Here is a 72,089-nt window from a genome sequence, read left to right on the forward strand (position 1 = left end):
GAAATATCAGTTAAAGTTTGCCAGCTTGGTTGCAGATGAATGGACGTTTGAAGTTCACCAAACTACTTAATGTGGGATAGGATAATAGACTTCCAGCGCCCTCAAGGCTGTGACCTTGCAGCCATTTTACATAGCACATCCTCCTCCTATAGGGATGAACCTTTCCCTGGCCCGAAAAGTAGCAGCTCTGTTGAAGCTTTGCTTATTGTAACAGGCTTTTGTTTCCAGGTTACATGTCTGTGGAAGACTTAATTCTGAATAGAGATATAGATATTACTGGAAACTAAATGTATTTTCTATTATACTCTGCTTTATCAAAAAAGTAAAATATTTAAATTGTGCTACAGAAATTCAGAAGTTGTCTTGCAATCTTTAAACAATAAATGAATGAGTTGCCCTTAAAAAAAAAAAAGAATTAAGCAGTTAGGCTTTGTGGACCATATACAGTTTCTGTAACTTCTCCTACCCTTTTTTCTTCGACAACCTTTCTAAACGTGAGACATTATTAGCTCACAGTCCCACAGATCCAGGCTGAGAGCCTGATTTGATTTGTGGCCATTATTTGCCGATTCCTGCTCTGCGTCCTTACTGAGGAGGGGGACCATGTTTGAGTAATCACTTCTTTGAATCAACTATTGGTCTTCTGGGGCTTGTCCTTACTCTCCTACAGTCTCTAATCAACATGGCGTCCAGAGAGATCTTGTTAAAACATAAGTGAGATCATGTCACTTAAGTCTCTTCAATGGCTCCTTCACAGGAAAAGCAAAGTCCTCAAAGTGCGTCCACAGCCCTAGAAATGTGGGCCCCTGTTTCCTGTCTGACTGTTTCCTCCTCCTCTCCACTTTGCTCCCTCTGTTTTCCACACACTGACATCCTTTCTGCTCCTTGGATACTCCAAGCCCACTCTTGCCTCATTGCCTTTCCATCTGACTGTTCCCTCTGCTTGTACTATTCACTTCCCAGATATGCACCTTGCTCCCTCTCACAACCTTAAGTTCCCTCTTATATTTTATCTTCCCCAGAAAGCCCTCAGTGATCACTTAGTTTCAGATCGCAGCCTCCTCCCACCAGCTAACAATCTCCATCTCCCTTCCCTGCTTGCTGTTTTTCTCCAACACTTACCTGATATACTATTCTATCCATTTATTTAGTTTTTATTTACATATTTATACTTTTTTTTTTTGCGGTATGCAGGCCTCTCACGGTTGTGACCTCTCCCATTGTGGAGCACACCCGGACGCAGAGGCTCAGCGGCCATGGCTCACGGGGCTAGCCGCTCCGCGGCATGTGGGATCTACCCGGACCGGGGCACGAACCCGTGTCCCCTGCATTGGCAGGGGGACTTTCAACCACTGCACTACCAGGGAAGCCCTATACTTATGATTTTATATTTGCTTATTTACTTTTGTCTCCCCCCTCAGCTCAAGAGAGACTATATTCATCTGTGTTAATCACTGCTGTGTTTCCTGAACATGTCTATAAATCATACTGAAGAATGGTGCCTGAACTTTGGTAAGGGATCAATCAATTTCCTTGGCTGGATGAAGAAATGTGTTCATAAATTAATGAACAGATCTTCGGGGCTTCTGACTTGAGGACTAATGGGAAGAGGATGGCAAATGGTTGGGACAGGGTACAGCAAGAAGTAGTATTTGGAGTACTCTGATAGCTATCCTAACAGATAAGATTGTGTTCATTTAAGTAGTTTTAATGAGAGAGCTGGGAACTAGGGACGCACAGCATTAAGGTTTTTATAATGCATTCTGTAGAGTTCTTTTTAAGTCTGTACAAATATCATTGAAAATATATGCATACATATACACCGCTGTTACTTTATTTAGTGCTTTACAAGAGTCCCTCAAGGAAGGGGTAGTAGCAACTCTCAGTATCCTTCCTTTATGATGAGCTTAATTTATTCAAAGTTACATCATAATTTATTTGTAACTGTGAAACTAGACTTAGTTATTGAATAGACCCTCCCTAGAAACGTATGACATTAATAAAACCAACAAAACTTTGTTCAGTTTCCAATGATAGACACACTACAGACTCAATTATGGGCCATCCAGTTTAATGAAGAGAAGAAGTGATTGAACAAATACAGAGCAAACAGAATATGAAGTTTTATCCTCCATTAATATTAGTAACGGATACTGTGGGCTCCAGTGCCTTCAAGATAGCTTGAGACCATCATCTCTGTGTCATGGGCAGGGGGATGTTCAGCCAGGATGTCTTTCACTGTCACTGAGAAAAATTTCCATAATATATAATGATACCTACTGAAACTGATATGGGGTATTTGGGTAATAAGGAATCAATTAGCATATTTTTCCGGAAGCCCTGACTACAAAATGAAGACAGTAGATTTGGACACTTTCAGCCATGAAGAAGTTGTTTGGATATTCATCTTTATGCCTAATGAAATAAGCTTATTTCATCTCTGCAGCTTCCCATATACCATTTTCCCACCTCTGTTTTATGTTTGGAAAGACTTTTAGAAATTGAAAGTCAAGTTAAAAAGTGAGTGACAACTTAAATGATATATGGAATATTTTGCTGACTTACAAGAGCATGCAGAATTAAATATGACCCAGTTCAAATGTTTATTTTAATGTGTATGTTGAGGTGGAGTTTTCAAGGTGCCAGAAAACGAGAATTCACCTTCCAGTGTGTGCTACCAGTTCTGTTCATTGCACAGAACCATCTTCATAAAACATACTGTTTTCTATGTACCTGGTATATATCTCAATTAGTTTGAAGAATTTCTCAGATACCTCTTAATATGTAGTGCTCCAATTCCAATCTCGCCATGTCCTGTACCAGTGACACAGCACACAGGAGTTTTATTTCTCTTTATTTCTCTGGGTTGTTCAGAACCCAATGAAAGAACGATGGAATGGGATCAAAGAGATCAGGGTTCTTGTCCCAGATTTACCATAAAATAATTGTGTCCTCTTGGGAAAATTATAGTCATTCTAGGTCCCTTTTCTTTACTTTGACAGAGCTGCACTAGATGACCCCAAATAATATAGCACTCTTTCAGTAGTAGCTTAGATGTCATTGGTATTCTGAAACAAATGAAGACAATGACACATGGAGCTGTGCAACATCTCTGTAACTCTGTTGTCTTAGAGTTGCCTCCATTCTACAGATGATAAGATGACTGTGCATAGAAGTAGATGTTTGGAACCAGCGGTTCCAAAGTAAGTGGAGGTCAACCACAAATTTCCTTCCTTCCTGAAGCTCACTTAGCCAAAACATAGGCTTCTGAATAGTAAGCTGTAAAGCATATTATCAGTACATTTAAAAAGAAGCTATTCTTCTAGGATTTCCAGTTAATAGCAGGAGGTTTTGAAATTCTTAAAAGATCATCTAATTTTGTGAGATTTACAGCTCTATTTTCCTGTCAAGCAAGTTGTATTAGTGCCAGACAGTCATCTGAGCTTCTGGATGCTTCTCTGAACCTCTTGAAGTTTTCTTCTTGCTATCTGAAATTCATGCCAGATAAGCCTTTTTCTGGAGCGTATGTACAGACTTGTGTATTTTTATATAGGAAAGCGATGCAGTGAGTCAAGTCGGGGGTTAAGCCCTCATTCTCAGAGTGGTACTGAGCTCCTGGTGAAATATAATTATCATTTCCTCAGAATCGAAAAGCAGTTATCTCAGGTGTATAATCCCATTAACTATTTATACATTTACGTATGATACATGTATTCATTGTACCTACGAGGTGTGTTCTCTTTGGGAAGTACAAAGCTCTTAGAGACATAGGTTGTTCATTTTTTTGTTTTCCCACAAATACTGTGACCCTTTGAGCAGGAAGGTCTATATTTTACTAACATCTAGAACCAGCAGTTAACACGGTGTCTAAGATGTAGTCAATAAATATGAATTAGATAAATGAACACATTTTTATGTAAGGGCCAGGACATGGACAAATAGAAATTTTTCATCTTCAGTCACAAAGCAACAACAGACATAATAATGATACAGACAACAAGTGCTACGGTCATTCAAAGAAGGCATAGAATAGATAGAAGGATCTCCTCTGTGGCACAGGGAACTATACTCAATATTTTGTAATAACATCTGTATGGGGCACCTGCTCCACACCAGGCCCTATGACAGGTGCTTACATACTTTCCCTCTCCCCCATCCTATGGGGAAAGTACCTCTGCTATAGATTTAATATTTGCCTCCCCCATTAATAACTTTTTTAAACCTTATTCACATTGCATCAAAGGGATGCTTTGATGCAATGCTGAGGTCTTCTCAGCAAAGCTCATGGGAATTTGGTATATGAGGATCCATAATAGCGATCCATTTCATCGGTGTCAATCTTTCTGGATAGTTTGGGTGGAAAGGACAATTCCTGAAGGTGCGATACCTTCACCGCATGTACTAGCATTGGGTCTTGCTTGTGTGTGTGTGTCACCGACTTCAGTCTTGCTGTAGCAATAATAGCTAAGATACTGTACAGCTGAGAGGCTATTTAAGTATTTATAGATATATACATAAGATAAAAGCACCTAACTTTTTTCTACCTATTGCTTACTTTCCACAGCAGTGTACACACCACACTTTAGGAAACAGTGATGTTGTCCAATTTGTCTTCTCATTTGAAGATGAGAAATGAAGGTCTGGAGACCTTTCATTGCTCAAGGTCATTCGAGTGTTTAAGGGCGGGGTGCTGGGGTTCCTGACTTCCAGGGAACCTAACTTTTCTCTGAAATTATACTGCCCCTTAATCTCTTAGCAGTACATAAAACAAATATTGGTGACCTCGTGACATGCCAGCCCTTGGGTGAAATGGATATCTGTGACTGGTTCTCAAACTTTGAAGAAATGGGAGTCTAGAAAAATAAACCCAAAACAGTCATGCAAAGACTCATTGGGCTGGAAGGGGAGCCCGTGGTCGTCTAGCTCAGTGCTGGGCTGAACCCTGGATCGTCCAAGGAGGGTCTTGGAGGCCTCTCTGCAGGCCAAGTAGTCAAGGCATAAGGGGGAATCAGGCAGGTTTGCTTCTGTTTCTTCATGTTATTTTCATGTAAGATAGCACTGAAAACTTCAGAAGTAACACTGGAAATGTGCTGTGCTTGTCCATTTTCATCTTATAGGTAATGACATGAAGGCTCAAAGGGGGATCATGTTTTTCTAGCTGATAACAGACAACATTCCTCATCCAGCATTCCTATAGCTTAAAAAAGCAATAGAGGCAAGTGGGTCCATGAACGTGGGTTTTGTGGTCACGCAGATTTGAACTTGCACCCCAGCAGGGCTTGAATGGAGTTTTTCTCTCCAAATTAGGCAAATTGCTTCTCCAAGGCTCATGGGGTGGTCAGTGTTGTTATAGGGGAGTGAGGTAAAAGCATTTTCTTCACCATATCCTGCCCCAGACATGTTATCTGAAAGGAAGGAAGGAAAAATGGGAGGGATATATGGAGAAAGAGGGAGGAAACTAAGGTGGCAGAGAACATTCCTAAAAGTCCTCCATGTTACTTCTGCTGTGCTTCCACATGCTCCTTGGGACCTCGCTTGCCAACAGAAATGTTGATTAAGCACTCTGGTTCTTATGTACTTTCTGCATTGGGAACACTTATAGTTAGGTTTCAGGGCTCTGAACTCCCCAAACTGGGGAACTTGTCATTAAAAGGTCCTTTTAAAAGGCACAAGTGCCCCAAAGTTTAATGGCATTAGATTTTGGCAATGATTTCTTGAATATGACACTGAAGGCACAGGCAACAAAAGGAAAATAGAGAAATTGGACTTCATGAAAATTTTTAAAACTCTGCGCATCAAGACCCTATCAACAGAGGAAAAGGGCAATCACAGAATGAGAGGAGATGTTTGGAAATCATATATCTGATAAGGGATTAATATCTAGAGTGTACAGAGAACTCCTAAAACTCAGCCACAAAGCAAACAACCTGGCTAAAAAATGGGCAAAGGACTTGATTAGACATTTCTGCTAAGAAGATACATAAATGGCCCATAAACACCTCAAAAGATGCTCAGCATCACTGATCATTAGGAAAATGCAAGTCAAGACTACAGTGAGACACCACCTTACACACTTTAGGGTGGCTACTATGAAAACAAAAAATAAGGGTTGATGAGGATGTAGGAAATTGGAACCCTGTGCACTACTGGTGAGAATGTAAAATGGTACAGCCATTGTGCAAAATATCATGGTGGTTCCTCAAAATTAAAAGTAGGATTACCATATGGTCCAATTCCACTTCTGGGTATATACCCAACATAACTGAAAGCAGGTTTTGCAAGATACTTTGTATACCTCTGTTCATAGCAGCATTGTTCACAATAACTAAACTATGGAAGCAACCCAACTGCCCACTGACAGATGAATAGATAAGCAAAACGGGGTGTATACACAACAGAATATTATTCAGCCTTAAAGAGGAAGTTCTGACACAGGCTACAACATGGATGAATCTTGAGGACATGATGCTAACCTACCAGTCACAGAAAGACAAATGCTCTCGATTCCACTTGTATGAGGCACCTAGAGTGGTCAAATTCATACAGACAGAAAGTCGAATGGTGGGTGCCAGGGGCTGGGGGTAGCGGTTGCTGGAGGGCAGAGAGTTCCAGTTTTTCCAGAAGAAAAGAGTTCTGGAGTTTGGCTGCCGCACAACGTGAATCTCCTGAACGTGTCTAAACTCTACACTCATAAGTGATACGATGATACAATTTTATGTGCATTTCACTACAATTGAAAACCAAACATGGACTTTCCTGGTGGCGCAATGGTTAAGAATCCACCTGCCAATGCAGGAGACACGGGTTCGAGCTCTGGTCCGGGAAGATCCCACATGCCGCGGAACAACTAAGCCCGTGCACCACAACTACTGAGCCTGCACTCTAGAGCCTGCGAGCCACAGCTACTGAAGCCCATGTGCCACAACTACTGAACTGCATGCACCTAGAGCCCGTGCTCCGCAACAAGAGAAGCCACCACTGTGAGAAGCCCACACACCGCAACAAGGAGTAGCCCCCGCTCGTCGCAACTAGAGAAAGCCCGCGCACAGCAACGAAGACCCAACGCAGCCAAAAATAAATAATTAATTTTAAAATTAATTTTAAAACTATTAAAAAAAATAAAACACCAAACACAAGTGGCCCTCGGTGACACAGTAGATATTTTTGTCATTCACAGTTTAGAGCTGCCTCATTGTGAGGGTGTTAGTCTTCAGTCAACTAGCTGAGAACTGGTATGGAGGGGATGGGAACTTCCATGAAAGAGCTTCTGAAGCTAAGTAGCCTGGTCCATTTCCTAACTTCTTCAACGAATATCTGAGTGCTTGCTGGAGCCAGTCACTGTACTTGGCCCTCGAGATAGACAGCTGTGAAAACATTATACAGAGAGCCTTGCAATCTGGGAGTGAGAGGTGGGGTAGGGAAGGATCCGCAAATGAAAGCATGGAAGTTTTTAGCATGTTACCAGATGATGCAGGTTACGGGAACAATAAAGCATCAAAGGGAAAGAGGGCTACCCTAATTAGAAGGGGACATGTGGACAGACCAGAGAGAGCAGCCCCTGTAGATACGGAGAGAAAGAACCTTCTAGGCAGAGAGAATAGTAAGTGCAGGAGGCTATGGGGAGGGAGCTGCTAGGAACAGCCAGGGACAGCATGCCAGTGTGTCTGGAAGGGCTTGAGGGAAGGGGAGGGACGGTGTGTGTGTGTGTGTGTGTGTGTGTGTGTGTGTGCGCGCGTGCGTGCATGTGTGTGTGTGTGTGTGTGTGAGAGAGACAGAGACAGAGAGCGGGGATGGGGAGGGGGAGAGAGGGAGAAGACTGCTTTTATTCGAATCCAGATGGGAGCCTCTGAAGGGTTTTGAGCTCCGAGCAACACGATCTGACTTGGGACTTACCAGGATCACCGTGACCACTGTACCTAGAACGGATTGAATGGGAGGGGGCAAAGCAGAAAAACGCATTTGAAAGGGGTGCACAGAAGGGGGGAGCAGGGCTGGTGGGACCTGAGGGGAGAGGTTTTCTGTCTCTTGCAGGGTGCCGGCTAGGGTTTAGTCTGGGAGTGGTCGCCCCGCTCCCCATCTGCAGCACTCTGCCCTCCTCACCTCCTGTAAACGGAGGCCAAGTGCATCCTTGAGGCTCTCCCAGAGAGTTGATGGCCTGCCTGGGACAGTCCTGAGTCACAGCCCCTTGGCTGTCACCAGCTCCGGGGATGCTCCTGTCCTGAGCATTAACCTCCCTCAGGGGGAGTCCTCATTCTCCAGGGAGGAAATGGATATCTCACTGCTGCGGGCTCTTAACTCCTGTAAAGCTGCAGGACAAATGACTTCGCTGAACATGCTTCATGCAGGGAAGAATGGGTAATCTCAGAGAAGGGAATAAAACTTCTCAAAACTCCGAACCAGGGGATTGCAGAGAAGCTCGCTGTCTTCCCTCTTGGGTGCGTGTGTGTGAATCCGGGAAGGAGAGGGCGGGCACCGACTTGGGTCTCTGTTCGCCCCCGCGGACCATTCTTCCAGGGCAAGTTTTTCTTAGCGTCACTCGATTTCCTGAAGTGGGAGAATGAATACCCAGTGTAGAAAAGGGGGAAGAAAAGCGTGTTAGTTAGCATGAAATATGGTCATCTGATGACTTGTCCATTATGTATTTGAGGAAGTGGAGATTCTGAAGACCTTCACCTACTCAAGGAGAGGAAATTGCCTCTGTCTACACCAGGACCTCTTACTTTTGCCACTGGTGACATTTTGTGTCCGATAATTCTTTGCTGTGGGCTGTCCTGGGCATTGTGGGATGCTCCTACAGTATCCCTGGCCTCTGCCCAGCGGACGCCAGCAGTCCTTCCCCAGCTGTGACAGCAGAAATGCCTCCTGAACTTGTCAATTGTCCGGGGGACGGGGAGCTGGGGGCAGGGGGGCAAGTTGCTCTGGGTTGAGAGCCCCTGACCCAGGCTCAGCAAGCACATGGGTGAAGTCAGGACTGTGTATGTCATGTCCTCTCTGGCTAACAATAATCGATGGAGTTAAAACTAATAGTGGCTTCTGCTTGGTCACTGGGACAGCAGAGCATTCACTGTTCTGCCTTGAGAGAACAATTTTCCTGTGTTTTAACTAATAAGGCCCTTGTGATGGCTGGATTCTGGGCACTCCAACTAATAAGCGTGCCTATAAGGCAAAGAAACCAAAACCAACGTCCTCCCTGATTGCCAGGGAGGGGGCATGTTGTCTTTCCCCTCCCTCTCCTGGATCCATGCAGTAATTAGCCAAAGTAAAATGAATATTAGCTCATGCTTACTTGCCTTTACAGTGTACTCGCCAGCACTGATGCAGTAGTGCTAAAGCAATGTATTTTAATAAATTTTTTAAAATTTATTTTTATTTTTGGCTACCTTAGGTCTTTGTTGCTGTGCGTGGGCTTTCTCTAGTTGTGGTGAGCAGGGGTTACTCTTCGTTGCGGTTCACGGGCTTCTCACTGGGTGACTTCTCTTGTTGCAGAGCACGGGCTTTAGGCGCGTGGGCTTCAGTAGTTGTGGCACGCAGGCTCCGTAGTTGTGGCACACGGGCTTAGTTGCTCCACGGCATGTGGGATCTTCCCGGACCAGGGCTCGAACCCGTGTTCCCTGCACTGGCAGGCAGATTCTTAACCACTGCACCACCAGGGGAGTCCCTAAAGCAATTATTTTTTTAACTTTATGGCTTTAAATAATCCTTGGCTCTGAAATTCCCTGTACCCCTCAGCTACGTAACCACAAGCCCCTCTGCCCTAAATCCTTTTCTTACACTTTGTAGCTTTTTAAGCAACGCCCCTCTTTAGGACGACATAATTCCTTCTCTGTAGAAAACATGAAAGACCTGAACAAATCAAGATTTCTCCATGGAGAATTCAGCTAGTCCTGTGCTTAGCTCCGAACAAGGAAATCCATCTCTACACCAAGCACGCCATTACCCGGACTAATGCCTGACTTGAATAACAAGCAAATTATTGTGCTTTTAATTGTACCCTGCTCGGTCACAAAGCACGTGTGAGAGAGGAATGTGCCCAGCTTCTTCAGGAGAAACAGGTCAGGCCTCTAATCCTCCTTTTCTGTCACCTTCCCCTTCCCCTTTCCAATCCTTTCTCTTCTCAGCAGAGCAGAGGCAAAAAAAAGAGACAGCTAAATTATGTTTAAAATGGAAGAGTCTAAAAGAAGAAAAACGGTGGTCAGTACTGACTTGGGAGAGGATGCATTATCTATCCACAGCCTCTGCAGTGTGGGCCATTTGAGGACAATCAGTGTTCTAACCGGCTTGCTGGAGGGCGATATCTGCGAGCCTAAACCAGGCTTTCTCAGCCTCAGCATGACTGCTGGGTGGGGTTGGATGCTTCTTTGCTGTGGGCCTGTCCTGTGATGGAAGGACTTTTAGCCTCCCCTAAGCTGTGACCATCCAAAGTGTCCCAAGACACTTTCAAATGTCTCCTGGGTGCAAAATTGCCCCTGGTTGAGAACCACGGCCCCAAGCCCTTCCATATTGGGATGTACTTGCTCTCTCTCCCATTCTCTCCCCCCCCATACACAAAACCCAAGAAAATCATGGTTCCTGTGTTAAAACTGGGGAGATCAACGTGCTCTTCATGTAGGTAGAATGAGCGGAAAGGAAAAAAACACTGACTTGTGTGTAGTCAGGGGACAGAGTGGGAACCCCCTCAACGCCAAGACTGAAAAGAGTCTTAGGATGTGGGTGTGTTTCTGGCTCCCTCTGGGAAGTGGCAATGCCCCTGGTTGAACAAGCCAACTTTCGAACACCTCTACCCTGTGCACTTTGGAATCGGGCTTGCTGTGGGCGAGATGAGGAGTGATGGCGAGGCTGCAGAGATGAAGGCGCCTCTGAAGGTGCTGACTGTCTCCTCCCACACTACTTGGGACAGGGGAGAACTATCCAGCTTCACAGAGATACCCATTGCTCAGACAATGACGATCCTGTCTTGGACCTAAACATCGGGATGAAAGAGGGCTACTGACAAGACAGACGTTGTGCAAGCATGGGGTTGCACTTTCATTCCAGACATTGAGGCAAACATTTCACTCCTGGTGATATAAGACCTCCCCTATTTTTAGGAACTTACAAGAAGCGTTATTGCTTGTTCTTACCGGCCAGAAGGAAAGGCGGGAGAACGAGCACACTGCAGTGAGCCCCCATCTCCACTAGATGGCGGTGTACACCTTACTCAGAAGCCAGGCGGGCGGCGCTCCGGGCAGCTCGTTGGCCTAAGCAAGACAAGGGCCGCTCTTCTTTTGGGAGACAGGCGTCTCCTGTCATTGTCGGCACAAACAGCCCCAAACAATTGCACTGACCACACAGCTCTAAGCCACGTTCCAGGGCACTGCCGTCTGTTCAGGAGTGAATGCTGGGAAAATGAACCACGCTGCTAATTTGCTTGATTGGGGGGAAAATAAGATCTCAAGTGACGGTGGGTGTAATTTATTTTTCCAACAAGAATAGGGGCAAAGCCATTTCATCCCCCCCCCCCCCCCCCGCCAAGTGCTACCATAAATGAAAGCAATCACCTAGTTAGTCCTGAATTACTAACTGGCAGGGTAAAGATCTGCTGGAAGTCAAGCTGAAGTGGGGAGTCTGGAGAAAGGGATGTGATTTCTGCAGGGGAGGAGGGGAGGGGTAGGGCGGGGTGGGAGGGGCGGGAGGAGAGGGGAAGGCCTGAAGCCCATTGTGAGGTCCTGCGCCCCTGTGGTCTGGGAGCCGTGCTGGCCCTGACCCTGGGAGAAAAAGAGGCTCAGTGATGTCTTCAGGCCGTTTATTTTGTGCAGGAGAATGACTTTATAAAGTGAAGGAAAAAGAACCTGTTGGAGAAAACCTATCCGAGAGTTTCTCTGAAAATGCTACAGATGGAGATGAACTGGCTTGGGAAGGAGAGCACAGCCCTGTGGCGCCTGGCCACCCCGCTGCTGGTGGACCCCCCAGGAAGGTTCTGTCACGGAAACGACAGGCAGATCTGAAACCAAGTTGGGCTTTACGTCATTAAGAAATCCCCCAAAGGAATGGAATAAAGGCCTCCTTTCACACTTTGGGTTTTGCATGTGTCCTGAGGAAGCGCCTCTTCCCCAGCTGAGACAGCGCGCTGTCCCCGCGGCCCAGTGAGCGGCCCTCGTCCTGCGGGGAAAGCAAAACAGCAGCGGGGTGGGTGCGCGCCCAGAGCTGCCCCTCTCCCAATTGATTTGTTCAGGGATGACTTCTTGCGTTCTAGTTAGATGTGACTTTAATCGAAGTGCTTTCCTAAGGAGATTTATCACAACTGTGAACCGTCAGTTTGCACAGCTGCTGCTCTTTTAGGGAAACGCACAGGCTCGGGAGACGGAGGGGCCGGCGCGGGCTCCCCTCTTTCCCACGGACCGGCCCGCGTGCCCCTCGCCCACCAGAAATATGTGCGCCGCGTCCTCAGAGGCCGCCGCTTCTGTGCTCGGGCTCCTCTGCTGTTTCTGGCTGCTGAACAGCCATCTCCTCTCTCCTGGGAGGGACAGCTGGTTTCCTTTTGGGGCGCTCTCCTTCTCCCCGTCTCAGCTCCTGCAGCGGAGACGAGGCTGCCTCTCTCTCCCTGCACGCTGTGGGCTGGGTGTGCAACCCGGCTCGGGCCACAGTCCCCCACCGTCCCCGCCGACCCCGCTCGGCACCCACCACAGCCGGCAAAGCCCACACGGGGCGCCCAGTTAAAGGTGAACCGCAGATGAAAACCACGACTTCTTAGGGTGTCTTCAACATTGCATGCAACATACTTCTACTAAAAAAATTACTGTTTATCTGAAGTTCAGCTTTAACGAGGCGGGCATCCTGTATTTTGTCTGACAGCCTTCTTGGTTCTAAAGAAAATGTTTGTCCAGAGTAGGTCAAATTGCAATCAGCCTAGGACTTTTAACTGGAGCTTTGGGGAAAAAATACTTAAAAGGTATCTGTTGGGACTGCTAGGCTGGTAGGATTCATGCTTGCAACTGCTGGGAGCCAGCTTTGCTATCATGTGGGGAGAGCTGCTTGAACTAGAAGCCAACACCACAGAGAGCAGACCTGTTTCATTTGAACAGGTGGATCCAGCTGTTCTTGAAGCTGGCCCGGTGGGTGGTAGAGGTCAGGGTGCTGATGGCCAGGAGGGATAATAATTTCCTACCCCTCAAATCTGGGAAGTGAAAACAGCAGGGCTGAATGTGCCCACGGGGCATGGCTTCTGTTCAACTGGAAGAGTGGTGAATGGCTATTGGGTGACAAAAACAGTCGGTCTACTATATTCTTACTTTGTTTGCTAATTGTTTTGCTGCATGTAAACTCTTTGTTGCATTAGCTCTTGTTCATGACATCACGTCTGGAGACAGGGTCTGATAGACTTACATGTGGAATTGGAGACTTAAATTTCAAATCTGCCTCTGCCTGGTTGAGTGGTTTTAGGGTCCTCGTAACCTCTACAAAGTTGAGTTTCTGGGTCTGAAACCTAAGGACAGAGGTTATCGTAATCCATTTGGGCTGCTATAACAAAATACCAGAGCCTGGGTAGCTTATGAACAACAGAAATTTATTTCTCATAGTTCTGGAGGTTGGAAGTCTAAGGTCAGGGTGCGAGCAAATTCACAGTCCGGTGAGTATGCTCTACCTGGGTCACAGCTGGCGTGTTTTCTCTGTAACCTCCCATGGCAGAAAAGTCGAGGGACCTCTGTGGGGTCTCTTTTATGAGGGCACTAATTTTGTTCATGAGGGCTCTACCCTCATGACCTTATCACCTCCCAAATGCCACACCTCCTGATACCATCACTTTGGGGGTTAGGATTTCAACATATGAATTTTGGGGAAGGCAAATGTTAAATCTATAGCAGAGTACTTTCCCCATAGGATGGGGGAGAGGGAAAGTATGTAAGCACCTGTCATAGGGCCTGGTGTGGAGCAGGTGCCCCATACAGATGTTATTACAAAATATTGAGTATAGTTCCCTGTGCCACAGAGGAGATCCTTCTATCTATTCTATGCCTTCTTTGAATGACCGTAGCACTTGTTGTCTGTATCATTATTATGTCTGTTGTTGCTTTGTGACTGAAAATGAAAAATTTCTATTTGTCCATGTCCTGGCCCTTACATAAAAATGTGTTCATTTATCTAATTCATATTTATTGACTACATCTTAGACACCGTGTTAACTGCTGGTTCTAGATGTTAGTAAAATATAGACCTTCCTGCTCAAAGGGTCACAGTATTTGTGGGAAAACAAAAAAATGAACAACCTATGTCTCTAAGAGCTTTGTACTTCCCAAAGAGAACACACCTCGTAGGTACAATGAATACATGTATCATACGTAAATGTATAAATAGTTAATGGGATTATACACCTGAGATAACTGCTTTTCGATTCTGAGGAAATGATAATTATATTTCACCAGGAGCTCAGTACCACTCTGAGAATGAGGGCTTAACCCCCGACTTGACTCACTGCATCGCTTTCCTATATAAAAATACACAAGTCTGTACATACGCTCCAGAAAAAGGCTTATCTGGCATGAATTTCAGATAGCAAGAATAGCAAGAAGAAAACGTCAAGAGGTTCAGAGAAGCATCCAGAAGCTCAGATGACTGTCTGGCACTAATACAACTTGCTTGACAGGAAAATAGAGCTGTAAATCTCACAAAATTAGATGATCTTTTAAGAATTTCAAAACCTCCTGCTATTAATTGGAAATCCTAGAAGAATAGCTTCTTTTTAAATGTACTGATAATATGCTTTACAGCTTACTATTCAGAAGCCTATGTTTTGGCTAAGTGAGCTTCAGGAAGGAAGGAAATTTGTGGTTGACCTCCACTTACTTTGGAACCGCTGGTTCCAAACATCTACTTCTATGCACAGTCATCTTATCATCTGTAAAATGGAGGCAACTCTAAGACAACAGAGTTACAGAGATGTTGCACAGCTCCATGTGTCATTGTCTTCATTTGTTTCAGAATACCAATGACATCTAAGCTACTACTGAAAGAGTGCTATATTATTTGGGGTCATCTAGTGCAGCTCTGTCAAAGTAAAGAAAAGGGACCTAGAATGACTATAATTTTCCCAAGAGGACACAATTATTTTATGGTAAATCTGGGACAAGAACCCTGATCTCTTTGATCCCATTCCATCGTTCTTTCATTGGGTTCTGAACAACCCAGAGAAATAAAGAGAAATAAAACTCCTGTGTGCTGTGTCACTGGTACAGGACATGGCGAGATTGGAATTGGAGCACTACATATTAAGAGGTATCTGAGAAATTCTTCAAACTAATTGAGATATATACCAGGTACATAGCAAACCGTATGTTTTATGAAGATGATTCTGTGCAATGAACAGAACTGGTAACACACACTGGAAGGTGAATTCTCATTTTCTGGCACCTTGAAAACTCCACCTCAACAGACACGTTAAAATAAACATTTGAACTGGGTCATATTTAATTCTGCATGCTCTTGTAAGTCAGCAAAATATTCCATATATCATTTAAGTTGTCACTCACTTTTTAACTTGACTTTCAATTTCTAAAAGTCTTTCCAAACATAAAACAGAGGTAGGAAAATGGTATATGGGAAGCTGCAGAGATGAAATAAGCTTATTTCATTAGGCATAAAGATGAATATCCAAACAACTTCTTCATGGCTGAAAGTGTCCAAATCTACTATCTTCGTTTTGTAGTCAGGGCTTCCGGAAAAATATGCTAATGGATTCCTAATTACCCAAATGCCCCATATCAGTTTCAGTAGGTATCATTATATATTATGGAAATTTTTCTCAGTGACAGTGAAAGACATCCTGGCTGAACATCCCCCTGCCCATGACACAGAGATGATGGTCTCAAGCTATCTTGAAGGCGTTGCAGCCCACACTATCCGTTACTAATATTAATGGAGGATAAAACTTCATATTCTGTTTGCTCTGTATTTGTTCAATCACTTCTTCCCTTCATTAAACTGGATGGCCCATAATTGAGTCTGTAGTGTGTCTATCATTGGAAACTGAACAAAGTTTTGTTGGTTTTATTAATGTCATATGTTTCTAGGGAGGGTCTATTCAATAACTAAGTCTAGTTTCACAGTTACAAATAAATTATGATGTAACTTTGAATAAATTAAGCTCATCATAAAGGAAGGATACTGAGAGTTGCTACTATCCCTTCCTTGAGGGGCTCTTGTAAAGCACTAAGTAAAGTAACAGAGGTGTATATGTATGCATATATTTTCAATGATATTTGTACAGACTTAAAAAGAACTCTACAGAATGCATTATAAAAACCTTAATGCTGTGTGTCCCTAGTTCCCAGCTCTCTCATTAAAACTACTTAAATGAACACAATCTTATCTGTTAGGATAGCTATCAGAGTACTCCACATACTACTTCTTGCTGTACCCTGTCCCAACCACTTGCCATCCTCTTCCCATTAGTCCTCAAGTCAGAAGCCCCGAAGATCTGTTCATTAATTTATGAACACATTTCTTCATCCAGCCAAGAAAATTGATGGATCCCTTACCAAATTTCAGGCACCATTCTTCAGTATGATTTATAGGCATGTTCAGGAAACACAGCAGTGATTAACACAGATGAATATAGTCTCTCTTGAGCTGAGGGGGGAGACAAAAGTAAATAAGCAAATATAAAATCATAAGTATAGTGCTTCCGTGGTGGCGCAGTGGTTGAAAGTCCCCCTGCCAATGCAGGGGACACGGGTTTGTGCCCCAGTCCGGGAAGATGCCACATGCCGCGGAGCGGCTGGGCCCGTGAGCCATGGCCGCTGAGCCTGCGCGTCCGGAGCCTGTGCTCCGCGTCGGGAGAGGCCACAACAGTGAGAGGCCCGCGTACCGCCAAGAAAAAGAAAGCTATGAAAACAAAACCTATGGATGGAGACCTACATGAAAGATGGAAGCGTATAATAATGGCCAGAGTACATTACTGTGGCAGAAGCAGCAGCCCTTAAGGAGGACAACTTTATAAATTACAAATTGGATTTAAATAGACAGGGAATTGAAAGTGGAGACATTATTTTCTGCAGAAGATGATGGACGGGGAGAACAAAGAAAATAAAACTGAGATTGTTAACAAAATACAATACTAAGCATATAAGTTAGGACTGAGTCCTTAACTTTCAGTTTTATTAATGAGTGGCTGAGTACAGATTACTGACTACACAGAACCAAGCCTGGGAACACATTTTATATTTATGATCTTTGTGCCTAAAACTAGATTCTCCTGCAATTTAATATGACACTAGGACAATGACTGGCCAAGTTTTAGATTAATCACTCTTACACAAAGATTTTTCATTCATATAATCTCAAACAAATACTGCGTCACCGATTAAGTTCCAGATCCTATGCACTCTGGCTGAAGATATAAATATCTTGCAAGCCCAGCGTCACTTTCCTCTTTCTCTGGTAATAAATCACACTTTCTATTATGACAATGGCCCCAGTTATCGGCCCAGGAATAAACACTTGACTCAGGAAGAGCCAATTAAAGCCTTCCTTTAGAGTTGATCGAGAGCTTTAAGGTTAGAGTATTTCAATCTTATGAAATTTTTGTAAAACAAAATTATTTCAAAATCTACTAATTATTCTTTAAGTTCTAGAAACTGCATTCTGTGACTAAGAGGACAATTTATTTGCCGTCGTTTCTGCTCTGCCCACTTTATGTTTCTGTTATTGTGAGATAAAGGCAGTGGGGAATGGCAAACCATTTCTGATTCATTCAACACATGAGTGCTTCTTAGGTACAAAACACCATTCTGAACATTGTCCGAGGTAAAAAGATAAATAATACCTAGCCGCTTACCCTCAAGGATCTTCCAGCTTAGCAAGGGAAATAAAATAGGCACACAGATGACTGCAACAAAAAGAAGATAACGATTGCTGCCAGATGTTTGGGGAGAATGAGTAGAGCAAAGAGAGAACACAGAATAAGGCAACATTCAACAGTCAGCCAAGAACTATTTGTTGAGCAATTGCAAGCTGTGACCTGGAAATGGAAGAGGAGAACATAGATCTTCACGTGGGCAGGTGAAAAATCAAGTGTTATTACTTGTAACACAGCTCTTCAAATATATTTTTTGGCACCAAGTGCCTACTAAACAGCCTTAAATTAAAAACTAAATAAGGATACAGTCTCTATCAAATATAGCCTGAGGTACTGATGCCTAAATACTAGGATCACAGTATTTGTGTTCCCAAGGATGCCTTTCTATTGCTTTGCTTCTTTCCCCCTTTCCAAATTAGCTAATGCTGCCTTAACAGGATATCTATTTCACTTGTTCCAGCCTTTTTGATCCAATGTATTGAATAGCAGAATAGGTGAGTTACAAGAGGATATTTTGACTTCAAACAACAGAAATAAAATACTATATAATTGAAAAAAAAGAGGCAATCTTTCAGGCACATGTGGATCCAGGAGTTCACATGTTTTAACCAGGTCCCTTTCTCTCTTCCCCACCCCTTCTTCTCTCTGCCTTTTCTCCTCTCTGGTATCTCTCATTATGGGATTCAAATATTTCCCTGTTTATGTGGGAGCTTCTGGCACAGCTGCGGGCTTATACGCTCGCAGCTCCAGGGCTGGCTGGAAGGGGCGGGCGCATCACAGCATAAGGTTGCACGAGGTGTGCACTTATATAGCAGGGCATCACATCTATGAGTGATGGATGATCACATTGTATACAGGGGTAGCTTCGCATAGCTTTTACATCACTTTTCTTGAAGATGGCAGTAAAATGGTATGTGTTTACAAAATCAAATAGTGTAACATTGTCCAAAGATATACATAAAGCATTTAGAGGAAGGAGGCTCCTTTTTCTTTTAACTCCGGCACGGATTGTCTATTGGACAGTGGTAAGCCTATGTCATCAACCTCGTTACTCCAGCAGAAGTCCAGGGATTAGCCCTGCCTAGCTCTTGTTAGCCTCTATTCCCTTCCTTGAACACTGTAGCCAGAAGGTTTTTTTCCTCCTCAAACCTTAAGTATTGAAACCTGGAGGAGGGGCATGTCTGAAAAGAAAATGATGGACTGGACTCTCCCTAGAAGGAAGATAAATGGGTGGTCAACAAGAAAAAAAAAAAAATCCTCTGTACCAGGAAATGTTTGAAGTGTTGTTTGGGTATCAAAAAACGGGTGCCCTACACATAAAGCAACAAAGGATATTGGTCTAAAAAGAACACCATGGCCAAAGGTGCATGGCCTATTTCAACAGAGGATTTGAAAGTTAAAAGTTAACCTGTAAAACATTCAATTCAATTTCATCATTTTACAGATGGGCAAAGTAAAACTCAGGCACAGGAACAGAAGTGCCAAGGTCATACAGGTGGTTGGTGGAAGAGACAACCAACTTCCCAACTTCTGACGTTTTAGGTGTGTGTGTGTGTTGTTTTGTTTATGTGCAAGGACATTTTTCTTTAGTACACTAACATTACAACAGAAAGTATAGTCTTGTTTTGGTTTTCTCTGCGCCCTCAATTCTGTATAAGACAGTTTCGCTGCACTCCAACAGAAAGGCTCAGCAAGAGTAGAGACCACCATAAGCAGTACACGTGGGCACCAAGGGCAGATACATTGCCCTTCCTTGTGTAGGAACTAGGGCCACTTGTTGCTTTAATGGGCCAAGTTTGGGCTGGACCTGCAGGAGGGGACACCTTTGAAAAACAGCTTCCTAACTGCACTACAACCTGCTCTGGCATCCTGATTCCACTCCCCAGCCCCCCCCAAATCTTCAGCCAGAAAAAAAAAAAAAAGAATGGATCACTGGATCGATGGGGAGATTTCTGTCTGCTCCTCCTACTGTCACCTCTTTCTTGCTATTTCCTGCCCGAAGAAACCTGACATCAGCCCAAAAGCACCTCTGGAAATGGGTAGGAGGGAGCCTTACACCTGTCAGCGCCAGAGGAGAAAGTGCGCTCTGCAGAGTTCTCAGTTGTTCCATCTCTTGCGATGAAAGGAAGAAAAGGAGCGAATCCGCCACAGATTTACTGGAGACCAGGGTTACTTCATACGGCTCCGGCCACAGTAACCCCTGAAGACCAAAGATGCATTTCCATTCCCAGCATTTCTTGTTGGCGTCTTTCCCTACAGGCTAGCCCTGTGCCTGGCCCCGGAGAAGTCTCTGCGTAAAGGTTCTTTAGGTCATAGATCAGGCTCCTGTGTGTATGTGTGTTTTTCTTAGGAAAAACTGGCACAGACGAATTAGCAGTAGAGACTGGGGTCTCCCTACTACCCTTCATGCTTGGCGGCATCACCTTCGACTACCTCGCATTCTCCCGGCGCTGACAGCCCCGGCTCCGGACCTCAGGGTTGGAAGCAGTCAGCCCCAGCTAGAACCGCCCTGTCCGGGGCTGATGCCACCCTGTGCCTAGAATGTGCGTGTGGGTGCAGGCGGGCGAGCGAGCGGCTTCTACAGTGAGACCGAAGCAGGAGCTCAGCCTTCGACTGCGACCTGCAATCCCCAGATTCCCTGGGGACCTCGAAACTCCCAATCGGAGTTACTACCCCCCCCCCACAGCCGCCCACCCTTTCCCTCCCCCTTTACCTCAGCACGCAGCCCCTCCCTGCGTGATGATGCAAAACCGTGGGAAGGGTGGGCGCTGGGAAGGGTGGGGAGAGCCTGAGAGCGAGCGAGGGTGGGAGGGAGTGGGCCGAGGAGGAGAGGGAGCCGAACGCGCGTTTAAAGCGATAGCCATCCTCGCTCTCTCCCCAGTGCTGGGCTGTTGGAGAGCTCGAGCTGCAAGCCACCGAGCGCGAGCTTGAGCGCGGCGCGCTGGCCGGGGAACCCAAGAGCGCACGGCGCCCCAAGCTGGCAGGCGCCGCGGGGCCCCCCACCCTCGCCGGCTGCCCTTCCCCGGGTGCCCCTACCCTCCTCGCCCGCAGGAGACCCTGGGCTTCCCCGGAGGAGCTCACCCCAAGGGGCCAGGACTCCGGCGAGCCCGCCACCGTCCCCTCGAGTGCCGCCGCCACCACCGCAGCCGCGGGAGCAGCATGGTCCAGCTGGGGAAGCTGCTCCGCGCCCTGACTTTGATGAACTTTCCCTGCTGCGCGCTGGAGGTGCTTCTGTGCGCGCTGGCGGCGGCGGCGCGCGGCCAGGAGATGTACGCCCCGCACTCCATTCGGATCGAGGGGGACGTCACCCTCGGGGGGCTGTTCACGGTGCACGCGAAGGGTCCCAGCGGAGTGCCCTGTGGCGACATCAAGAGGGAGAACGGGATCCACAGGCTGGAAGCGATGCTCTACGCCCTGGACCAGATCAACAGGGATCCCAACCTGCTGCCCAACGTGACGCTGGGAGCGCGGATCCTGGACACTTGTTCCAGGGACACTTATGCGCTCGAACAGTCGCTCACTTTCGTCCAGGCGCTCATCCAGAAGGACACCTCCGAAGTGCGCTGCACCAACGGCGAGCCTCCGGTTTTCGTCAAGTCCGAGAAAGTAGTTGGAGTGATTGGGGCTTCGGGGAGTTCGGTCTCCATCATGGTAGCCAACATCCTGAGGCTTTTCCAGGTAGGGGGGCGCTCCCTCCGGGGCAGAGCGCGCCGTAGCTCCCCGCGCTCTTTTTCCTGAAGGCTGGCTTGGACTCCAGGGGTGCGGGGTCTGGTCAGCCTTCGCTCATTTCCACCCTGGAGATCCTGCCGAATCCCTCCCACCTCACCCGAGGAGGTACTTTCCCTGTTTGATTCATTTCCCTTCCACCTCTCCCCTGTCCGCGCTCCACTCCATCCGGCTTGACTTTCTGGATTTATGGCCCCATTGACAAGAAACAGTCTCCGAAAAACAAGGGGATGATTTAAATGGGTTTGCATTAGAGTGAAATATGGTTCCAAAACAGGCTTGTAAAAGTGCCGGACTCCTATGAGAGCCACTTAGGCGCAAGGAATATGAAAGATGAGAAGACGCCTAGAAACTAGGCATTTCTCAACTCCCCAGCTTCCCTGCCCCAAGCCGCCCGACAAGCTGCAGCTCCCTTGGAAAATTTCGAGAAGAGCTTAGGGAGGCAGTTCTTAAACCGAAGGCTAGTTCTTCACCTACATTTGGACGTGAATTGCCCATTTCGCTCGGGTTGGATTTCCCGACCTGTAACCTGTCTCTGCGAGGGCATGGGGCGGAAGGCGTGGGGACTGTCCTCAAGCGGGGAGAAGCCACCCGCAGACGTGCCCCCAGGTGATTTGCTCTGGGCAGTTGTTTGCACCGTCTAAACTGCCTTTGCGATCCGGCCACTGGCAGGAGCCGGGCGATCAGCTTTCTACTCCTGCCAGCTCAGAGCCCGGAGGTGAGCTCATGCTAACTGCGAAACACAGTCGCTTTTTCTGCACCCACCCTGTGCCCATCCTTTCCCACGACCTCCCTAACGCAGCCCCCAACCCCAGTCCTGGGTTTTGAGGGCGATTCTCAGAGCCAGACAAGAAGGCGCCTGGAAGGAGGCAGCAGGGTGCGCTGAGCAAGGCCGGGCGGTCCTCTAGCTCCGGGTGCAGGCGGGCAACGGCGGAAGATGCGAGGTCGGCGGATCGAGCCAGCTGAGCCGTGGGCGGTGCTGCAGTGCTCTCTCACCGCCTGCTCCCGCAGCCTCGGCCCCACGGCTCCTGTGCCGCCCTGGGTATAGATGGATGGCTTCTGTATGAAGAAATTGAGTTTCAGGGTATGCGTGACTATGGGTTCTCTTGTTTCTCTGTCTTTCTTCCTGTGTGTCTCTCTCCTTGTGTCTCTTTCTCCCTGCTTTTTTTTTTTTTTTTTGGTCTCTCTGTTTTTATGTTCTCCCTTTCAATTTCTGCCTCTCTTTTCCTTCTCTACCCCTATCTCCAAGTTTTTTGTTCATCTCTGTCTTGAAGTGATCCTTTCCTAATGCACAGCTCTCTCCCTGCCTGGTAGGACCCAAGCTCAGTTAGTCCCTTCTCCAGGTGTTCTGGCTGACCCTTATGCTCCCCGTAGCTAAAAAGTTGGCTCCCTCTCAAGTGCCTTTCCTGAAGCATGTTGGGTTTCTGGAGGGGACTCCTTGTGAGATTCAAGCTGTCACTACATCAGCACCCAGGGGTATGAAGTTTGTGTTTGTGCCAGAAGGAGGGGTGTCTGTCTAAAGCTGCAGCCTGGTATGGCCCCTCTGAGCCTCTGAGCATCCCTAGCACCTGTTGAGTATGTCACCTCTAGATGTTTGCAAGGCCAAAAGTGCTTCTGGGCAGCCTTCACTTTGAGGTACTGCTTTCAGGAAGAGCCTGGGCTGTTGTAAGCAAAACCCAGAAGCACTTCCTTTACCTCTGAGCTTAACCTAGAGAACCTGAGGAGGCAGCGCTGCAGGGAGGATGAGGCCAGAAGTCACCTGAGAACCACAGGCGCAACTCACCGTGTTTTTACTGGAGCTCTGGGGGTTGAAGGCACATTTGCTGTTTGACATTTTAAAAATTATTTTGGTGCCTTCACTTGGAGCTTGGGAGCTTGCAGATGGGCCTGCCTGTCGAAAAAAGAGTGAAATCTTAAAGTCAAGAGAGAGCTTGCAGACTAGGCTGAAGGATTGTGTTTGCTGAAAAAGATTCCAGGGGGAGCTGATTCCTTCTCTGGTGTGTGGATCTGAGGCACTTGCAAGAAAAGAGAACGCTTGCCTTATGCTTAGTTCCCCCGTTCCCTGGGCTGGGAAGGAAAGGAACTGAATGCCAGCATTAGCAGTGTGGGTTGGGACCAAAACCATTCAGAGAAAACTCTGTCATTTTCCTCTAATTTGCAAATTGCAGCTATTCATGTTGGATTGAACAGCTGAGGGAAAAGAGCCCCCAGTTTTCACCTGCATTTATTGAGAAGAGGCTGGTAGTAGGAGGGATGCACCAACTTGTAGCTTGTGCTGCAAGCTGGATATAAGCTTTGGTGTGAGCATCCTGGTTAACCACTGCCCATGTTCAAATATACAGAGATAGATTCCAACAATCTCTTCCCGCAGCCTTATTTTTGCGTGTGATCTTAGAAGCTCCTGGCATGTAAGTCCAGTCCCCAGTTTCCCAGCCTCTGTAAACCTGCAAAATGAATAGAGAGAATAGTGGAACACAGACCCATTGTTCAAAGACACAGTCACTTTAGGGAAAGAGGAAAAGAACGGGTAGGTGAATCTTCTCTGGGATTGCAGGGTTCAGCTCAATGAAGACGGTCCTGTATAAAAGAAACTTCTCTAAATGGTTGAATTCTTAGCTCTCCAGAGATCTGAGTTTTCTTTTCCCCAGTCCCTGTGGGTTGCTGTGGGGAATGTGCCAAACCTATCATTTGAGATAAAAAGTTATGGTGAGGTAAGCTTCTAGGCTGGGGGAAGGAAGACTTAGTGACTGAAATGGGGGATGCTAAGCACTGGGGGGCAGGAAGGAAGAAGGGGCTAGTAATGGATGTAACAAATGCTGCAGCTGCCGGCAAAGCCTGGATTGAAGTTCCTTCCTGAAAATGAGGACCCGGGCAAGAACGACCACTCAGATGTAAACAGTGTCTCTGACTGGGAATTCTCATCTGCCTGCCGGTGGGCCAGAGCTGAGCAAGTCCTTTCTCTCCTCTGTATGCACACTGAATTGGTTAGTAAGTGACGTGTCAGAGGACAGGAATCATATTCAGTGGATCTTTCAAATCCAGGAGTTTGAGGCTAATGAAATTAGTGTGTGGCCAGGGCTCTGCCAACTAGAATTAAGTCACTGCAGCCACACTGCAATGCATTTTCAGCCTGAAGGGAGCATCAGGGAGGAATTTCGGGAGATTTGTTTCTGAGCCTGTACAAAATAATACTCATAATGCTAAGAAAGATTAAATGTAAATTAATATTGACTACGAGTAACATATTTAAAAAATAATCGCCGAGTGGGGGATGGCTTAAAGTGGAGAGATTATATAATATGGTGTCCAAAGAATAAATCTCCCCTGACCACTGTTTCATGGGCTATAAGTAAGATATATTACAATGGAAAGTAATGGGAACGTTTTTAGTCAAGGCTTCGCTGCTATTGACTTGAGAGCAAATACTCTGAGAGTATAAATTACTCTTGCTATGTGCTGACTCTGAATGAACAATATTTCATGTGCAGTGACATGGTCTAAGCTATAGACTTGGAATTGAATGGCATCTGTTTCAATTGTTTTGTTCTCTCAAGAGCAACTAGATAGAAAAAAGTGGTCAATTTGACCCTTGTGGGAGCGTGTTGCAAATCTAAACCTGTGTCCCTCATACCATAAATGAAATACATTTGTAAATTTGTAAGTGTTTTCTTTCTGTTCATTGATGCTTGAGTATAATCTCAAACTTTGGGAGCAACATTTTATACATAAGTAGTTGGTTTTCTTCCTTTCTTCTTTCTCTTTCTCCTCTCTCTCTCTCTCTCTCTGTTTCTATCTCTCTCTCTTTCTCCATCTTATGTAATTGGATAGAACTGGGCACCTAGGATGATGTGGTGTTACTATAGTGGGATTTTTTTTTTTTAAAAAAAAAACAACTCTAACTTACCCTTTTAAAAATTTCATAAATACAGGTGTCAGTGCCATTTGGAATAGTCTCTATAACAATTTCTTTCTCCACATTTACTGTGTTTCAGCAAATTTACCTAATAGATGGTGAGTGAGCAATTTTTAAAGGGGCATTTTTTAGAAGAGCGGAGAGGGAAGGAATAGAGACAGGCACATACTGTATTTGAAGTTACCTCCACGTGTATTTTATGTATGTATACCCATACAATTAAGAAGTCTTTGGATGTTTTATCTTCAAGAATAATTCAGATAATGGATTACTTGAATATCATAAACATTTAGGGTTTAACAGATTTGTTACATATAGACGTTGTATCACGGATTTAAAAGACCATAGCCAGCGGGCAGCGGCGGGCGGAGCGACCGAGGGGCGGCGCGGGCTGGGCGGCGGGTGCGGGAGTCCGTGCTTCCTCGCGGTGGAGGGCTGGGGTTCGCCGAAGACGCCGGGTTGCGCCGCGTTGCCAGGTTACCGAGCGCGTGCCCCGCGCCCGCTCTTCCGCCCGGGCCGCCCTCGGCGCCGCCTTAGCCGCGGTGCGGGCTGCGCGGGGCGCCGGTTCCGCGGAAGCCTGGGTCGGGCGCTGCGTGCGGGACTCTCGTCGCTCGTGGACGGGGCGCGAGCGCGCGGGGGACGTAGGGCGCCGACCTGGGCCTCCCCGGCGCTCCGGCTCCGCTCAGGGCGCCCGCTCAGGGGCCTCCGGCGCGAGGCCCCCTTTGTGGTCAAGATGGCGGCGCCCAGGCGGGCGGCGCCGAGGTGAGCTGGAGTCGGGCCCGGAGAGGGGCGAGTCTGCCACGCCCAGGACTTGGACCCGGGGCAGGTCTCCCGTCTCCCGCGGAGCGGCAGGTGAGTGGGCGCGGCCGCGCGTAGGTCCCTCTCGTGGGGTGGTCAGCTCTCCGTGCGTCCGCAGACTTCTGTCGTCTGATAGTCAGATCTGGGGTGGCCCAGGTTGGAGGCGTGGGTGCTTGATTGGGGAAACCTGAGGGGTTTAAGGACTCTATTGGGATCGTTTCAGACCCCAGCAAGAAGCTGAGCAAGTTTCCTCTTGACTCTCTTCCCGGCTAAGTTTTCTCCCTTCTCTGAAGGCGCCAGCTTTTCTGAATCACCTTGTTACCCGGGGGGATACAGTTGGTGGTTCTGACCGTGGAACGTAGGACCTGGCGCGGGGAAGCCTGAGCTGGTTCTAGTTACTTTGTTTGCAAAGCACTTGTCTTGTCTTTGGAATCTTTGTGTATGTAACCAACGTTGGGAAGAGCCAGCGTTTTCTCCTCCAAAACACTGTGAGGGGTAACTTTTTATACGTAAGAAACAAGATGGCGTTCACATCCGTCTCTTTTCCAACCACTGAGTTTTGGTTGTGTTTCCTTTCTTTAAGTTTGTCTCGTTCTGAAGTGATAACAAACAAACAAACAAAAAGACCATAGCCAATTACACAAAGTATACTCTAGTCTCAGTCCTGCCATTAATTAGCTTAAGTCATTTAATTTTTCTAGGCCTCATTTTTCTCGTGTGATGTTTTTTCTTTGAAAAAGTATAGTTTCTAGAAGTCTCTAATCTCTGTGTCATAGTTCAGCTTGGAGAAAACCTGTTCTTATCCAAACTCCATGACATTGTATTTCCAGCTCCAACTTTGGACTTTGAGTGAGTTGGGGGCAACTTTTTCAGGATATTTTCACACAGCTTTTTTAGTTAATACCAGTCTAGCTGACTTGTCATACTCAGACTTTCTTCCATATTCTTTTACCAGTGTGTTCCTTAGTCATATATATAAAGACTGTTGTGGGCAAAATGACCTCCTGGGTCAGCTTACTGCATGGTCATCGACACAGGGCAGGGAGTAAGATTCTGTGGATTTTACAGAAGCAGATACAGGTTTCATTATCCATGTCCTCTCCCCTTTCATCTTACAAAAACAGCAGGCTTTTCTTGGAGAACTGCCAGATAATGCCATCCTGCCTCCTCACGGGCCCCGGGGATGAGTCGCCCAGGGACTGAACTCCAGTAAAGCAGGTGATTGGCTCATGGGTAGGCATCTGACCTCGGCTGAGTCTATCAGACTCCTCCCCAGGACTTTTCTCTCAGAGAAAAATGGAAGAATTGTCTTTTCTCTCTGGAATTTCTAAGCTGGGGAGATATGACTCTGGGACTCCCAGTGACCATCCAGCACAAGAAGAGACTTTCTGTAAAATAAAGTCTTGCAGAGGTAAGCAGGGCTGAGCGATGGAGAGAGAGCTGGAACCCTGCTGATACTCTGGAACTTGCAGATCCAACTGTATCTGAATATGGCTGCATCCCTGAATTTCTAGTACTTGTTTGTTGAGGTGGTTGTTGTTTGGTTTTTGTTTTTAAATTTCCTTTGACTATTTTGAATTTGTTTTCAGTAATGTGCATTTGAAAGCATCATAGCTAAAAGAGCTAATTTCCTACATTAATGTCAGGTTTGCTGAGTGGCATTCCTTAAGTGAAAAATAATATCCGCTATTTTCTTTAAATAAAATCCTTCTAGCTCAGGTTTGAGATATTCAAAACTCTGCCTCCTACCCCCCTCTTTTCCAACATTTACTATATCACCTTGAAGCATTTGTGACCACATCTTTCCCATCTAGACGCAGTTGAGAGAGAGAGCAAAGACTTCTGATATAAACTGCAACCTATACGCCTCCTACCTGGAAGCTTTAGAACATACTTGATTCTTGTCATTAAAGCAAATCTTTTGTTGTTGTCTCCAGGGCACAGAAGCATTTTCATGGCATAATGGAGTACAAAGTACATTAAGCCTAACTCTACTTCTCACCCTCTTTTACTTTAAATAGGCAGAAAAGAACAATCTCAAACACATTTTCCCAACAAATAAAATACATATACGATTATGTTTAGAAGACGTTTATGCAACACATAGTTAGACTGATTAATTAACGGACCTTTCGCCAACTGGCACAGTAAATATATATGTTCAATGTGCTTAATTAAAAAGAAGACAATAACATATTTTTACAGGTTGATTATCTGAGAAGAGTATTGTGCCAGCACACTTGATGCTACAGTATTTCATGTTTGACAGGTAATCTTCTTTCAATTATATTTACTGCTAAATGTTTCTTGGATCAAGCTATTAAATTATAAGGTCAAAAGTAAAATGATACGAAATTACAATGATAAAGGGACACATATCCCACTTTATGAGAATAGAAGTTCTAATTTCTTTTCAATACTACTAGTAGTGACCACAGTACTAATTTGAGCCCTTACTATGAGCCACTGTGCCCATATGCATTTAGTTCTTACAGTAGTTCTGCAAAGGGCATATAATAATCCACACTGCAAAGCTGAAGAAAGTGATTCTCATAGCTGAAAGTCACATAGCTGGTGAGTGGCAAAGTCTAGATTCAAACTTAGAGTCGTCTGACAATGCCCAGGTTGTTGACCACTATGTACACTGCTCAATTGTTGCACCAATAAAGAAGTGCTTGAAATAATTATAGATTTGCCTACCCTGAAACTGCAGTGATTTAAAGACATCAAAGTTGCCAGTTGCTTAACCACATCTACTTACAGTAAGAAATTACATTTTATTTCATTTCTAAAACAAGATTAATTCTGCAGGCCCATAGAAACTTGAGCACACAAATCCTACCTCCAAATGAAAGATGCTTGTTTTCCACTATTCAACAGATGGCCCTGTACAGAGGCAATAAATATATAGTAGAATTTTCATTCAAATAAATGAGAAGAGAGGTTTCTTCTTGTCCTGATTCAGTGCCCATCATTATGGATTATGATGGCTCTTCCCAAACTTTACTTCATTCACTCCACTCTTTCTACAAAACTCCAGTAATGGAATCCATCATTCAGATATATGTGCAAAGCGAAAGGACTGTATTAATACAGTTGCTGAAAGTCAAGTTGATAGAGCACGGGAAATACATCCTAATAAATGCAACATTAATGTTTGTGTGGGCCTTGGAGTTAGCGGTAGAAAACTTTTCAGTTTAATGGAATATTTTGCCTCTTGCTGTGGAAGTGTGGCTTAATAGTCTTGTAATTGGTCATTTACAGAATCCTCCATCTCTGGGTTTCATGCTTTCTTTACTCTGCAGCTGTTGATTCCTTCTCTTGTTCTGGATGGAAGATAGCAGCGAAGCCACTTCAGAGGGCTCAGCCTGCCTTTTTGTGTTATTGTTTAGATGAAGATATTTCCATTTATTAAAGCACACTATTTAAACATTTTTATCATGTTTCAAAGTTGACTGTGTTCTGAAGGTATGAGCGCAGGCAGACATAATGGGGGATGTTTTCCAGGAGAGAACATACCCTTATCAAAGGAATTATCAGAATTTTCATGTATGGATTGAGAATCAAATTCTGGAGTTAGACCTGAATTTAAATTCATACTCACAACTTATTACCAGTCTCATCTTGATCAAACGGTTACCACACTTCTCATCAATTTCCTTATCTTTGAAAGCGGAATAAGAGAAGTATGCCTGGTGGAGTTACACATAAAGCTCATCTGATAGAATATTCATAAGGATTTTGCACAAAATATACATGGATATATTTTAGCACCGAGTTTAGCATGCGCTTCGTCTTCAATACATTTAAGAGCTATTATTTTATTATTATTATGCTATCGTTAAATATCACTATTACTTAAATGTCATTATTGCTAAAATTGCTGTAAAACTACCGCAATAACCCATGATGAATTCCCCTCTTCTGTTTCCTTTGTTTAAATGGAAAATATATATATAAATCTAGACAGAGAACACTTTAGTGATCCTATTCAGTGGAGTGAGAATTTCCATGGCACTGATTAAAACAAATCCTGAATTGCATGGACTTAAGATAGCAGAGAGGGGCTTCCCTGGTGGCGCAGTGGTTGAGAGTTTGTGACCCGATCCGGGAAGATCCCACATGCTGCGGAGCGGCTGGGCCTGTGAGCCATGGCTGCTGAGCCTGCGCGTCCGGAGCCTGTGCTCCGCAACGGGAGAGGCTGCAACAGTGAGAGGCCCGCGTACCGCAAAGAAGAAAAAAAAAAAGATAGCAGAGAGGCTAAGAGATTTGAAGTTAGACATCCCCAGGTGTGAATTCTACTGTGACCCTCTTCTAGCTCTAGAACCTTGAGGAAGTTACTTAAACTTTCTGAGCTTCACTACTAGTTTCCTCATCTGTATCTTTTTCAGGACTATTTATCAAGCATCTTCCTGTTCTCTATGCTTGGACGTATCAATGAATAAATCAGACAAGAGCCTTTGCCTGCGTGCTCCTTCTTGCATGCTTTCTCCCTCCTTACACTCTCGTGTGGAAACGGATGTTATAAATAAATTCTGTGCTTTGTCACAAGTTGACGGGCGCTACGGGGTAAGGAAAAGGATGTGAAGCTCACTGAAGAGGCTTGGGTTGGGAGTGCTGGAGGAGTGTACAGGTAGGTTCCGATTTTAAATAGGGTAGTCAGGGTGGATTTTATAAGTTGACATTTGAGCAAAGACTTGAAGTGAGGGAGTTGTCAGAATGTATGATGGGGAGACCACTCCCTGGGAGCAAGAATAACCAGTCCCCAAACTCTAAGGCAGAAATATGCCGGGCAGCTTGGAGGAATATCAAGGAGGCCACCCTGGCTGACTTAGTCAGTGGGGAGGAAGAGACAGCAGGAGGGCTGGAGGTCGGATATGTGATGGGTTGGATTGGGTAAGTCCTGGGAGGCCATCACATGCATTGTGTCTTTTACTCTAAATGTAGGCAGCCAGGGGCAGGATTTTAGCCGAGGTGTGGCATGAACTGTCTCTTGTTTGAAAAGCATAACTCTATCTGTGGCCTTGAGGATGTGGGGAGAGAGTGGAGTCAGGGAGAATCTCGGGAGGCAACTACAGGATCCTCGAGGTCTATGCTGGTGGCCTGCACCAGGCTGCTAGCGGCTGGTAATTCTCAGAAGTGGCACATTGGGAAGGTTGTGACAGCATTTCGTGGTAGATTGAATGCAAGAATGGAAAGGAAGAGGGAGTCAAGGGTGAATTCGAGATTTAGGGCCTGGGAAACTGGAAAGGTGTGGTTACTGTCACCCAAGATGGAAAAAGTTTGGGGTAGAGCATGTTTGGGGGATTAAAGACCAGTTTTGGAGGTATAAGATTTGAGATGTTTTCGTGACGTCCAAGTAGAGATGCTGAGTACACAGTTGGATACACAAGTCTGCAGTTCTGAAGAAAGGTCTGAACTAGAGATACACTTTAATACAATGGAGATATTAAGAATAATGACATGGAAGCGCTATTTTAAAGATAAAATGAAGTCATGCAATTAGCACTCTGTCTTCTCAAAACATTGAATAACTGTTAGCTAAAATAATTACCTGAAATGAAAAAATACCTATAGTTTGTTTTGTTGTTTGCAGTAAAAGTGAATAAAATGTCACAATTATTTTAATAGTATTTGTGACACAGTAGTTTTAGTTAAGACACCATGACTACAAACATTTACAAGAAACCTTTCCGTCTCCTACTTTTCACTCTGATAGGGTACTTGGAACCATATTTTGTAAGGTTTAAGTTAGTTGCCATAGGGTACCTCTTTAATTAGAAGTAATTCTGAACTGTCTAGTTCCATGCAGTTTTGTATACATATATGTATAATTATTATTTTATGATTTATCAAACTCAGTTGAAAATTTGCATCACTGATATACATTAGAATTTAAGCATTTACCCAGGTATTCAAGGGAAAAAATGTACTTGTCTTGTAATTTCCATAGGGGAAATTACACATCTTCCCTTCACTTTGCAATTGAAAACATGGCAGGGGAAATACTTGTAATTTCCTTAGGGGAAATTACACATCTTCCCTTCACTTTGCAATTGAATTTGCAATTGAATGCAGGGGAAATACTATCTTACTGGTCTTTGAGTTCCCCTTAGCTATCTGCAAGTCCTTAAACAGCCTTTGTGGCTTAACCAAAATTCTCTTCCATCTTCATTCCGCTAACAGATATTGGTCTAAGCATGTGCTTATACTAAAAAATGCATGACCACGTTGTCTCTACACATCTATAATTTTATGTTAACACTATCATTATGTAAGCTATACTTGAATTGTAATTATAACAGATTTTATGTCAACACACATCCATTTCTAGTGTTCATCTGGTGTTCAAGGGGAGAGCAGCATGTCGTAAATTTTATCAAAATATAACATCTGAAGAATAGAACAGAGGGTAATTGTGTAATTCTGTATTCACTCTAATTAAGTTCAGTGGAGTTGGCATAATAGAATTAAGGTGAAAAAAAAAAAAGACATTGAGGTACCATGGCTCCCTCTCCTAACACACCCTTTTTGTATCCGAGAGCAGAGACTCAGCACCTTTCTGTACAGAAATGGAGACAGGAAGAGGCCAGAGGATGAATGACAGGCACGAATGAGGTGGAACTTTGAAGAGCAACATGGAAATGAAATAATTCTTTTGTATTTGGTAGGTGGGGAAAATGTACCAGCGTGTATGCCTACTGGGACCACGTTTTCCAGAACAGTTAAGCCCAGTGTCAACTATGCTGTCCCACCTTCCTCGTAAGTAGGAACATACTGTTACTTGAATCTTTGCTTCCTGTTTCTTGATACCTGGTTGAGAAGATTATCACAAGAACTGCATCTTGTTAGCAAATACACTGTTTTGAAATGATTGACACTCACTGAAGAGTGGCAGCTCCAAGCTTGCTCTCTCTTGATCTTGGAGTATTTAAGTCTGGAGTGCAGGAGTGGGTTATGGGGAAAGACCATTGGAATTCTTATGTCTTCAGCATAATGGTTATAGCATAATGGTTAGGAGTGTAGGTGCTGGTTCCAATCTCTGCTTTCCACTTGCTAACCATATGAGCTTGGGCAATTTACCTGATTACCTGAACCTCAATACTCCTGCCTATAAAATGATGTTAATAATATTTCATCCCCATAGACTTGTTTTCAATGTTAAAATGAAGTCACTTACACCAAGCACTTAATACAATGCCTAGAGCATAGTAAAGTCTATTATTATTACTATTACTACTACTACTATTATTATTATTACTATCACGATGCCAGGTGCTATTTTTCCTATGCCTTATTCCATTATCTTCTGCCCTGTTCCCCCATTTCTGTCTTGTTTCTGTACAAGGGTAGGTTTGTCACAGAGCATTTTCTTTCCCTAGTGTCTGACTCTTAGTCATCAAGGTGACTGGTCCATGACCCCGGCATTCATTGCTGCTCGTTGAAGCAACCCATTTTGAGAAGGGGAGTTGGATATTGATGCCAAGTTGGGTCAAGGAGAGAGAATTTTCTCTCTTCTGCACTCAGAGAGCTAAGTGAAATATTCAGGCCTCAGAAGGAGAATCAGGCAAAGGGCAACATGCTTAATTTCATACCTTAGTGATTAAGAACAAGTCAGACAGGCTGGATTTGAACTCATTTCCGTCATGTACTGACAACGGGATCTTAGGTGCTTTTGTAACCCGTCTGAGGCTCAGTCAACATCTGAAAGAGACGAATAACATTATCAGAACCTAGTGTATAGCCTCGTTGTAATAAGTGAGTAAATCCTTTTAAAACGTTCAGCACGTTGTTTGGCATATAAACACTTAATAAAATTTAGCTTCTTTGACTACTACCGCTGCTAATATTATTAAGTAGCTGAGCAGATCCGAGGCCCATTTTTTTCTTAGATTGCACATAATCATTTGGACAACCAGCTCACATTGATCAACCGTTGCTTATATATAAACCCCCATGAACCCAAAGGTGCTTTAACTCTCTCCCAGTCAGAGCCTGTTCTGGGGGCAGAAGCAACACCGGCACTACCCCCGTCATCTTTGCCTTTATTGTCACTACACTCGCCTGCCGTACTGAGCACTTTCTGTTTGCCAGGCACCAAATTTAGCCCTGCGTATGCACTATATCATGTAGTTCTCACACTCCACTCAGGTGGGAGACATTATCATCATCCCCAGTTTTCAGGTAAAGACGCTGAGGTGTTGGAAAGGTAAGAAACTTGACCCACAGCAAGAGATGGAGCCGGAGTATTCAAACCCTTCTCTCTGACCTCAAGAACCCTTAAATATTAGCATACTACTACATCCTGGTAAGAAAATCTGCTTCCAGCCACTCTGGTGAGAGTAGAAATGATTCTCAGTCCCCACATTCCTCTATTGCCCATGCCACCCTAGCCTCAGGACTAGGGGGGAAAGGAAGTGATCTCTTCAAAGAGCAGCCAAAGGGAACCTACTCCCTTCTGCCTTTTCGTAATCAACTAACCAATATTTTATTTCCTTCTTAAGAGTCCCCACATGTTCCTTTTGGTACTTAGCTTGGCCTTTTAGAATTCTGACATTCTGTACGTGACTCATCCACTGTATTTCATGTTAATTTATTGAGGTCAAGTATAGGGTCTTACTCATCCTGAAGTCCAGTTATCCCCTGTCACATCTAACTCTGTTCTCTTCTTCTTGTAGGACATCTGCAGGTATTTATTTGAATTTTGTTGAATTGTTCTCATCAATAGTACATTAAAAGTTATACAGAAAGTGCTTTCTTATAAGGAAAACCATCTAAATAGATTTCTAGCTCTTTACTTTTTATAGCACTATTGTAGAGATTTTAGATCTCCAGGTAATACTTTTTAGATTGAGTTCTTCATATCATCTTATTTTTACATATAATGATAAATCTGAATTTTCTCTATCAAACCTCCGAGACTTCACTGGCTTGTAACTTAGCTTGTTGATTATGTGTTGTTGACTTTTCCATTTACAATGATATTTGATCCTGGTAAGGATGGGGCTGGGTGGGAAGGTACATCTTAGGGCCATAAATTGGTTTTGTAGAGAACTAACATAAAGATCTAAAGCCTCATCGTATTTCTGCAGAACTCATGAATCATTTTATTATAATTCCATTCATTCAGGGAGTATAAAACCATTTTCCAATTGTTATTCCTAATTTGTTCATCTTCTCTTCCTTAGTCTTAGTGAGAAGAGAGCAGGCTGAATGGAAGAAAGTCATTATGACCACTGGGGCCCCTAGGGTAGGCATCAGTCCCAGAGTTTTGTTTTCATCTCTCCGCTATTAATATTGGCTAATGTCTTGAGTGCTTACTTGGTGCAAATTACTTAGCCGACCATGGCAAATGGATTGTGTCATTTCATCCCCTGATAGTCATACAATTAATGTATGTATTATTATGATATCCCATAATGCATACATGGAACAGAGCCTCAGAAGTAGTTATTTGCTCACCAAAATATGGTAGATGTGGAATTTGGACTCAGGTCTGATAGACTCCTAAATCACTCCTAGTGATTTTTACCACTAAATTAAAGTTGTATACCTCTGGAGAGTAGATAGTTTCTAAAATTTCCTCAGCTCTAACGTTTTATAATTAAATTTTTGTCTGATGGCAAGCTTAACAGTTAAGATGGGTAGGAAGGAATGCCAGCCTGTTGAATGGAATTTCCCTGAAATAAGCCTGTTTTATGACACCAGTTCATTCATTCACTCAGCATGTATTGAATGTTTGCTCTGTGCAAAGGCATTTTAGGCATCACAGTGGAGTGAGCGCCCCTTCCATAGACTCTCCTGCAGCACTCAGAGAAGTCTTGGACTGGTTTGCCTGTTATGGAATGGGGCTTGGTGATAGAAGCCTGGTTTGTCCTCCACTGATATAACTAAGACATACTCATATGAGTTTATAGGCATCTTGAAGCCGTGGGATAGTAACACACATGAATCTTACCATTTTTGCCTGGGATTAATGATATAAAGGCTTTGGATTTGGGTATGGAAAATGGGTGCAGTTATGGGCGTGTTGGTTCTACATATATATGGACATCACGTGTCATCAGCCTGCAGCTACCTGCCATTCCTCACTACTTCTTTTCACAAACCAAACAAGTACCTTCTTATCTCTCCTGTGGATAAGCTCTTGACAGTGGCACTAGGGCCTCCCTCAATAAGTACATCATTGGCTAAACCAGTGCTTTCTCAGATATGCTCATTGAACAGCCCTTAAGGTGGATTGACATTCCACTGCCTAGAATAGAATATGGTGTTCTTTAGAAATCGGGGGGAAAAAATAGGCCACCAGATGTACTTTCTTTACTTTAAATTGTTTATATATATATATATATATGAACAATTGTTATATATGTGTATGTATACTTGTTCATATATATGAATGATTTAAAATTGAAGATATATATATATACACACACATATATATATGTATATTTAAATTTTGGCTTCTGTTAGCAAGTAGTAAATTAAATGATTAGCAGATCCATACTGCAGGGAAATAACCAATCAGATTTCATTCAATAGCTTGCTTTTTTGTAGATTTATGGTTGTGATTTTATATCTGCAGGTATGTTTGCTGAAGAAAATATTTCTACCACTTTACGCAAAATTAAATTCATTTAATACCAATGCGGCATGTCTCAAATGTCTTAATACAGTTTTAATCTTTAATCGCATCAGAAGTATGGAATTAGAAACATACCCCAAAATCATTTGAAGATATAATTACTTTCATTTCCCTTATACTTTTGAGACTTTTGAAAAATAAGTATTTAGTTGTACTTATCTGTTTCTGTCTCTCTAAGGATAGCAAACACTGAAACACAATTATTTTTAAAAGTCAATATTAAAAGTATATTGTCCAAGATGATCAAAACTAAGGAAGTGGCAAAGAAATTCAAAAATTTAAACTTTCAAAGGGTGCTTTTTTTGTGAATGTGTAGTACTTGTTCTTCTGAAGGAATTAATCTTTTTAAAAATTTAATTAACTTATTTTTTATTGAAGTATACTTGGTTTACAGCATTGTGTTAATTACTGCTGTCCAGCAAAGTGACTCTGTTATACATATGTATATACATTCTTTTTCATATTCTTTTCCATTATGGTTTATCACAGGATATTGAATATAGTTCCCTGTGCTATATAGTAGGACCTTGTTGTTTAGCCAATCTATATATACCAGTTTGCGTCTGCTAATCCCAAACTCCCAGTTCATCCCTCTCCCACCTGCTTCCCCCTTGGCAGCCACCAGTCTATTCTCTATGTCTCTGATTCTGTTTCTGTTTCATAGATAGGTTCATTTGTGTCATATTTTAGATTCCACATATAAGTGGTATCATGGCATTTGTCTTTCTCTTTCTGACTTACTTTGCTTAGTATGATAATCTCTAGTTGCATCCATGTTGCTGCTGCAAACGGCGTTATTTCATTCTTTTTTTTATGGCTGAGTAGTATTTCATTGTATATATGTACCACATCGTCTTTATCCATTCATCTGTTGATGGACATTTAGGTTGTTTCCATGTCTTGGCTATTGTGAATATTGCTGCTGTGAAGATCAGGGTGAATGTGTCTTTTTGAATTATAGTTTGGTCTGGATATACGCCCAGGAGTGGGATTGCTGGATCATGTGGTAGGTCTATTTTTAGTTTTCTGAGGAACCTCCATACTGTTTTCCACAGTGGCTGCACCAACTTACATTCCCACCAACAGTGTTGTAGGAGGGTTCCCTTTTCTCCACACCCTCTCCAGCATATGTTATTTGTAGACTTTTTAATGATGGCCATTCTGAGTGGTGTGAGGTGGTACCTCATGGTAGTTTTGATTTGCATTTCTTTAATAATTGGCAGTGTTGAGCATCTTTTCATGTGCCTATTGGCCATCTGTATTTCTTCTTTGGAGAAATGTCTCTTTAAGTCTTCTGCCTATTTTTTTGATTGGGTTGTTTGCTTCTGTTGTCATCAAGTTGTATGAGCTGTTTGTGTATTTTGGAAATTAAGCCCTTGCTGGTCGCATCATTTGCAAATATTTTCTCCCATTCTGTAGGTAGTCTTTTCATTTTGTTTATGGTTTCCTTTGCTGTGCAAAAGCTTGTAAGTTTGATTCTGTCCCCTTTGTTTATTTTCATTTTTATTTCTATTGTCTTGGGAGACTGACCTAAGAAAACATCGGTATGATTTATGTCAGAGAATATTTTGCCTGTGTTCTCTTCTAGAAGTTTTATGGTGTCATGTCTTATGTTTAAGTCTTTAAGACATTTTGAGTTTATTTTCGTGTGTAGATAGGTTCATTTGTGAAAGGATGTGTTCTAACTTCACTGGTTTATATAAGGCTGTCCAACTTTACCAACACCACTTGCGGAAGAGACTGTCTCTTTCCCATTATATATTCTTGCCTCCTTTGTCAAAGATTAATTGTCAAAGATTAAGTGAGGTGTGTGGGTTTATTTCTGGGCTCTGTATTCTGTTCCATTGATCCATATGTCTGTTTTTGTGCCAATACCACGCTGTTTTGATTACTGTGACTTTGGAGTACTGTCTGAGTCTGGGGTGGCTATGCCTCCAACGTTGTTCTTTTTCTTCAGGATTGCTTTGGCAATTCTGGGTCTTTTATGGTTCTGTATGAATTTTAGGATTATTTGTTCTAATTGTGTGAAAAATGTCATGGGTAATTTGATAGGGATCGCGTTAAATCTGTAGATTGCTTTGGGTAGTATGAGCATTTTAACAATATTAGTTCCTCCAACCCAAGAACATGAGATGTCTTTCCATTTCTTTGAATCATCTTCACTTTCCTTTATTAATGTCTTACAGTTCTCAGCGTATAAGTCTTTTGCCTTCTTGGTGAGGTTTATTCCTAAGTATTTATTTTGGGGGTTGTGATTTTAAAAGGCATTGTTTTTTTACGTTCCCTTTCCGATATTTCATTGTTGCCATAAAGAAATGCCACCAATTTCTGTATGTTAATCTTGTATTCTGCTACCTTGCTGAATTCGTTTATCAGTTGTAGTAGTTTTCATGTAGAGTCTTTAGGGTTCTCTATATATAGAATCATATCATCTGCATCTAATGACAATTTTACCTCTTCCTGAAGGAATTAATCTTGAAGTTCTACTAAGACTTTTGGGATACCTGTTTTAATGAGCCATTACTTCCTGCCTGAGATTGCACTATGCACCAGAGATTCTAGAATTAGCATAATAAAACTAATAATGCAAACAACAGCAACAAATCTTCACAAACCTTCCTTGCAAGGAGGTAAAGTCCACTGGAAAAACAGACAAGTGAAACACACATTCAAAATGGCAGTGATTCTCAAACATTTATGTGCTGAAAAATCATGACAAGCATGATAACCAGGGCAATTACTAGACCCCTTCTCCAGCTGGTCAGGTGTAAGGTCCTGTAACTCAATTTTTGGTGAATGCCTCCAGGAGAGTCTGAGACAGATGTTCTCAGTTGTCGTCAACCTTTAGTGTGCATCAATGTGCATATCTAACTTTTCTTGGTTGACACTGGGGTCACCCTTCTCCCTGCCAGCCTGTAGCTCTCACTTCAAGGAGCTCAGCTGGTGGTCCACTCTATTGCAGGCTATTCTACAAGTTCCGGACGCCAAGGGAGATTGTCCTCTTGCTGACCCTTCTTCATGGCCCTCCAACCCAGACTTACTTATCCAAGAGCCATATTTAACTCCTTTCAGCAGCCACTCTTCCAAGAAAAGGAGCAGCAAAAGTCCACAGTTCCCAGGCAGAGACCTGTGAGGAGAAGACTTGAAGGTAGGGGAGGGGCAGAGGGGTGAAGATAGAGGATATTCCCCTTGAACTCCTGCAAGTCATGACTAAAGTAGCTCTTTGTGGCATTGGATTTGCTTTAAACAATTAAAAATCAGACTATTGACTAGCACACAAATATTTATAAAATATACAAATAAAACTATTGATATCTTTGAAGCCCATTTTTAAACAAAAGGAACATTTTTAAATGTGCCAGGATATAAATTATGGGTACCTCAGGATTATTATAACTTTTCTATAACATTTTATTAGATCTTTATGGTGTTTTTAAAAATGTTGGCCACTGATATTTGAAATTTGATAGGTATTTATAAAGTTTCCTCAAAGGATTCTTATGACAGCTAAATTTTTTGACTATTTAGACAGACACTTTTGGCTGGCTACTCGGTAAAGTACCACGTGCTGTGATTATTACTTTTTGTGCTTTCCAAGTCAACACCCAGATGCCTGTGAACCTGACCTGCACAGAGTAGTTATTTTGGTTCTTTAAACTGCCTGCCAGACGGTTGCAGTAGCTTTTTCATATGGGCAGATGGCCACTCCAGAACAAATCAAAATATAATATTTGGTCTCTGAACTTACTTCTGAATTCAAATCTTTGAATATGAATGCTAACTCAGATTGAATTTTGGGTTTGACTAATTGTTTTGATGTTCTTAGGCAGTTTTCATGAAACATATTTGATCAAATAACTTAATATGGACTTCACTTCTTATTAGTTGTATAATGTCCCTTCTGGTGTGTTAAATGCAATAAAAATTTGAGCGTATATACTAATATGTAGCTCCTACCCAGCATATGATGAACAAAATATGTATTAACAAGAGACATCAATCCATTTCTGAGGTTATGCACGTAGTTTACTGTTGAAATGCGGTAAAACTTTAAAATTTGTAATTTCTGGTCAGAGTTTATGAGAAACATGAATATGAGCAAGATAGGTAAATTTAGTGTTTTTTTAACAAGGTAGGTATGGCACAGACTTCAAACTATAACACAGATTTCAAGCAAACAAGGGTAATTACATTGATTTAAGCAGTTCTTTCCCATTTATTCATATATTTTTTGTCTTAATTCAGACCTAGCTTAATTCACCCCTCCCTCCCTCCCTCCCTCCCTCCTTTCCTCCCTCTCTCCCTTCCTTCCTTCCTTCCTTCCTTCCTTCCTTCCTTCCTTCCTTCCTTCCTTCCTTCCATCTTTCCTTCCCTTTCTTCTGTTCTGCCTTTCTTTCTCCTATCTCTTTAAACTGCAGTCCTGAGTAAAATGGATGGTTTCAGATTAACCTAATTAATTACAACTAAATAGCCACTTATGTCATTAACCCAGGATACTTCCCTGGGCTACTCAGATCGAAATGTAGGTTTCATATTTTCAATGGAACAATGTTTGTTAGAAAATATATTTCCTATTATAATCTTTATAATGAGAAAAATGCTAATTAAAACCAAAACCATTAGTCACCTGTAAGATTTGAAATATATGAAAAGTTTGATAACACTCTGTTGGTGAGGCTAAGGAGGAAAAAGCAGTCTAATATCTTGTTTTTCAAAATGTAAAATGGGACAACATCCATGGAGAAGATTTTATCAATATCTAACAAAATCATAGCTGTATTTGGCCTTTGATCTATCAATCCCTCTTCCAGGAATCTGTTCCAAAGATCCAAAAAATGACATGTATCAAATGTTCTTCAATGTAACATTATTGGTACTAGTAACAAAATTGAAATCACCCTCAAAATCCAAAATTCTAACACCAAAATCCAACAGTTATATAAACTGCAATATATCTACACAGTGGATTACTATGTACTTGCGCAAAGCAGTTGGGAAGATCTCTACAAAATGGATTAAATGGATTATATATTGTATATTTTGGAGTATAAATTGTTAAGTGATAAAAGGAAGTTGCAGAAAACTGTGTATAGTATGTCACCTTTTGTGTAAGATACCCTCCCTTCCTTCCTTCCTTCTTTCCATCCTTCCTTCCACCCCTTTCTCTCTCTTTCATCTCTGTTTCTTTTCTTTATTATTTCACAGTTTGTGCTTTTTTTTTATATTTGCAAAAATAAATAAGGGAAGGAGAGAAGAAAAACTCATAAAAATTGTTCCCTATAAGGTAACTGTCTCTCCATTCTTAAAAGTGAGACGTTGAAATCGTCTACTATTATTGCACTTCTGTCTATTTTTCTAGTCAATTCTGCCAGTGTTTGTTTTATATATTTAGGTGCTCTGATGTTGCATGAATATATATTTGTAATTGTTATATCTTCCTGGTGATTTGACCTTTTATCATTATATAATGTCCTACTTTGTTTTTGTGATAGTTTTTTGTTCAAATTGACAGTAAATTTTAAGCATAATTAACTGTCATTAGCACAAATTCATGAACTGTATCTTCGCTTTTCTCATTTTTTGAAACCTTATATTTATAATCATAGTTATTTATATTTGATAAATAAAATTATTTATAAAGAATTCAAGTTATAAGTAAATGGAAATGTATCATTCAATTTTTGTTTTCTTGCTAGTGGAGGACATTAAGCAAAACTAAGATTTTTAATTCATAAATATGGTAATAAAATTGAACATGTATTTAAAGTATTGAAATAGTATAACTGAAGAATAAAAGAAACATTATAATAAATGCTTTATTATCATTAATGTTAAATTCTTTTGATTACTGATTTTAATTGAAGATTTTAAAAATACACTAAAAAAATAAAAATACATTATAAATATATTTGCATTATAAATCTATATTTAAAACTTGTAAATGTTGATAGAACTAATTGTCCTGTTGAATAATGGAACAGAGTTCCTCATCTAATTATTTAATTTTTATGATCCTTGTGAAATAACAGTTAACTATTTGAAACGTGCTATTCATTTTTGTATGTGTTTTACAGAAAGAAATTGTATTCTGTCATAGCTTACATTTCTAAATTCAAAAAGGCAAATATTTCAAGGCCTTTATTATCTTGATCATTTTGACACATTTAAAAATCATCCAATTTTAACAAAGATGTCCTTACCAGGAAATGGTAAGTTCTACTGACAAGTTAAAACAAATGATCAATTATTATTTTTAATTATATTTGTTGCTGGGAAAAAGAAATTGTAGAAAACTAGTCAGAGAAGAAGGATTATATCCTTTAATTTGTAATAAATTGATTTGTAAAGACGGGTGATGGGATGCCTAGCTGTGAAAATAAGTAACATGACAAGTAAATATTAAAGCCATGGAAGTGATCTAAAAATACCTGGATAATTATTGCAGATTATATAAATGTGGGTTTCTGGGGTAGGATTGGAGGTACCAGCCACTTTCCACTGGAAACAAAGCTTCAGTGACTTATATTCTATTGCCAGAAGAACTGGGGAATTTAAACATAGAAATAGAGTAATTGGATGATTTATTTCATAAGCATACATTTTTAAATGTTGCTGATGACTTTTCTTGAAAGTAAAGCCAGAAGGATTTTAAGATTCTTAACTGTAAATATTAGAAATGATTATTATAATACTTTCCATGATAAAATTATTTGAAACTTACTCTTGTATATTCCCAATGAAAGGTGATTCTTATTTTTTATTGTGGCTAATTTAATGAAATAATATTTTATACAAAACACAATTTTCCTAACTTGGAAATTATAATTAAGAACACATTTGAGTTTTGAGTGTTGTCATTTAGACTGTGGGCATTATCAGGGCACAATAATCCACTTGGTGAAAATTTAGTCTAGTTGAAGGCCAATTATTTTACTTCCTTGTAATTCACATGATATGTCCTTGCAAATAGAAGCAGCCGCTAGCCAAGTAACTAGGGAGAAACGAAGAGCCTTGGGTGGGTGATATTTCAAATTCAACAGTATAAAGCAAAGAAAAATAACACATTTTAACACATAAAAAATGCTAGAAAAAATGTTTACATGCATGATTCTAGTTTGGTAATTGCTTCTATTCTAAATTTTTTCATATCAATTCAACAATAAGCACCTTCGTATCATATAAATCACTATCACTTATAAGTAAGTAGGTTGTAGTTTTAAAGTATTTGGTTTTATCAAGTAATATATGCTCATTAAAAAAAATCACATGTTAAAGAATGTTTTATATTAAATATCAACAGAGTCAGATCACTTCTTCACTTCTAAGTCTACTCTCCAGACAAGTTCTTCACAATTGTTTATATTTTGGTTATTTCCCTTCTCAAACAATATATATTTTCTGAATTTATTAATATCAGATAACATTTATTATTCCCCCAATATCAAATATAAATATTTAACTCACTCAGGTCCTCTTCTCCAACTGTTTTAGTCAATTATGTTATTGTTTTGGTTTTTCTGTCAATTATCTTTAGTATAAACAATGTAATTAAACTCAATCATTTTTCTATAGTCCTTTAATTCAGTTTTCATACTTTATATGACAATTTTAATGCCCTTGTTTCTCTACCCAATATTCTTCACAATCTGCTTTGTGTAAGTTACATTTTTATCATAGCTCTTGGATTTTCATTCCATCCTTAAACATAGCATCTTCTTTCCGTGGCCTGAAGATTGACTCAAAATTGAAAGTAAATAAACAATATTTTCATCATTATGGTTGCAATTGAGCAATAAAATACCAATTATCTTCCCATCTTTAGGAGTTCAAATCCAAATGCCCCTTGAGGGAGAATGTTAGGCTGAAAGGATTTCCTCAGTTGGTAAAAAATCATTTAAAATTATATTTGGAAAATAATTTCCATCCTCAGTTTCTGTCATTTTTGGAGGTTATATTGGCCATTTAAAAATTGCATGTACTGCTTTTATTCTCAACATTTTTCAGTTCTAAATCATGCTTATCATTATGTTCTACTACCTTTATTTCTAAAAAGTACCTGTAATGATCTCCACTGGAATTTTATTACCTTCTCTGTTGGGTTTTCTCTTTGTTTTTCTTTTATCATAACTTTCTTTTGCTTAATTTACATATTAGTTTCTTTTCTTCCCTTAAGCTCATAATGAAAGATCTTCATAAACTCTGAAGTTAGCAAATAACATTCTGAGTCCTAAGCACTATAGTTTTGATTTTATAGCTTAGGAATTTCTTTAATCTCCTAAAAATGAAATATTTACATATATATAGACAGTATGTGTTCCCCCAGCTGATTGGTAAATAGGACTCTCTTCTATTTAGGTCTGAACTCAAGTGGGGTATTATAGGATGAGAGGCTACACACAGTAATCTCTTTTTTTCACCTGATCATAGCAGTCTGCCTTGCTGTTGATAGCACAAGCACCAAACTGACAAAGGCTTTACTATGAATCAACATTCAGACTATTGATCTTATTTAGGATTTAAATGTTTTATTTAAATTTTTAAAAAAGTTTCATTTTGAAGTAATTGTAGATTCATTAGCAGTAATAAGAAATAATGCAGAGGGGTCTCATGTACTCATTTCCCAGTTTCTCTCAATGGCGACATCTTAGATTATAGTACAATATCACAACCAGAATACTAATTTTTATGTAAGATGTGTGACAAGTCAAGGCCCAGTTTTTTTTAACCTATCAGATTACTCTAGTACCATTGGTTTAAAAGGCTATCTTTTCTCCATTGAATTGTTCCTTTCACTTTTGTCAAAACTCATTTGGGCATATTTGTGAGTTTATTTCTGAATTTTCTGTTCTCTTCTATTGGCCTATGTGTCTATTCCTCCACTCACACCACACAGTCTTGATTACTAAATATAGTATAAGGATGAATTGGGAGATTGGGATTGACATATATACACTATTGATACTACATATAAAATGGATAACTAATGAGAACCTACTGTATAGCACAGGGAACTCTACTCAGTGCTCTGTGGTGACCTAAATGGGAAGGAAATCCAAAAAAGAGAGGATATATGTATACGTATAGCTGATTCACTTTGCTGTACAGTAGAAACTAACAAAATATTGTAAAGTGACGATACTCCAAAATAAATAAATAAAGCAGTAATTTAAAAAAGATAAAGATAAAAAATAAGGCTTAAAATTGGGTAGACTGGCTTCTTCTACTATATTCTTCATTTTCCAAATTCTTTTTGTTCTTCTAGTTCCTTTGTTCTTTTCCATATATATTTTTAAATAATCTGGTCTATACAAAAATTCTTGCTGATGTTTTGATGAGAATAGTTTTAAAGTTATATATCAATTTTGGCATAATTGAAATCCTTACTGTTATGAGCTAAATTGACTCTCCCCAAAATTTATGTGTAGAAGTCTTAACCCCCCAGACTTAACAATATGATAATGTGACTATATTTGGGATATGGTCTTTAAAGAGGTATTTAAATTAAAATGAGGTAATTAAGATGGGCTCTAATCCAACCTGATTTGCAATTAGGACAGACACACATAGAGGAAGACTCTGAAGGTACAGAGAAGAGATGGCCATTTAGGAGAAAAGAAGAGAAGCCTTAGGCAAAATAAAACCCTGCTGACATCTTGATCATGGACTTTAATAAGCCTCCAGGATTGTGAGAAAATATATTTATTTTATTTATGCTACCCAGCCTTTGATATTTTGTTATGATGGCCCTTGCAAAACTAACAGTTACCAAGCTGAAGCTTCCAATCTATAAACACTGAATGTCTTCCATTTATTTAGAACCTCTTTGATTTTTTTCATGAGCATTTTATAGTTTTTGATGACAAGTCTTGTAAATATTTGATTATTTGGATATATTTCTATATTTCATTTTTGAGTGATTATAAAAATCTCACTGCCCATAGTTAATTCCTAGCAAATAGGTTTACAATTAATATTTTATGTTTGTTTTATATCCTGTATCCTTGCTTAACTTATTAATTCTAAAAGGGTATTTTTTGAGTATATGTGTATTCCTAGACTTCAGTTTGTATATAATCATATCATCTGCGAATAGAGACAATTTTATTTCTTTCTTACCTACATATCTGTCTTTTAATTGTTTTTCTTGCCTTACTGAACTTGCTAGAACACCTCATACTATGTGAAATGAGTGCGGTGAGAGTGAATATCCTTGCCTTGTTCCTGATCTTGAGGAGGGAAATAATTCAGTCTTTCATCATTAAGTATAAGTTAACTTTGGGATTTTTGGTTTTGGTTTTCTTTTTGTTTTTGATTTCCATAGGTGCTGTTTATCAAGTGGAAGAAGTTATTCTCTATTCCTATTTTTCTGAGAGCTGTTTGTTCGTTTGTTGTTTTTACAACATGAATGGTTGTGAAATTTGTCAAACCCTTTTTCTGCATTGAATTATATGACCATGCAATTTTTTTTTCTTTAGGATTGGGTAAATTACATTGATAATTCTTGAATATTGAACTGGCTTTACATGCTGAGAATGAATATCAATTGGTAATGGTGTATAATTATTTTTATATATTGCTAATTCTATTTATTAATATTTTGCTAAGGATTTCTACATTTATTTTATGATGGAAATTGGTGTGTAGTTTTCTTTTTGTGTATTGTGTTTTTCTTGTTTTGGTATTACTATAATAATACCGTCATAGCAATAGAAATAAAAATCCAGTATTTTACTTCAAAAACTGTGATCCTCATGAACAAGATCTGTGATTTCTGTCATTAAAGATGGGGGGATAGGGAACTAACAAGCCATTATTTTTAAGTTTAACACTTGTAATTTATTCTCTGGAATCATATGATCATTTATCATATGTGATTGCCAATAGGTGAATTTTACAACTACAGTAAGGGGTGGTGGGGAAGTACAAAGAGATTCTTCGAATACCAGACACAAAACTGAATTTCTGTGTAATTTAGAACAAATTGATTTAACCTAATGGAATTGAAATTTCTATGCTGTAAAATGGGAATTATGATGCCAACTATTAACAGTATTGGGGAAATCAAATGAAATAATATAAGTAACATCTTGTAAGAACATAGATTTTTTAATAAGCTCGGTGAGAAATTAACTGTATCTCTATTCTCTATCTATCATCTATAGAAATAGAAAAAAATAGAAAGATAGATGTGGGCTGGGGATAAACAGGATTTCCACTTCCAACATCCATCATGTCCTTAAAAGAGAATGTAGACTAGGCTTTGGTGGGTTTGACAGGAAAGTCAGAATCCAAGTTGCTCATAAATATTTCACAGGAAGGATATAGATGCTGCTTAAAGTTCTTTCTGAATGGTGTTAGGTGACTTGATTCTGAAAAAGCTTTGAGCTTAGAAAAAATGAGCTTTGCGTATTGACAAGAGTCCTCACATGAGAACAGAGTCAAAATTAACAGACTCTGCAACCCAAAGGAGGCTGGCTGAATATTCCCGCTACCTTTGCTCTGATCATGTGACCATCTCACGCTTCTGTCACTTTCATTAAATAAAAATTAATCTTAACGTATTTGGGCAGGAGTGGGGGTGGGTTGGCATGGGTGTCTACTCTGTCAATTTAAAAAATATCCTTTAGTTCTCATCACCTAATCAGTTGATTTCATCTCCATTTTCTCCCTTTTCTTTCTTTATCACTGCCTAACCTTGTCCCCTAGGAGTTTCAGACCTTGTTATTCATAAATGGCATAACTTCGTGCACCCTTTTCCTTTTTACTCAAAAGTTTTCTTTAAAATCAAAGGATTACCTGGCTGATTATAAAATTCTTGCATCACATATTCTTCCTCTCAGTATATTTTAGAAACTGATCAAACTGTCTCCTTGCATGAATATTACTGTGAAGATGTCGAATCCATCTTGATATCTCACACTAGTAGGGGGCATGATTTTTTCCCCTCCTACTCCTAGGATTCTTTCTTTGTACCTGAATTTTAACATCCTTACCAGAATATGCTTTGATTTGGAATGGTAGGTATGAATGTTAGGTTTCATTATTTCTTGGAAATCTATGAGCCCCTTCAGTCTACACATTCAACTTGTTTTTATTTCAGAAAAATGTTGAAAAAATTATACTTTAGACTCTTTCTATATTTTCATTTGCTTAGTTCTTCTTAAAAATATCAATAATGCATGTTAGATATACCTTTTTAAAGTCTAACATTCCTTCTGTGATCATGTTTACATTCCCCTTTCTCTCTCCCTGCTCCACCTCCCTCCCTCCCTCTCTTTCTTTCTCTCTGAGTCACCCTCATAACTACTTACAAACGTCTAACTTTTTCCACCTATAATGGGCATTATTCTCTACACTGGCTTTTCATTTTTTGTCATATTGTGACATTTTGCAACTCAATTCTGTATTCTTTGGACATCCTATAAAGTCTCTTTGGAATACTTTTTTCTCATTGTTCAAATTTCACTTATTACTTATAAAGATGATATTATCTATAAATTCTGTGAGAATAATGAGAAGCATTTCTTTCATTCCTTTGTTTTACTGTAACCATCTTTTTATCAGAAATGACCGTTTACTGATTTAAAGAAAAATGTTTTGCGCATAGAGCACATATCATTTCCTTTCTAAGTATGATCCATCTTTGAATTATTTTTGCTGCTTGCCAGAGATGTTGACAACTATGGTAACTGGGACTATCTGGGGCGTGGATTCAGAGGTGTTGACTCCAAACTTTTCCTCAACAAATTGCTTGGGTGACAGAAAAATCTTCTTTGGTATTCAGCGTACATTTGGCAGATGTGAAAACCATTCAGTATTTAAGGATGGGGAAATTTATAGCTGATCACGGGTGACTAGAGTGATGGAATGGCTAAAGGCGTTAAGGGAAGAGGAGGGTTGTTCTTCATAGATCAAGAAACTGTCACTGCCTTAGGCTACAGCTCATGTGACCATTTTTGCCCCAGAGCTGCTGACAGTATGAGGGGTAAGCTCTCTGTGTCTGCTATGTTAGAAATGTATTTTGCTATTAAGCAAAAACCAGGAGCCCACTCTACCATTGCTGCTAAATTACTCTCAAAGTTGCTGACATTCACTGCTGCCTAAAATCACCTTTAAAAAAACGGCTTTATAAAATATAGGTTAAATATTATAAAATTCACCCATTTCGCGAGCATTTAATTCAATAAATTTTTGTATATTGTAGAGCTGGTCTGCCTTTCTTTGCCTCCACCCCTGCATGCTCTTCTCCTAGAATGGAGGTTCCATGCCAAGAAGACCATGAGCAAGATGCCTTCTTTTGTCGTTATGGTCCTGCTACTGTCACAGCCCCTAGGTGCTGAAAGAAACTGAAATAGCAAAGTAATATTCTGTTTCTTCTTTCTTCCTTCTAAATTCCATCTAGTGCCTCCAATTGGCAGAAACCAAGAGAAATTCAGAAAGCTAGGTTGTCTGAAATATGTGGCTTGCATGTTTATCCCTCAAAAGTACAGAAGAAAGTGCAGAAAGGAAAGTGTAATATTGAGAGCCCATCATATTGAAAGCTAGAGTATCCAGAGCACCCCTCAACTTATAAAATCATGGATTGCCTCCTCTATTCCTGTCTTAGCCCATTCAGGCTGCTATAACAAATTACCGTAGACTGGGTGACTTATAAACAACAGAAACTTATTTCTCACACTTCCGGTGGCTGGGAAATTCAAGACCAGGTGCCAGCAGGTTTGGTGTCATTCATTCATGAGGGATCTGCCCTTATGACCTGATCACCAACCAAAGGCCCCACCTCCAAATGACATCCCACTGTAAATTAAGTTTTAACATATGAATGGGGGCACTAACATTTAGTCTATGGCAATGCTTCTCCTTCTCTCCTCTATTCAGCTCTCAGTGAAGTAACTTTCAGGCTAGGAAAGAAAGTGTACAGATGGTTTTATTTATTTTTATTATTTATTTGTTTTTTATTTGCCAGGTATCTGCTTTTCTGTCGCAAATATCTGGGTCCCAACAGGATATATTCCACAGTACCCAGAGCCTTCCTATAACTCTTGATGTCTTAACTGTCATTTTGTAGAGATTATGCAGAATAAGATACTTAATTTTTTTTTGGAAATTTACAAATACCTTGGAGACTGAGGAAGTTTGTGAAAATAAACATCATGCACTCTTGTTTAGGTTAATATTTCACATTTTTTGGCTAGTATAATTCTATTTGTATATTGAAGGGTTTTTTTTCTATTATATTAAATCTTGAATTTTCTACTATTCTTTTGTTCTTTTAGGCATTTGACAGGGGTCGAAAAGATGAGATTGAAATAAAATGCTTTTATTCCACTGATTTTTAACAGAAAATTTGCATTCTCTACTTCCAGCCTGTCTGAAACCAGTTTCTAATTGTCTCTCAGGAGAAACAATACTGTTCTTTCACCCAGTACTTTTTGTTTGTTGTTGTTGTTCCAAAGTTCATATCATGGGTCTGTCACAGAAGCAAAATTATAAATTGCAAGTCATTAAGGTATGGTGAATGCCCATCTGTGTAAGAACATGTCAAAGAAATGTTTACCCAGTTGGAATATCACTGGCCAATCTACTATCTACTACTGTATATAGTATGTGTATTAATATCCTAGCGCTGCTATAGCAAAATACTACAAGTATATGACTTAAAGCAACAGAAATTTATTTTCTTACAGTTCTGGTGGCTTGAAGTCTGGAATTGATGTGTCAGCAGTGCCAGGCTCCCTCTGGAGACTCTTGGGAAGAATCCTTCATTGCATCTCCCTAACTTCGGATGATCATTGGCAAATACTTGGCGTGCCTTGACTCGAAGTTTCATCCCTCCAACCTCTGTCTCCACAATCATATGGCCCTTTACCCTGCGTGTCTACTTCTCTGTGTCTCTTTCTCCTTATAAGGACACTAGTCATTGGACTTAGGGCCCACCTCAATCCAATATGACCTTACCTTAAGTTGGTTAAATCGCAGAGACCCCGTTTCCAAATAAGGTCACATTCACAGGTGCCTGGGTTCAGGACTTCAATATATCTTTTGGGGGGACACAATTCAGCTCACAGCAGTACTAGATATTGTTAGTAGCATGGAGCTGGAAGATCTGGTAGATTTTTAGACCAATGGCAGCCAACATATAGTATATTGATATTTATATCAAACTGACTAAAATTACCTTAAAATTTCCAAAAATGAATAAATCTTCAACTTTGAAACTACTCACCTGCTTATTCCATTTTCTATTCAAAATAAATACACAAAGTATGATGTGTGTGTGTGTGTGCACGTGCTATATGTATCTACATGGATTTATGTGTAGGACTTTTCAGAATCCTCATTTCTAATTTACAATTGTAAAACTGAATTCTGAAGCTTAGACTAGACAGAAATCAGGGCTTCACGTTGAGGTGGTAAAGTTACACATACATCAATTCTGATAACTAAATTATTCAACCAATTACTTTTTTTTCTTTTTTAAATTGAGATACTATTGACATATAACACTGTGTAATTTTAAGGTGTACAATGTGTTGATTTGATGCATTTATATATTGCAATATGATTACCACCATAGTGTTACCTAATACCTTTAATGTGTCATGTAATTATCACTTCTTTCTTTGTGATGAGAAGAATGAAGATCTAGTCTCTTGGTAAATTTGAAGTTCATAATACAGTATTGGTGACTATAATTACTATGCTCTACATTAGAACTTCAGGATTTATTTATCTACTAGTTTTAAGTTTGTATCCTTAAATAACATCTCCCCAATCCCCCAACCTTCAGCCCCTGGTAATCACTATTCTACTCTCTGTTTTTACAAGTTTATCTTTGTTAGAATCCACAAATAAGTAATATCATACAGCATTTAATCTTCCTCTGTCTGACTTAGCTCATTTAGCATAATAAATCAGGGTCCATCCATGTTGTTGTAAATGGCAGAATTTCATTTTTTTTCATGGCTGAATTATATATATATATATTATAATATTAATTATAATATAATATAAATATATATATACATACATATATATTTTACATCTTATTTATTCATCCATTGATGGACACTTAAGTTTTTTCATATCTTGGTTATTCTGAGTAAAGTTGCAATAATGACAGAAGTGCTGATACCTCTTTGATACCTTCTTTTGCTGGGAAAAGAATACCCTCTTCGACAAATGGTGTCTGGAAAACTGGATAACCACATGGAGAAAAATGAAATTGTACCTCTATCTTATACTCCTCATAAAAATTAACTCAAAATGGATTAAACACTTCAACATATGACCTGACTATAAAACGTCTGGAAGAAAACATGTAGGGAAAGCTCCTTAACATTGATCTTGGCAATGATTTTTTGGATTTGACACCAAAAACACAAGCAACAAAAGCAGAAATCAACAAGTGGGACTATATCAAACTAAAAAGCTTCTTCACAGCTAAAGAAACAATCAACAAAATGAAAAGGCTACCTACAGAATGGGAGAACATTTTTTGCAAACCATATACAGAGTAAAGGGTTAATGTCCAGAATATCTAAGGAACTCATACAACTCAATACAAAATACTCCAACTAAAAAATGGGTAGAAGAACTAAGTAGACATTTTCCTAAGAAGACACCCAAGTGGCCAACAGGTACATGAAAAGATGCTCAACATTCAACCTGGAACAATTCTTGAGTGTACAAATCCTTCACCTCCTTGAACAAACCTATTACCAAGTATTTTATTCTTTTTAATGCAATTGTAAATGAGATCGTTTTCTTAATTTCTCTTTCTGATAGGTATTATTAGTGTATAGAAACACAACTGACCTTTGTATATTGATTTTGTATCTTGCAACTTTACTGAAACTGTTTATTAGTTATAACAGTCTTTTGGTGAAGTCTATTATAAATATTATATCATATCATCTGCAAGCAGAGACAATTTAAATTATTATTTTCTGATTTGAATGCTTTTTATTTCTTTTTCTTGACTAATTGCTCTGACTAGGACTGCCAGTACTGTGTTAAATAATAGTGAGAACAGGCATTCTTGTCATGTTCCTGATCTTAGAGCAATAGCTTTCGGCTTTTCATCACTGATTGTGATGTTAGCGGTGGGCTTGTTATATAGGGCCTTTATTATGTTGAGATAAATTTCTTCTATATCCACTTTGTTAAGAGTTTTTTATTAGGAAAAGATGTTGAATTTGTCAAATGCTTTTTCTGCACCTATTAAGATAATCACAGGATTTTATCCTTTATTTTGTAATGTGGTGAATCACATTGATTAATTTGCAAGTGTTGACCCATCCTTGCATCCCAGAAGCAAAGCCCACTTCATCATGGTGTATGATCCTTTTAATGTACTGTTGAATTTGATTTACTAATATTTTATTGGGTAATTTTGCATTTATGTTCATCACATATATTGACCTGTAATTTAATTTTTTTGTATATCCTTGTCTGGCTTTGGTATCAGGTAATGATGGCCTTGTAAGATGAATTTCAAAGTGTTCTTTCCTCATCTATGTTTTGGAGAAGTTTGAGAGGGAATAGTATGACTTCTTATAATATCTGGTAGAATTCACCAGTGAAACCATCTGGTCCTATAACCAAAGATAGGAAATCTGAGAGGAATGAAATATTATGATAAAACATCATAGCCTAATTGAAGTTGGGGGACAAAGTCTTGGTTGCTGTGACAGTAAATTACTCTTAGTTTGAGTAAGAGCTTCTCACATACCACTATGTTCTATTTAAACATGACTAGGATTTCGGGTGATCCTATGACCAGAGCTACTCATCATCAACTGGGCATAATCATATCATTAAGCCATAAAGTCACAGCAGAAGTTGACTATATAATGAAAATGATACCTTCAGGATTAGGCCAAACAGTTTGAATTTGACTTCCTATCTTCTAACTGTATTTTTTTTTTCTTTTCTGTCATTATCCAAGATAATTTTCTTTCTCATGAGTAGTCCTAAATGGTTTCTTTACAAATCTATCATGGTAGTTTTGATATTAATTTGGGGGATGGAAATAGCAATAATAATAAATGTATGTAGGGCATTCCAGTGACTTCTGGAGAGACATGTTCTCCTGATCTGAAAGGCAACAGGAAAAGGAGAGAGAGGGCACAGCCTCTGAATGTTTTTATGCTTTTGCAGAAATGCGGTTACCATAGAAATTCAATGCAGAGTCATGTTAAGGGGTTAAAATATACAAGCAACCCATCTTAAACATACTACATAAGGAAAAATCTGAATTTTGTTATATCTAGTGTAACACATTTAAATTAACATTACTATCAAACAGTAATTTGGCATTGTAAATCTCTTAAAAACAAAATTATCATCAACTTCAAACAAATAAGTCTCTCACAGCTTAAAAACAAACAAACAAACAAAAAATGGGGCCTCACGTTAAGATTCAATGTGACTTTTTTCAATTTTGAAAAACTTATGAGTTTAATAGGAGTTAAGAAGAGGAAGGACAGGGGAGAGATTGCTAAAGGATTTCTTCCTGGGGTGATGCAAATATTCCAAAATGAGATAGTGGCGATGCTTGCAGAACTCTGTGAATATACCAAACAATGAACACTTAAGCACTAATGCTAAACATTGCACACTTTAAAGTGGTAAAATGTATGGTAAGTAAACTATATTTCCATAAAGCTGTTACTTTGAGAAAAAACAACTTATAATAGGCAGTCTCTTCCTGGGTGCTGGCATTGTATATAAAGATCGTATATTACCTAGTTCCTGAAATGTGACCACTTTTCTCTCTAATCAAACTCAGGAGTATATTTTTTCTCTTTGAGTAAAATTAAAACAAAATTTTAAAAAGTAAATGATTCAAAACACAATTTAATTTATACCAGAACATGAATTTTATTAATTTGTAATTAATTTAAAAAACTGATTAAGACTGTAACTCTTAAATTTTTACCTATATTTACTTATTCTGTTTCCTTATCCATAAAATGGGGGCATTTATCATATAATAAAAAAAATGGAAAGCAATTAGAACTTTTCCTAGTGCCTAGAAGGTGCTTTGTAAATATTTATTATTATTAATAAGTAATGCACAGGCCATATTCACTTCTCCAATAGAATATTTTTATACTTTACCAAATAAATGTCTTATTTTCCAGTAAGTATTATTTTTTCCTCAATTTTTTTCACAAGCTGTCCACTCGAGAACACAAGAATTTTAAACACCAATCTTCAGCTCAATTAGTTTATAAAGTAGGTGTGAAGTCACAAAACTTCAAGATATTGTTTATTTTTTTCAGAAGTCACAGGTCTTTTCAAGAATTAGGAGGTTCCCATCACATATGAAAACAAAGTAACATTGTTAAAAGAATACCATTCAACTGGCATAAACATTGAAACATTCTTCAGTTTTATAATTTAGTGAATTCTAAGCTCCTATTTACCATTTCCACACCTAAAATCTTGATATTAATCCAATTCCTCATGCTCAGTTCAGTAATGATTATGCATTCTCATTATGAAATTTGGAACTTACCCAGTTGCACCTGTGAGTGGATGGATGCAGCAACCCCAGCCAGACAGAGGGGTGATTACCAAGGTCTCAGTCCCTTTAGAAATTTAAGTTTGGGCCACAACAGGGCCAGATTCATGGGCATTTGACCTGGGCAGTCCCACAGGTCAAATGAAGGGCCCCATACTTAAAAGAACCTCATGCTTGGTCTATTGCTCTGCTGTCACTGTTTTGAAATTCTTAGTAATTTTTGAACAAGGAGTCCTACATTTCATTTTGCACTGAACACAGAAAATTATATAGCTAATCCTGGGTCATAAAGCCAGGTAAGCTACCAAATCCTGTGGTAATAATTAAGGGTAGGAGGAAGTTAGTATAGGTGTTTGAGGAGGGAGAGGATGAGTATTAATGGTACCCTGGACCTACCTGCAGCAATGGTGTCTGTACCTCTTCTCACTAACCTCTCATAAGTTTCTCCTCAGAAACACGGACAAGAACTACGGAGGAGGGACTTCCCTGGTGGCACAGTGGTTAAGAATCTGCCAGCCAATGCAGGGTAAACGGGTTTGAGCCCTGGTCCGGAAAGATCCCACGTGCCGCGGAGCAACTAAGCCCGTGTGCCACAACTACTGAGCCTGCACTCTAGAGCCCGTGAGCGACAGCTACTGAGCCCTCATGCCTCAACTACTGAAGTCCGTGTGCCTAGAGTCTGTGCTCCACAACAAGAGAAGCCACTGCAATGAGAAGCCCACTCATCACAATGAAGAGCAGCCCCCACTCGCCGCATCTAGAGAAAACCTGCACACAGCAAAAAGGACTGGACACGGCCAAAAATTTAAAAAAAATTTAAAAAAATGATTCTGGTTCAAAAGAAAAATGCATATACAAAGCTTAAAAAGAAAATGATGAAGGAGCTGTTTTCCAAACCTCATGCACAGAGAAGAGAATCTGTATGAAGCAAGGGATGGATGGGAGGTGTCTTGCTTACATCTCTATTCAAGGAAGACTTCTGCAGGAAGGATAGCTGGTTGACAGCCTCCAGCTGCCCCAAGATTGGCCAATGTGTTCTTGCCAGACTGCTTCCCCAGTGACTAAGCACTATGACATACTAGAATCACTATATTCCTGCCCACCCCTAGATTCCTAGAATCCCTGTAATGGTAGACTTTGCTTAGGGAGTCTGATTACCTAGTCAGTTAGCTAGCATCCTCTCTCTCTCTCTTTCAAATATATATATAATCGCTATTGGGATCATGGGTAAATTTTTGTTTCTTTCACCCTGCTTTGCTTATGTGTATATTTTTTTTCTGCAAATACATGTGCTACTTCAAGGACTTATAATATTGTTGGAAATCATCAAGAATAACACATTTTGTGATCTGTTTGAAAGGAATAAATGATTTCACCCACCTACATTTACTGACTACTCATGAAATGTAAAGCTTCACCTTACTTTACCCTATCATCAGAAAAATGATTCCAGTTTTGGTACAAAAGGATACTTCCAAGTATCCTTTCTGCAAGATTGTAGAAAAGCAGCCTCATGTATATTACATGATAGCTTTTACATGAATTACTGCTGCTGCAAATCAATGGGCAATGTATGTGGACAAATACTCAATGTTTTAATGTTTTTTTAAGTATAGGTTGCACTTTTGCATTTCATGGTGCCTTTTAGAATTAACTATATCTTTTTTATTTTTTCTTTAATGTCACAAACTATGTTTTGAAATATTCAAACACATGAGAAAAAGGCTTATTGAAGTAAATATTCTGCAATTAGTATTTCTCATGCCACTTATACCATGATTACATGAAATGTAAAATCACTGCTTTTGAGTATTAGGAAAAAAATAGAAGGAATCATAATTATAGGCAAGTTTTATTAGGAAATGTTTAGGTTAACTCTGAAATTCAAGTATAAATAAGATTTTTTTAAATCTCAGTTTATAGTTATCAGAAGTATGTGTGATAAGTTAAGTTTTGCTAACCAGTAAATTGGGGTGGTCCTTGAATCTTCCTTTGGCAGTTCCTCCCCTTCATTTCAAATCAATCAGAAAGTCTTACAGACTCTACGTCCTAAACCTATCTTGAAGCCCTCTCCTCCACCCTATTTCTGCTGGCATTGGGCTCATGCTCATTTTTTCTTCATTTGAGTGCTCACATTCTGGCCTCCCTTCTGACTCTCCACATTGTTGCCAGTGTGATTGTTCTGAAATGGAAATATGGTCATTCCTCTGCAATTCACATCTGTCATTGAGTTCCCAGAGCCTAGCTTGAAGTCAAATAATTGTTGGCAACATATTTGAGAACTTTTTTGATCTTACTCCTGCTTGCTTCTCAGACTCATCCCTGTCTGCCTACAAGACCTCTCTGCTCTGGCTCTGAATTCCCTGTCATCATTCAAAAGTTCCATGAGTTTTCACAGCCCTGCAAGTTGCATCTTCCGTTGCCACTGCCTGGAATATATTCCCCTCAGCCCAATCCTGAAAAATATAACTCATTTCTCTTTTTTCACCTATATTTTTTCTTAAGTTCATGATTAACATTGCCATTTTAAAAAACCTCAATGCAAAGAATTTAATTTGCACACCATAAAATAATTTAATATTTCTGTATAAAATATTCTTTTATTTCCCATTTCAGAATAACTAAACCATAATATCACATGACAGTTTTTCTCAGCTATTTCACTGATTTTCCCCCAGCAGATAAACAACTTACCTTGAGTTAAACACTTTCTCCTCTGCCCTTTGCTGCATGCCGAATAAAGCTCTAATAAACATCTTCAGGTATTGCATGTGGCAAACATTCTAACATGTCCAGGAAATTCTTAAAGCCAGAGACTCTCTTTGCTCGTTTCCATTCCCTAAATGTCTTGGATACTTGCTACATGGCAAGTACTCATGTAATATTTGTTTAGAGAATGAAAGATAGCAAATAATTGAGAATAAAACTTGATTTTTTAGTGTTATTTTGAAATTTTTTATCAAAATGACAGAACATAGCTATTCAGTTATACATTTATCCTTGGTCATGTTCTTGCTTAAATAGTGTAACTATTAACATACAGTTCACTCCAACAGCATTTTTATTTTCCTACGTATTAGGTATTTTGTTGTTTGCTTGGGAAACTCAGATAAATACAACGCTGACTCTCTATTCAATGTTTTCTTATTATAAGTGAGTGATGAAATAATAGTTGGTACTATTCACTGTACTCTGTGCCACCTACTATTTAATCACCTAATAAGATACTTCGAGGTGAAATTTAATCATCAGCAGTCTTATTTTGTGTATGTGTGTAAAATAATTTAAATGCATTCAAAATATGCATTGTGTTGTGGCAATGTAGGTAAATTTATGTATAAAAATCATTGGATATAATGGTTATTCAATTAATATTTTGGATTGATTGAATATATCACTAACATGAATGAGTAATTCATACTACTATAATCCTTTCATTTCAGTTGAGCTCTCTATATTTTTTTCTTTTCTGAAGAGAATGGCACTTCAGTATAATCACAAAAAGAGTGAATAGATGGGATTGCATAGTCTCAATCAACCTACTTTTTACATGCAAAAAATTTAAAAACACATAATTATAAATTTCCTATATTTCACAGTAAACATTATTGTTCAAATCTTAGAGTTATAACAATATAAAATGTTAGTAAAATCAATGTTTTGTTGAAATTATAGTAATTCATGTAAGATTTTTTAGAAACTGACACTAGTGAAAACTCTGCAGTAGTGTAGTTTTTTGGCATTTATTTTTCAAACTTCCAATTGGAAGCTCAATCACAAAGGACCATCCACAGAGCCACACACTATCTACCCTGATTGCATCTCATGATCCTTACTTCCCTGCCTCCACTAAAACACTGAGTTCTTAGTAGTAATTTTTCAGGGTTTTGATCTCTGATCTGTGCCTTATAATTTGATGAAAGTAATTTTTGAAAGGTTAATATGTCAAGACATTTTTTGCAAATGTTCTAAACAGGTTCTCTTGTATTACTATGATTATTAGTTTCATAATGTTGCCATAACAAATTGCCACAAATTCAGAGACTTAACACAGGCATTATCTCACAGTGTCTTCACAGTCTGAAGTCTAGCTTCCTTGGGTCTCAGAAGGCTAAAATCAAGGTGTCTACATGGCTGTGTTCCTTTCTTGATGCTTTAAGGCAGAATCCACATCCTGGCTTGTGTGAGTGATTGGCAGGATTCACTTCCTTGTGGTTGTAGGGCTAAGGTCCCTGTTTTCTTGCTGGTATTGCCGGTTGGCTAGACATCAGGGATCTTTCTCAGCTTCTAGAGGCTGCTAGCCTTCCTTGGCTCCTGGCCCCATTCCTCCATCTTCAAACCAACAAGAGTGGGTCAAGTCCCTTTCATGCCTCAAGTCACTCAAGCTTCATCTCTTTGACTGATGATTCTGTCTTCCTCTTTAGCTTTTAAGGGCTCATATGATTACATTAGGTCCACTCAGGTAATCCAGGATAACCTTCCTAATAGAAAGCAACTGATTAGTAACCTTAATTCCACGTGAAAGACTCTTCTCAGCAGTATCTGTATCAGTGCTTTACTGAACAGCTAGGAAACAAAAAATCTTGGGGAGATATTTTTACAGTTCTGTCAACCACTTCATGTAATGATTTTTTTTTTCCTTCTGGAAAGCATATTGAATAAGTTAACTAAGTAAATATTGAGCATTTTTTTAGCACTTTATCCTATGATGGTTTTCTTTTTCAAAGAAAGAGTACAAACAAGGGAGAAAAACATAAAAGAACATTCTTCATTCTAAGTCTCTCTCTCTCTCTCTCTCATTCTCTCTCATCCTCCTCTTCTCTCTTAGTTGTTTTGTTGCTGTTATAAGTTTTTCTTAAACATGCAGCTTCTGACCAATGCCATTGAAGGCCCAGGTACATTCTATCTTCCTGCTTCACCATTTTTAGCATGTGGATTCCATTCTCCCATTCATAGTATGGTTGATAATCTTCTAACAACCTGCCATTATTCCAAGCATAAAGAAGAAGAAAGGGTGGAAAAAACATAAAGTGCCTAAGGGCAAAAGCATAACTGCCTGCCTATGGAGCCTCACCATTCTTCAAAACATTCCCAAAAGCTCAACTCAGTGACTTGTTTCCATCTAATTGTTGGAACCATGCTACATTGCTTTCCTTAGATGAAAGAAGACTAGGAAAACAGTGGGGCTGAACAGACTGGGTTGATGAACACCATTGTATCTGACACACTATCATCAGACAGAAGATAGCATGGTTTATATTTGAATATTTCTTGTCTAACATTGAACAGAGAAAATAAGGAAATTTGTGCTCATCTGACCGAACTGAGCCTTGGTGTCCTGAAATTAATTTTATGTGGATTGAAGAAATCAATAATCACTAAATTTCAGAATGGAATTTCAATTTTCATTTAGTAAATCCTAAACCATATGTAATATTTGTTTAAATTGTTAATCTTTCTCAAAAACTATTGAAGTTTTTAATGTTAACTTTATGGGATTAAGCCAAAGATATCAAGAGTGTTAGAAATTCCATGCCCTATATATTGTGAAGTGTGGAATGGTATGAATATATGATCTTTTGTCTTATCACAAATTATAATAAATAAGCTTTTAACTTGACTATCTGTTAAGTTCTGTAGCTTTTCTAAAATTAGGATTAAGTTAAATTTGAGCTAATATATTCTAATCCATGTAAAATTTTACATATCTGGCTTTGTGACTTTTTGTGACTATCCTTCAAATCAGCATTTCTATAGCAGAGCCTATCTACCAGAAACAACAAAATTTAAGGCATGTTATTTTGTACTTTCAGTGATCTTTGTCCTTGCACTTAAAAAAACTCCATATCAATATACGTTAATGGGAAGACTTTGTAATGTAACAAAATAATCAACAATGTTTTTTTACTTCACTGTTCTCTTGTCTGGGTGGCATAGTGTAGATGATGGGTAATAAAAAAAAAATGAGATTCAAAGCAATTATTTTCCAAACTGCTGGCATTGAAAAAATTGTAGTCATTTGGAAACATTTAGGGCTCTGAGCCAAATGAACTTACTATTATATAAAATGCAAGAGTCAAAATACATAACAGTAATCCCTGAATGTCAAGGGCAAATCACTTAGCTATAATAATTTTAAGTCCTTGAGCATTTATTATAAAGCATACTGACAATGTGAATATACACCTGGCTATATATCTCCCAATAACACATTGATTTTCAGCTATTTCAATAATGGTATAGATCTCAGCATAGGACTGTTCTATGATAGAAGCAATCATTCTAAGTAAGGTATGTATTTAAGGTTATGTCAAGTTGTGAGAAACTTACTAAGTACTTCTGTTTAAAAAGTTCCCTGTTTAATATGTTAAAACTTTGTTTACAATATTCCAAGGGTATTTTATTCCAAAGGTCTTTCATCATAAAATATTTTCAGTGTAACATTTACTATTATGTGACAATTCAAGCAGGTAATACATACTTAAGAATTTACAGTTTGTCAGAGTCAGATGTGAAGTTGTCTTTCTTAGAAAGTGACATCTAAGAGAAGACTAATGTTCCAAATACTACAATAGTACTGCTATATACAGAAAAAAACACGTTCTTAAAACAACACAAAACAAAACAGAATTGGTAGGATGCTAGAAGAGCAGACACTTGAAGAAGGATGATTGCAGGCTGGCAATGCCATGTGAAACAACACTGCACTGAAGAAACTGGAGGAGTCTGCATGCCCTGAAGGACTCTTTCATGAACCCCATTGGCCTCTCACAGCAAAGGGTCTGAAAAATCTACTAAGAAGTGCCTATGGTGATACAGACTGGAGAGGGGAACACAGTCATGTGGGTGGGACAAGTATATGCATCCTGATGCTTCCTCCTTATTTCCACCACAAGACAAAAGCTTTAATCAGAAAGAACAGTGACACTACTGGCCTTAGGGTATATTAAGGCCAGTTTTAACGAGCTTATATGATAGGTGAAACAATCATTTGAGGGTACAACCTGATTAATTAAAGGTATATTCATTAAAAATATAACAATGTATATTTTAAATTAGCAGGAAATTACTACAAACTTTATAAGAGATGTATAAGTAATAAGTCAATAGTGGAGGTAAAATGATATACTATATAATGTTTATTTAATGCAAAAGAAGGCAAAGCAAGAGCATATAATAAATAAATACAAAACAGCTAGCAATTTAGTAAAGTTTTTATCCAACGATATCCATAATCACGTTACTTATGAATGGCTTAAATATAACTTTCTTAAGAATGCAATTGTCAGATTGGATCAGACAGCAAGATCCAATTCTACTGTGTCTATTAGAAATGCAGTTAATATATACTGATAAAGATAAGTTAAAAGTAAAAAGATGGAGAAAGATATGCCATGAAAATATCCCCCAAAACCTTGAATAGCTATGTTAATATCAGAAAAAGCCAGCTTCGGAACAAGGAATACTATCCAGAATAAAATGGGACAGTATATCATCATTAAGGGTCAATTCTCCAATAAGACATAATGACCATAAATATATATATATATTACTGATAACAGAGCATCAAAATAAATGAGACAAAAATGGAAGTTAGTAAAACAAGTTGGCAGTTCTAAAATTATAATTGAGACATCAAAAATCCTTTCCCAGTAATTGATAGAACAAATAGGCAGAAAGACAGTAAGAGTATAGAAGATTTGAACACTATCAACCAAATAGTCCTAATTGACATTTATAGAATTCACCCAACAGTAGAATACACATTATTTTCAAAGACATATGAATATTCAACAAGATAGACCATATAATAAGCCAATAAAAATATCTCAAACAATTTAAAAGAGTAGAAATCATAGCTACATTTTAATAGCATAATAGAATTTAGCTATAAGTCAAACAGGAATAAATCTAAAAAATTCTCAAATCTTTAGATATTAAACATCCCATTTCTAAATAACCCAGGGTTAAAGGGGAAGTCTAAAACCAATGAAAAAATAGTCTGTATGAAATACAGATAAAAATACAACACATCAAAATATGAGGGATACAGCTATAGCAGTGCTTTCAGGGTCATTTATAGTATTGAATACTTATATTAGGAAATAAGAAATGACTCAGATCAATAATTTAATTTTTCATCTTAAGAAATTTTTTGTGTGTGTGTGTGTGTTACGCGGGCCTCTCACTGTTGTGGCCTCTCGCGTTGCGGAGCACAGGCTCTGGACGCGCAGGCTCAGTGGCCATGGCTCACGGGCCCAGCCGCTCCACGGCATGTGGGATCTTCCCGGACCGGGGCACGAACCCGTGTCCCCTGCATCGGCAGGCAGACTCTCAACCACTGCGCCACCAGGGAAGCCCCATCTTAAGAAATTTTTAAAGAAAAATAGAGAAAACTAAACCCAAAGCAAGTAGAAAGAAGTAATAAAGAATGGAGAAGAAATTAATGAAATTGAAAATAGAAAAATTAAAAAAAATCAATGCAAATAAAAGCATATTCTTTGAAAAGTTCAATAAAATCGACAAACTTCTAGTTACAGTGACCAAGAAAAAAGGGAGAAGAGCTTCCTATAAGAATGAAAAATTTCAACATCAAGAATGGAAAATAAAGGGACATTGTTACTGGCAACATCGGCTCTAAGAGGAGTCCGGTAGATAGCCTGTGACCTCAGTGTTATCACAGAGTTGGATTTCAGAGTGGTGGATTTGGAGCCCTTAGTCAAGTTCATTCCTGGTATTTGGAAGTAAGTGAAGAAAATTCTCAGTCACAACTGTGAAAACGTCGTTATAAAAATAAAAGGAATATGGGTTGTTCTAGATGACCAGAAAATTCAATATGTGATCTTTTATTAGATCTTGGATCAGAACTAAGAAATAAAAACAACTAGAAAAATATTCAGTGGCATATTTGGAGAAAATTGTTATATTGAACACGTGACATAAATATTAAAGAACATTTTGTATATCAGGCTTAAATTTTCTGGATGTGATAATTACATTACAATTAGATAAAATATCTCAAAAAAAATGAAATACAAGCTAAAATATTTGTGTGAAGTATCAGAAACTTAGTTTTAAATAATTGATAAATATGTAATCAAAATGTGTATTGTTGTGAGTGTATGTTTAGGTAGACCGAGGGTGACAGATAAAGGATATATAGCAAATAATGAAACCTGGAAACTCTAGGTAAGGGATATAGGAATGCAAACTTCTAATTTTTGAAGGTCACATATTTTTATACTAAAATTTGGGTTAAAAATAACAACGGTTTACAGTACATTCTTATGGTTAGCAGTTTATAAAAAGCCAACCCACTTCACAGTTCTTATAATTATTTTTTGCTGTCATACTGCTCAAGTGCCTTAGCCATTATAAATCTGAACTCTTCACCTTCCACCTATATCTCATCCAAATGACACATAAAATCTTTAGTGATTGTGCTGTTACATGGTGTTCTTATTGCTTTCAGCTGAGGGTAAAATTCAGTTCCGAAATTCCACCTTGAAGATTAGCATTCTAAGTACAAACTGGTAGCTTAGTCTTCCCAGAAAGCTGAGCCTGAGGCAGAGGAGTTATGTTCATTTCTAGGGAGCAGAAGTGAAAGACAAAGTGGCAAGGAGGAAGGGAGAGATGATACAAGTATAGATTATTGAACTGCCTACCACTAAGTAAGACAAATTGCAGAGTACCATGATTACTCTCAAAAATCCATACTAGCTTCATTTTGGGTCCTTCTATTGGAAGGGATAAATAGGACTGAATTTACCCACAAATTACTGAATCCTACTGTTCAAAGTTTATCCCTTGGGACATTAACTCCCACATACTTTCAGGTTGTGCAAAGGAATGTGCCAAAAGAGGTCCTGTAACGGCTCAAACAAAGAAGTCGTCAGACAGGGAGTAAGAGGGGCACAGTATGGGCGTTTTGCAAAGCACTGTCAGCTTGTGCGTACGTGAAGATTTTTATGGTTCAGCCACAGCTTATGGTCACCCTGGGAACATAGACAGTGAGATGGAGAAGATCGGAAGGATGGAGTGTGCATGTGTGTGTGTGGTGGTGTGGGTCGCGGAGGGAGGGGCTGTGGGTGGTGGAGGCTGGACTTATGGAGTCCTTTGTAACATAGAATAGCAGAAGGGGTGACTTGTCATTTCCAAGATTAGGCTGTAAAAAGACTGGCTTCCATCTTGGCTGCTTTCTCTCATGCTTTCTTGGATTTGATCACCATGTTAGGCCACCTTGTCGAGCAGCCCTGTAGGAGGCTCATGTGTCGAGGGACAGAGACTTGCCAACAACCACATGAATGGACTTGTAACTGGATTTATCCCTCCTCACTTTGAGTCTATAGGTGTGACCAGAGCCCCAGGTGGCCTATGGACTATAATTTCAGTATTGATCTTAGACAAAGGCACTTAACTAAGTCACACTCTGATCCCTGACTCCCAAAAACTGTTAGAAAATACATTTTTATTGTTAGAAACCATTAAAATTAGGTAATTTCTTACACAGCAGTAGATAATACACTCTCCTATCTCATTCCCCTTTGTGGTCTCTGCCTCAGTCACCAGGCCTTAGGCTCTCCACTGTGCCCTGTTTTCCCTCATGCCTGGAGCTTTCAAATAGTGCCACCCATGTAAAACAATATTCCGTAACACTTCTCGTTAACTGCAGCATTTCTCTAAAATCTGAACTGCTAATCACATGCCCCGTGGCATACATTAAAAGCTTTCTGTATTTTCTTGGGCTTCCCTGGTGGCGCAGTGGTTAAGAGTCTGCCTGCCAATACAGGGGACACGGGTTTGAGCCCTGGTTCGGGAAGATCCCACATGCGGAGCAAATAAACCTGTGGACCACAACTACTGAGCCTGCGTTCTAGAGCCCGCAAGCCACAACTACTGAAGCCCGTGTTCCTAGAGCCTGTGCTCCACAACAAGAGAAGCCACTGCAATGAGAAGCCCTCGCACCGCAACAAAGGGTAGTCCCCGCTCGCCACAACTACAGAAAGCCTGCGTGCAACTAGAGAAAGCCTGTGTGCAGCAACGAATAGCCAATGCAGCCAAAAATAAATAAATAAAATAATAAATTTATTGAAAAAAAATCTTTCTGTATTTTCTTAATGGAACCTATCCAATTTGGAATTATATTTCTGTATGATTACTTGGCAAATGCCTGAGATTACCAGTAAATTGTAAGTTTAATGAAGCAAGGTTTTGCTTTTTGTTTTTTTCACTCCAACACTCAATGCAGTGCTTGACACAGCTCTTGATTAATATACATTTTTTCAATTATCATATGATTATATGAGAGGCATAAGTGGTATAAAATTTTAACAATTTACAGATACATTACCTAGAAAATTTTAGTAATGTAACAAAAAATTAAAATAAGCAATGTGTTAAATTGGTGATCTAATCATATACCAAAATTACTTCTCCTAATAAAAATTGATAAGAAACATCATAGAAAGAAAAAAAAAAAACTCTGTTGCAATAGAACAAAAATTTACATATTTAGAAATAACTCATTCAATACATTTTAGAAATTCAATAGATAAAATAGTGAAGCATTATGGAGAGTCTTCAAAAAAGATATGACTAATGGAAGTAAATACCTTGTTCTTGTATGGGAAGAATCAACATCAGAAAGGTGTCTTTCTATTAGTCATGTGATACATTAACATGGTACATAGTAATTATATAAATATATGTTGTTTTCAACTTGCACTATTAAAATTATGATTTTAAATAGAAGTGTCTAGCAGGGAGGATTATGGGAGAAGTCTCTGCTGTCAGAGAGTGCTGATGCTTGCTACTTACAGGACATAGACAAATAGCTTCTCTTTTCTTAGACTAAATTCTTTATCAGAAGTATAAACTTAATTTGTAGGAACTCAGGTTTTTATAAGGATTAGTGGAAACCATTAAAAGAAAGTTCATAGCAGACTGACACCTATAAAGCTATTAATTTGTTTGCTCTTGTAATTGTTATTATTACTATTACTCTCATAGTTAGCATTGCTGCAGCATTATCAAATCTGATTAACTATTTCTGTTGAGCTCTTTTATTGAGTGGTAAAATGAGTACATACTCTCTTGGAACAGTGTCTCTCATTAGAATTACCTGGGGATTCTTGTTAGGAATTTAGTTTCTTGTGAATCTCATTAGGATATTTGGAAATGAGGACCAGGAATGCACACTTTAAAAAGGATCCGAGGGCTTCCCTGGTGGCGCAGTAGTTGAGAGCCCGCCTGCCGATGCAGGGGACACAGGTTCGTGCCCCGGTCCGGGAAGATCCCACATGCCGCGGAGCTGCTGGGCCCGTGAGCCATGGCCGCTGAGCCTGCACGTCCAGAGCCTGTGCTCCACAACGGGAGAGGCCACAACAGTGAGAGGCCCGTGTACCGCAAAAAAAGAACAAAAACAAAAAAAGAAACTGAGGTGATTTTCCACCCACACTCAAGTTATGATTTGTAAAACTCACTGTATTACCTTTTGAATTAAAGTTACATTCTCTGTGGAATTTCTATTCTACACCCAATCTAAATCTAGGATATGTCTATTTCTAATTATTTCAAACCAATTAACTTTCCTTATTTACTAATAAAATTCACATTTACTTTATTAGTGTATTTTTTTCTTGCTTAATTTTTAAAAACACTTTTAATGTGGATGTATTAATCATACCTTTCATTGTAATTAATGATAAACTGGATTCCAGAAAACTGTATGTAATTTTATTAAAATTAATCATAATGAAGTTAAAATAATCACATTTAAGAATGTGCATTTCCTTCTAATAGGGATTAGATTTCAACTGCTGTTTATATGTCCATGTATAACTCATAGAACCGTACTCTGTATTAAACTCTGATTGTTAACTGTTTTTTCTGTTCCCTCACTGTGATAATATTACCTAAAAAAAAAGAGAGACTTGGGGTTTCAAAATGGCTGACTAAGGCCATGTTTTAATCTCTTCTTCCTTCAAAAATCCCATTGAGATTATAGAAATCACAAAATATAGCAAATAAACAGTTAAAGACTTGGAGGTCCTGAAAAACCAAGAGAAGTCCCTAGTAAGAATCAATTATTCAGTTATTTCTGAAGGATACAGAGCCAATAAGATCAGATTGCCTTGAGAGGATAAACCTAATCTGAAACTTCCACAACCCAATATAAGCAAAATTAAGACACTTCAAAATAATGTGATTTCAAACGTCCTTAAATGCATCAGGTCAAGAAATATATGGGAAACTAGAGAAGACTGTCTTGTAGCCAAGTATGAAAGCTGTTAATTCTGTGCCAGTTACCTCTTAACATTTGCTGTATCTAGAGGATTTGTCCCAGAATACCTCTCCAAAGAGATCAAGTATGGCAGGTTCCCAGAGTGTTGAAGCTGGAAGGAGAAGCTGAGAGGTGTGCTGAGGAAAACTTCTGGTCATCACCATAGAAAAGGCTATTTCTTCCTGTTCAACAGAAAAACCAGACCAGACTCAAGTTCATAATTACAACCACAGCTAGAAATCACATAAAGTAAAAGTGCATCTGCTGTTTGGAAAAGAAAAATATTTAGTGTTGTGCTGAGTGAATAAAAAGAAGCCACTTAAACAACTACTATTGATCAATGCTAACTACTGTTATAAATTTACACAGAAAAATCCATAATGACCAAATATCTGAGGGGAACATAGAAGAGGAACACTGGCTGGAGCTAATGAAAGAACTATCTATTAAGGAAAGAAATTAATGGAAAAATAAACACAAATAACTTAATAAATATGCTTAGTAATGTTTGAGAAGGTAGCATTCCTGCAAAATATGAAACTTTTCTTTAAGGGAGCTTAGGAATTTAAAATAAATGCGTATGCAACCTCAGTAACATATATCCTACTAAGGGATAGAGAGAATATAAGAGCAAAAGGTATTTAGATAAATAAATAGTACAACGTATCACTGAATTAAAAACAACCCCAAAAACCCTGTTAAGATTGATGGTGCTTTCATCTGAAACATTCAGACAAAATTAATGAACAAACAAAATAATAATAAATTGCTACAAACTCCTAGGGAAAAGGAATATTTACACTTTAAAACAGTCACATTTTCTTTATTATCTGATGAGGTAATAAAACATGTATTGAGAGATGAGCCCATTCTCCAAAACAATATAGCGACGTGTGCAAGTGTGGTCAAAAAAAAGATATTGCAAAAACAACTCTGTAACTAATTATGCAAGTATAAAAAAACAAATATATTGAAGAAATATAAAAATTTAAAAATAAAGTACATACATTTTTTTTCAGAAAAAGAAAATTAATCACATAGATAAGGTCAGTAAAACTGATAATAAATTTATATATAAAAAAACTATATATGTATGTACATATATATGTAAATAGCAAAACACAGCTTATGCTAAATTGTGATAGATAATTTTATGTGTCAACTTGCTTGACTGGGCTGAGGGATGCCCAGATACCTTGTGAAACATTATTTCTGGGTATGTCTGTGAGGGTGTTTCTGGAAGAGATTAGCATCTGAATCAGTAGACTGAGTCAAGAAGATGGCCCTCACCAATGGAGGGGGGCATCACGCAATCCACTGAGGGCCTGAATAGAACAAGAAGGCAGAGGAAGGGTGAATTTACTCTCTGTTGGAGCCAGGAGGTCCCTCTTCTGCCCTTAGATATCAATGATTTCGGTTCTCAGGCCTTCAGACTCAGACTGGGACCTACGCCATTGGCTCCCCTCCACTTAGCCTTTGGGTTTGAAGAGGAACTACGTCACCAGTGTTCTGAGCCTCCAGCAAGCCAACTGCAGATCGCGGAACTTCTCAGCCTCCATAATCACGTCACCTTCATAAAAAAATTCTCTCTGCATATCTTTATATCTGCTGCAGGCTCTGTTTTTCTGGAGAAAACTGACTAAAACATAAATACTTTTTGACAACACTACTTTGGAATGTAATGCAATTTAAGTACTAAATATTTGTATTGCAAAATAATACAAGTTCAATGCAATCACAGAAATAAAACATTTTCTAGCTCCTTCAAGCAATGAGTTTTTTTATATATATATATATAACTTATTACATCTTTCCTCATGAATTTAAAAAGATACTGAAACCCAGCAGGACCCTATGGGGCTCCTGGGCACAAAAGCCTTTCTGTATCCCCTTCTCTGAGTTCCAAAGGCCAGGTTCAAACAGTTGCTAATCAGGAGAGGGGGTGGGGGATGCAGAGACAAGGGAGGAGCAGTCTAGAAACAATAGTACAGCCTTGAGGGCAGGGTCCTGGTCCCCCCCCACCCCCACCCCACCCCCGCAAAGGATATTCATAACAATACCTTTGAGCTCTTCTGCAGAACTAAAACCCTCACCAAATGGAAGATGTTAACTACGTGACGAAGCACTCTTCATTCCAGAGAAGGTAACAGTTTGCCCATCACCACCTGACGCCAGATGATATTTGGATTGAAGGAATGCACAGCCCGATCCTTATCAGCAACCCTGCCCCCTTGACTATAAGACTCTTCACAACCCCCCCTCCCTTTTTGGACACACAGTTTTGAGGACATTATACCGCTGTGTCCCCCTTTGCCTGGCAAAGTAATAAAGCTATTCTTTTCTACTTCACCCAAAACTCTGTCT

At 39.6% G+C, this 72,089-nt stretch overlaps 1 protein-coding gene across 1 annotated transcript; it reads left to right on the forward strand.

Moving 5' to 3' along the window:
* The first annotated feature begins 22,493 nt into the window (after positions 1-22,493).
* Positions 22,494-52,133, forward strand: LOC149743868 (uncharacterized). Its single transcript, XM_089906099.1, has 4 exons — positions 22,494-22,598; positions 25,811-26,321; positions 32,939-33,029; positions 51,600-52,133. The coding sequence occupies exons 1-4, from the start codon at positions 22,494-22,496 to the stop codon at positions 51,727-51,729; spliced, it is 837 nt and encodes a 278-aa protein (XP_089762225.1). The 3' UTR covers positions 51,730-52,133.
* The last annotated feature ends 19,956 nt before the right edge of the window (positions 52,134-72,089 follow it).

Source organism: Delphinapterus leucas, unplaced genomic scaffold (genome assembly GCF_059928025.1).
Source record: "Delphinapterus leucas isolate spDelLeu-1000000601 "Yukka" unplaced genomic scaffold, BTC_Dleu_Yukka2 spDelLeu_asBTCV2_sq64, whole genome shotgun sequence".
NCBI lineage: Eukaryota > Metazoa > Chordata > Mammalia > Artiodactyla > Monodontidae > Delphinapterus > Delphinapterus leucas.

Coding starts and splice junctions, on each gene's coding strand:
- LOC149743868 (XM_089906099.1), top strand. CDS start 22,494: ATGCGAGGTCGGCGGATCGAGCCAGCTGAGCCGTGGGCGGTGCTGCAG. Junction 22,599..25,810: donor CGGCTCCTGTGCCGCCCTGG/GTATAGATGGAT, acceptor CGGATTTAAAAG/ACCATAGCCAGCGGGCAGCG. Junction 26,322..32,938: donor CGTCTCCCGCGGAGCGGCAG/GTGAGTGGGCGC, acceptor TGTATTTGGTAG/GTGGGGAAAATGTACCAGCG.